We start from the raw sequence: 72,089 nt of genomic DNA on the forward strand, positions 1-72,089 counted from the left end.
TAGGATACACTGGGGCTGATGTATATACATCGTATAGGATACACTAGGGCTGATGTATATATATCATATAAGAGATACTGGAGCTAATGTACAGTATATACATCGTATAGAATACACTGGGGCTGATGTATATACATCGTATAGGATACACTGGGGCTGATGTATATACATCATATAGGATATACAGGTGCTGATGTACAGTATGTACATCACATAGGATACACTGGGGCTGATGTATACACATCATATACAGTAGGATACACTAGGGCTGATGTACATACATCGGAGAACCCCTGTAATTGCATCTTGTTCCAAGTATTTAATTAATCACTAATGGAAACAAAGAATCTTCTCCTAATTAATATCAGAGAGAACAGATGACTGTCATACACAACACAATCCACTGTACCAACACAAACAGTACCACATACAAGGGAGAAATACTGCCACACCATGACTGGACTACATATTACCACCACATAGTGACCGAATAATACTACATACAAGGGAGAAATACCACCACACCATGACCAGACCACATATTACCACCACATAGTGACCGAATAATACCGCATACAAGGGAGAAATACCACGAAACCATGACCAGACCACATATTACCACCACATAGTGACCGAATAATACTACATACAAGGGAGAAATACCACCATGCCATGACCAGACCAGATATTAACAGCAAATAGCGTCCAAATAATTCCCCATCATTTCTCTCTCCTACCTCCATAATTGCTCTTCCCCATCCCAATCATTGCTCTCCCCCACCTTCTCCAACATTGTCATATCTCCCCCACCTACTCCATCATTGCCATATCTCCCCCCACCACCTCCATCATCATTGCCATATCTCCCCCCACCTGCTCCGTCATCATTGCCATATCTCCCCCACCTGCTCTGTCATCATTGCCATATCTCCCCCAACCTGCTCCGTCATCATTTTCATATCTCCCCCCACCTACTCCATCATCATTGCCATTTCTCCCCCCACCTGCTCCACCATCATTGCCATATCTCCCCCACCTCCTCTATCACTAATGCCATGTCATATCTCCCCCTACCTCCTCCATCACCATGCCATGCATATCTCCCCCCACCTCACCCATTGCCATGCCATATATCCCCCACCATGTCATATCTCGCCGCACCTGCTCAATCACCATTGTTCTCCCTCAAAAAAACCCAAAACTTGTCTCTCAGCGCGCTCCCCCGCAGCACTGTCCTCTGCTTCCTGCCCGGCATCTTTCTCCCTGACAGGCCCATGCTGCATGATGACGTCATCAAGCAGCGCGAGCCTGTGTGAGGGAGGAAACGCCGGGCAGAAAGCAGAGGCGAGGACGGATCCCTGCAGCTACGCTGCCATTTTCCTCCTGTCGGCAGTGGAGCTGGAGGGATCGCTCCTTGCCTGCCACACAGGATGAGGGCAATCTGCCCATGGGACCGAGAAGCAGGCCAGATTGCCTTCATCAGCCGCACTGCAAGGGCCCCCCTGACCCTCCAGGCCCTTGCAGTGCAGAGCACCGGCGGCCATGTTAACCAGGGGCACCCGTGTGTCCTGATCGGGGGCCCGCTGAGGACCCGGGCCCACCGGAGAATTCTCCGGTGTCCCGGTGCCCCAGTCCGACCCTGTATATAGACACACTTACACATTGGTGTGTACATACAGTACATGTGCATGTGTGTGAGTATATACAGTATGTGTATATGTGTATAGTGGCGTTGCTTGAAGTTTATAGACCCTGTAAGGCAGCGCTAGTCATCATGCTGGGGGACACTCGCTGCATCGGGTCAATTAAAGCACACCAGCCACGTTTTCCAGGATTTCACAATCCAGCAGTTTATTACACTTCACTACTGCTTATCACCGAGTCCAACTCAGTGGCTCGCCGACATACACATATAATGTCCAGGAGCCTTTCAAGTGGCAGACAGGCCCACTTGGCTCCAGTTACAGCCATCAGCAAAGTCACTTATATCAACGTCCATATAATGCAGTGCTTTACCTTTGCCGGGTTTTAGCTGCTTCAGTCAGATTTGTTCTGCCACCACTGTGGCTTTAGGGCTTCCCAGATGGGGGTCTCCAGCCCTCGTTCCTTCAAAGGCTACTGGTATGTTTTCTCACCTAACATCCAGCCTCTGCCTTCCAGGACTCTTGCCTTCCAAGCCTCTGGCCCTCCAAGGCTACTGGTATCGCTTACACGTAAGGATCCAGCCTCTGCCTTTCAGGCTTCACTAGGCCTCACTAAGCCTCTCCAGGCTAACGGTGTCCCACACACGGGAACAGGCCTCACGCCTTTCACACCTGTCTCAAATCTACCAGAGTTTATATATCCTCTAGTGCTCACACAGGACCTGTGCTGATGTCACAGTCATGTGATCAGACCTTCTGTATGCACAGGACCTGTGCGATGTCACAGTCATGTGATCAGTCACCTCGGGAGGTACATGGTCGGCCAAAACACACCCTGGACCATTACAGTAATGCCGCAAGCTGCTGCATTACAGCCCCAATGAAAAATTTCCAACATGGCCCCCAACCATTACAGATCTTTAATAGTACTGGTGTTCTCTTATGGGCCAAAAGGATATTTTGGCCCCATAGGCTCCAGGGCTAAGTGCGACTGCAACACATGTACCTACTATAGTTATGTCTCTATGTTTGTATCTGGACAATCAGACAGGCATTTACCATGTAGCCTATAGTTATTCTGTCCTATTCTGTAGTAGATGTGTAGGTACTGTAATAATCTGGCAATTCACCTATATCTCTGCTCTGTACAACAGCTGCATTTGCTCCTTGGTCTGGAATACGTGAGCTGCGGGGACTTTTACAGCTACTTACTGATGAAGGGGCAGCTTGACATCCCCAGTGCAAGGTAAAGTTTTATTTTTATGTAATTATACACGAATAGAAATATACAGTATATATAAACAGCAGTTCCGTCATCAGTATTGATTGCTCTTTGATGGCAATATGGATTAGACTAAAGCAATATATTAGTCATCAGAACCTGGACAGAATCCTGACCGGCCACTTTATTACACGATGGATAGGGCAGGATTTCTTGTATTTCTGTAGACAGTCACTAATTTCTTGTCTCTCTGTCAGATTCTATGCCGCTGAACTCGTCTGTGGAATCCAACATCTCCACTCAAAGGGCGTCATCCACAGAGACCTCAAGCCCGAGAACATCTTGGTGGCTGAAACGGGCCATATTAAGATCACAGATTTCGGTCTCTCAATTGACAACATGCATGGAGACCGAACAGCCACTGGATACGCTGGGACTGCAGGCTACATGGCTCCTGAGGTGAGAAGAACAAGGATTTTCTCTTTTTTTCATACTATAATTGTATGTCTGCCTGGATCACACACATAATCCAACAAATGTCCATTACAGTAAATGGGACATTCTGACATTGACATCTGGCATGCCATACACATTAGATAGGCAGCTTGGCTCAGCTGAGTGTACATGCGTTCTGAATGGGAGGGGGGAGTATGACCATGCCAGACACAAAGGATCGGGCACTGAAATTCAGCATCCAGAGTTTGAGCTGAATTGGGATGTCTCCATACACATTAGATGATCTCTCCGGAATCTGTGAGTCCGGCCACAATACATGATCATGCTATATGATTTGCCAGCATTAGAGACCCAAAGAGTTACAAGTCAGCCCACAAAGGTTCTGGAGCTCAGAAGAGCAGCATGGCTCCTTTCAGTCATTAGTGTAGTAATCATAATATTCAAGTGATGCCACAACCAGAGGAATCATCCACTCTCACTATATTACATAGTCTTACAATTATTATGCTGAGAACTTTGTTACACTGAAGATATGGAACTTTTTGACCAACTCTTTATCTATTTTCTTCTTCTTTATGTAGATTTTGGCTGGGAAGGAGTATAACGCCGGAGTAGACTGGTATTCTTTTGGTGTCATCTTAAAAGAAATGGTTACCGATGAGTGCGCCTACCATCAGACACTCAACGATAAATCCTCCGGCATCAGGAACATCATTAAACAGGTCAGTTGTCTTAACAGTCATTAGTACTATGATGTATACAATGTTATAGTTGTAGAGATGAGCAAACCTTTTGAAATTCAAATTAACCAGCTTGTTCCAATTTTTTCCCAAAAATGTTAAAATCGCAAGTACTCAACATAAATGGGTAAACTTGTGGTAACCGTTCTTTACTGCTGTGCTGTCACATACTATCTGTGCAGTCTTTTACTGTTTTATGTCTTTCTCTCTCAATCTCTACTGCTAAGCTGTGATGTGCTCTCCCTATCCAGATTCACCACAAAATGACTCCTACATTCATTGCTTTGGCTTTCATACAGGCTATGATAGTCCCTCCTGATTGTGCTATAACATGTGATGTGACACCTTAAAGCATTATGGTGAAGCCTGGACGGCTTACATCAGAGGTCCTATAAGTCTTCTCTGGCTGATGTAATTTTTAGTAATACTGTATGAAAATTGGCTGCAATTATTTTAGGTGATTCCTAAGAAGCAAATCACAAATTGTTGAAATTCACCGGGTTCAGCAGATTCACAAAAATTCAACACAAATTCAGTTTGCATCAAGTGGATTTGCTCATCTCTGCATAGTAGTCATCATTTTCTCTCCAGTTTACATTCATGGATTTTGGTTTTATCTTTATTAGCTCCTTCAGAAAGATCCTGCCAGTCGCTTAGGAGCCAACGGTAACATCAGAAAGCACAGGTTTTTTCAGCGTATCGACTGGGTCTCTGTGGAAGCCCTGAAACTGCCTCCACCATACGTCCCTGTAGTAAGTATATGAGCAGATATGGTTTCTTAGTATTAAAATCTTTGTGTCTATTCTTTTACTAGTTTTCAATCAACACAACTTGTTTTTAACGGAGACTCTGATATAAAGTCATAATATTAATGTTATAATTCCTTTTTTCCTTTATAGCCATCTGAGCCTCCCCGTCGTCATAAACCATTCCATCTGGAGAAACTAGAAGCAGCAGAGGCCACAGCACCTATATCAACAAAGGACCAGGCATTGTTTGAGGGATTTTCATTTGTCAACTTGGAAACCCTTGAGCAGACCCCAGCTCTATAGTCATCAGAGCGAGCGGCCCACCTGAGCCTCCGGAAGACTGAAAATCAGAAGACTGGACATCACTGGAACAAACGCTGCAAGAATGAAGGTGACCATGGAGACGTCGAGGGACCCCGAATGAAGACACAGAGAATGACGGAGCCAGCAGATCCACCTATGGGCTGGCGGTAAGAATAAGCGCCATAATATCTGCGCTTTATTCCAATCATAGGCATGTGCCAAACATTTTTCACTGACCGGTAATAGGATTTCCTCCTGCTCATTTTAGCTCCAATTTTTGGTGCTGTCTTGGGCAGCGATGAAATACTGAGGTGCGTGATGGCCGGCTATTAAGGGGTGGCAGGAGGCCGGATTTTTTTTTTTTAACAACATCTTGCACTTGCCTATGATAAATCTACCATTACCGGCAGTTGGATTTCCTCATACTTATGACAGTGTTGTCATAGGAGTGGGGAAAAAGGTGAGAGATGGCCGGCTATTAAGGTGTGGCAGGAGGCCGGATTTTTTTTTTTTTTTTTAAATAGGGAAAATTTGGCCTATGGAGAACACAAGAGCTTACAGCTAGTGGACTTGCACATCCTCCAGATGTAAGTGTAAAATGAGAGCCGCAGTCCTAAAAAGTATATTTTGTTAAGACCCTGAGGATGGCAGAGCCGGCAGATCCACCTATGAGCTGGATGTAAGTATAGGCGCCATAATATGTAAACCCAGATCGCCAAATGGAGGACTATTTCATCAAAGTCCTGTGAAGACACCCATGCCAATGTCATTCCAGTCCATACCAGGGGTACCCATTCCAGAAGCCATTGAGCCTTCTCATGGAACATCTATATAGTTAAACAAAACAAAAAAACCTGCAAAGCTTTTTAATGCAACTAAAACCTCTTACATGTTTCTTATATCTGTAAATAATGAATAAAGTGGGTTAAAAGTTGATTTTGAATATTCCCATTTTTAAGGCACCTAAACAGGAAAGGGTTCTTTACAGTCAGAGCAGTCAGACTGTGGAATTCCCTACCACAAGAGGTAGTGATGGCAGACACTATAACAGCTTTCAAAAAAGGGCTGGACGATTTCCTCGATACACATAACATTGAGGGTTACCGTTAAATTTGACAAAATGTTACAACTATAGTAGTACATGTAGTACGGTAATAGTATTATTATTATTTATTATTATCGCGCCATTTATTCCATGGCACTTTACATGTCAAGAAGGGGTATACATACAAGAACTATTACAATAATCTTGAACACAATGTGACGGCGACTGGTACAGGAGGAGCGAGGACCCTGCCCATGAGGGCTCACAGTCTACAAGGGATGGGTGAGGATACAGTAGGTGAGGGTAGAGCTGGTTGTGCAGCGGTATGGTGGAGCGATGGTTACTGCAGGTTGTAGGCTTGTCGGAAGAGGTGGGTCTTCAGGCTCTTTTTGAAGGTTTCCACGGTCGACGAGAGTCTGATGTGTTGGGGTAGAGAGTTCCAGAGTAGGGGGAAAGCACGGGAGAAATCTTGTATGCGATTGTGGGAGGAGGAGATTAGAGGGGAGTAGAGAAGGAGATCTTGTGAGGATCGGAGGTTGCGTGCGGGTATGTAGCGGGAGACTAGGTCAGAGATATATGGAGGAGACAGGTTGTGAATGGCTTTGTATGTCATGGTTAGGATTTTGAACTGGAGTCTCTGGGCAATGGGGAGGCAGTGAAGAGATTGACAGAGAGGAGAGGCCGGGGAATAGTGGGGGGACAGGTGGATTAGTCGGGCAGCAGAGTTTAGGATGGATTGGAGGGGTGCGAGAGTGTTGGAAGGGAGGCCACAGAGCAGGAGGTTGCAGTAGTCAAGGCGGGAGATGATGAGGGCGTGCACTAGTGTTTTTGCAGATTCATGGTTGAGGAATGTGCGGATCCGGGAGATATTTTTGAGTTGGAGTCGGCAGGAAGTGGAAAGGGCTTGGATATGTGGTTTGAAGAAAAGTTCAGAGTCCAGGGTTACCCCAAGGCAGCAAGCCTGAGGGACTGGGGAGAGTGGGCAGCCATTGACTATGATGGATAGGTCAGTTGGGGGGGTTGAATGAATTGGCGGAAAGATGATGAATTCTGTTTTGTCCATGTTAAGTTTTAGAAATATAGCAGAGAAGAAGGATGAAATAGCAGACAGACATTGTGGGATTTTGTTTAGTAAGGAGGTGATATCGGGTCCAGAGAGGTAGATCTGTGTGTCATCAGCATAGAGGTGATAATGAAAGCTATGAGACTCTATGAGCTGTCCCAGGCTTAAGGTGTAGATGGAGAAGAGCAGGGGTCCTAGAACTGAACCTTGGGGGACACCGACAGATAGGGGGCGAGATGAGGAGGTGGTCTGTGAGTGAGAGATACTGAATGTCCTGTCTGTTAGGTATGAGGAGATCCAGGATAGGGCCAAGTCTGTGATGCCGAGAGATGGGAGAGTTTGTAGTAAGAGGGAATGGTCCACTGTGTCGAAGGCAGATGACAGGTCTAGGAGGAGGAGGACAGAGCAGTGTCGCATAGATTTGGCGGTTAGTAGGTCATTGGTGACTTTAGTCAGTGCAGTTTCAGTAGAATGGTGCGGTCGGAAACCAGATTGTAGGCTGTCGAAGAGGGAGCAGGAGGAGAGGTGGGAGGACAGCTCAGAATTGATGTGTTGTTCCAGTAGTTTTGAGGCATAGGGGAGAAGTGATATAGGGCGATAGCTAGACAGAGAGGATGGGTCAAGGGAGGGCTTTTTGAGGATTGGTGTGATTGAGGCATGTTTGAAGCATGAGGGGAAGACACCAGTTTTTAGTGACAGGTTGAAGAGGTGGGCTAGGGGTGGGATGAAGATAGTGGTAAGGTTTGGAATGAGGTGGGACGGGATTGGGTCAAGTTTACAGGCGGTCAGGTGTGATTTTGAGAATAAAGAGAAAAGTTGATCTTCTGTAATGGTGGAGAATGTGGTTTTGGAGGAGGAGGGTTGAGTAGGTGTGGGGAGGGGCTGTGGGGGCTTTAGGCAAAAGCTTTGTCTGATGGTGTCAATCTTCTGCTTGAAGAATGAGGCAAAGTCTTCGGCTGAAATAAGAGTAGAGGGAGGAGGCACTGGGGGACGGAGGAGAGAATTGAAGGTGTTGAATAGTTGTTTGGGGTTGTGAGACAGGGAGGATATGAGAGATGAGAAGTATGTTTGTTTTGCTGCAGTGAGTGTGGACTTGAAGGTAGTGAGGAACTGTTTAAATGCGATGAAGTGCTCATTGAAGTGGGACCTTTTCCATCTACGCTCAGCAACCCTGGAGGGCAATCGCAGTTCTTTAGTTAGGCTGGTGTGCCAGGGTTGTCTATTGGTTGTGCGAGCTTTGGTATGTGTGAGGGGGGCGACTGAATCGAGAGCTGCAGCTGTTGTGGTGTTGTATAAAGTGGCAGCAACATCTGCATCATGTAAGGAACTAATGTCTGTAAGAGGGAGAAGGGATTCAGAGAGTGACTGTAGGTCAAGGTGTTTGAGATTTCTGCGAGGGTATGCAAGTTTGTGGAGTGGGGATTGTTGCCCTGGAGAGGACAGGGTAGAGAATGTAAGTAGGTTGTGGTCAGAGAGAGGGAGAGGTGAGTTACAGAGGTTAGATAGGGAACAGAGGCGGGTGATGATGAGGTCCAGCGTGTGGCCGTCTTTGTGGGTGGGTGTGGAAGACCACTGGGAAAGACCGAAGGAGGAAGTGAGGGATAGGAGCTTAGAGACAGCTGAGAGGGAAGTGTCAATGGGGATGTTGAAGTCGCCAATGAGGATAGTGGGGATGTCAACAGAGAGGAAATGAAGTAGCCAAGTGGTGAAGTGGTCAAAGAAAGTGGTGGCTGATCCTGGGGGGTGGTAGATGACAGCCAGTTGGAGGTTGGAGGGGGAGTAGATGCGCACGCAGTGCACTTCAAAGAGGGGACAGTAATTGAGGGCAGCAGAGGGATATGGGTGAAGGAGCAGTTATCTGAGAGGAGGAAACCTATTCCTCCACCGTGCTTGCCGGTGGGGTGGGGGGCATGGGAAAGGTGGAATCCGCCGTACGAAAGTGCAGCAGGAGAGGCCGTGTTGGAGGGGGTGAGCCAGGTTTCAGTGATACCGAGGAAGGAAAGCTTGTTAGTGATGAAGAGATCGTGAATGTAGGAAAGTTTGTTGCAGAGAGAGCAAGCGTTCCATAGAGCTCCTGTTAGGGGGACTGGGGAAGCGGGGGCTGGGCGGATGGGTATAAGGTTAGAAGGGTTACGAGAGTTTGGGATAGATCGTGGGTAGGAGGTGGAAGTGACTGTGGGGATGTGGTGAGGAGGGCGGTACTGTGGTGAGGAGTACGGTAATTACATAACTAGTATGATAATTAGGTTTGATGCAGGGTTCCAGGACTGATCGCCTTTTCTCGGGTTAAGAAGGAATTTTTCCCTTGTGACACAAATTGGCTGAAGGTCTCCTGGGGTTTTTGCCTTCTTCTGGATCAACAATGTAGGCATAGGGTAGTATTAGTAGTGATAGGAAAGTTAGAATAATACTGTAATAAGATAGCAGGATGTTAATAATAGTAACGATATCAAATAGTCACATTTATAAAAATAAAAACAAATTAATTAATAACTGCAGTAGTACAATAAGTAGTGTAATATTAAATATATAACTAGTGATAACATAATTAGGTTTGATCCAGGGTTCTAGGACTGATCGCCTTTTCTCGGGGTCAAGAAGGAATTTTTCCCTGTGATGCAAATTGGCTGAATGTGTCCTGGGGGTTTTTGCCTTCTTCAGGATCAACAGATTTAGGCATAGGGATTCTAGTAATACCATTATTAGAATCACAAGAGTAATACAAAATATAAAATTAATTTAAAAAATTTAATTATAAATGGGTACATTCTTAATTGTTATAGTGCAGCAATAATAAAAATGGTAGTAATAATAATAATAATAATAATAATAATAATACATTTGTGAGGCCTAGTGCCAGTTAGTTAGTAAGTTAGTGTAGTGTTAGTGTACGGAGTACAATTGGGGGAGGAAAGTTGAACTTGATGGACCGAGGTCTTTCTTCAACCTACGTTACAATGTTACTAATATCTGCTCTTTATTCCAATCATAGGCATGTGCCAAATATTTTTCACTGACCGGTAATAGGATTTCCTCCTGCTCATTTTAGCTGCATTTTTTGGTGCTGTCTTGGGCAATGATGAAATACTGAGGTGCGTGATGGCCGGCTATGAAGGGGTGGAGGTGGTTGGATTTTTTTTTTTAACAACATCTTGCACTTGCCTATGATAAATTTACCATTACCGGCAGTTGGGTTTCCTCATACTTATGACAGTGTTGTCATAGGAGTGGGGAAAAAGGTGAGAGATGGCCGGCTATTAAGGGGTGGCAGGAGGCCGGATTTTTTTTTTTTTTTTTTAAATAGGGAAAATTTGTCCTATGGAGAACACAAGAGCTTACAGCTAGTGGACTTGCACATCCTCCAGATGTAAGTGTAAAATGAGAGCCGCAGTCCTAAAAAGTACATTTCATTAAGACCCTGAGGATGGCAGAGCCGGCAGATCCACCTATGAGCTGGATGTAAGTATAGGCGCCATAATATCTGCCCTTATGTTACAGGGTGGTGTTCCGTATATTAATTATTAATGTCAGGCTTGACTATTAATAATCGGTATCCGGCTAATACCTCACCTGTTACTACTCTGATTCCTTTGCTATATGCGATACTAACGGCGACTAACTGAGACGAAACCGTGTATCAATAAAATACATTTATTACACACAAGTCTACAGTTAATATACTACCAATTTCCACAGTACACAATAATATTAACAATAGCACACAATGCGGATATACAATTAACCCCACCAATAACCTAATTATACTTCCCACCCACTTGCCTAAAAGCATACAAACATTAATTACAAACCACCCGCCTATCACCCACTATCCCTACAGCAATCAAGGGGTTTATGAGGCTATGTGCCCACGATGCAGAAATGCTGCAGATTTTTTACGCTTCTCCCTGCAGGAAAAACGCATGCGGTTTTTTCATGTGTTTTTCCAGCCAGGTAGAAGCGTTTGTCGAGTGTTTTTTGCAGCATTTCTGCATGCGGGTTATCAAGCGCTTTTCCAAGCGATTTTAGCATCACTTGGAAAAGTGCCTGACAACTTGGTCACACTATATAAATCCTTGCAACCGGCATGGATTTTATATAGTGTGACCAAGTTAGTTAAAAAAAAAGAATAAGAATGCAAAAAAAAAAAAGGAGAAGAGGTAGGAATTTGAGGGGCTGAGGAGGACAGCTGTGGTGAGCAGGGGTGTTGGCAAGGAGAAGAGGTAGGTAGCTGAGGGGCTGAGGAGGACAGCTGCGGTGAGCAGGGGTGTTGGCAAGGCGAAGAGGTAGGAAGCTGAGGGGCTGAGGAGGACAGCTGCGGTGAGCAGGGCTGTGGGCAAGGAGAAGAGGTAGGAAGCTGAGGAGGACAGCTGCGGTGAGCAGGTCTGTGGGCAAGGGGAAGGAATAGGAAGCTGAGGGGCTGAGGAGGACAGCTGCGGTGAGCAGGGCTGTGGGCAAGGAGAAGAGGTAGGAAGCTGAGGGGCTGAGGAAGACAGCTGCGGTGAGCAGGGGTGTGGGCAAGGAGAAGAGATTGGAAGCTGAGGAGGACAGTTGCGGTGAGCAGGGGTGTGGGCAAGGAGAAGAGGTAGGAAGCTGAGGGGCTGAGGAGGACAGCTGCGGTGAGCAGGGCTGTGGGCAAGGAGAAGAGGTAGGAAGCTGAGGAGGACAGCTGCGGTGAGCAGGTCTGTGGGCAAGGGGAAGGTATAGGAAGCTGAGGGGCTGAGGAGGACAGATGAGGTGAGCAGGGCTGTGGGCAAGGAGAAGAGGTAGGAAGCTGAGGGGCTGAGGAGGACAGATGCGGTGAGCAGGGCTGTGGGCAAGGAGAAGAGGTAGGAAGCTGAGGTGCTGAGGAGGACAGCTGCGGTGAGCTGGGGTGTGGGCAAGGAGAAGAGGTAGGAAGCTGAGGGGCTGAGGAGGACATCTGCAGTGAGCAGGGCTGTGGGCAGTGGACTTAGTCTAAGGCATGATTAAAGTAGTTTTTAGAAAAAAAAATTTTTTGCTAAAATATGAAAACAGTAAGCTCCTTTTCAGCTCCTGTTTAAAAATGCCAGAGCATATCTCAAAAGTATTAATTAGATACCATAGTACATGAGCTCTTGACTGGCAGTGAAACTGTGAATTCAACATTTTATTATATGGAGGTAACCAATTCTGGTTTTCCAAAGTTAGAAAAAGTTGTTACAGGGGACGGTTCATGGAGTTTTTGCAACTTTTAAAAGGGCTCTCACAAACACTCTTGGCGCTAGCCTCTTAGCTTAGCTTTGATGAACCGGGTCCACAGACTCTTCAGCTGGACATCACCACCAGCCCCAGCCTCACTAATATGCTTGGATGCATGCACTACACTTGCGTCAACAGTGCCATCCACAGTGTAAGAGTGGTGACGCCTGATGAAAGAGGTTGCAGTTGGGGCAGTTTCAGACCAGAATGTAACATTTTTATATCAGTGACCTTTGCAGCATTTTGGTTCTCCACTAGTGGAATTACCGGTGCCATACAAATGGCACCTTTAAAAACACAATCCAGGGCAATATACAGAACGGACTGACCCAGGCGTTTTGGTATGAAATGGTTACTGCTGTTCTCCTTCATCAGATTCAAGAGGCAGCAGACCTAGGTGATCACAATTATTTGACATGTTGAAAGTGTAAACTGTTATGAACACCTTCTAAATAAGAACACCATCCCAGCTGTAAAACATCAGGGTGGCAGCATCATGTTGTAGGGTTGTTTTGCTGCAGGAGGGACTGGTGCACTTCACAAAATAAATGGCATCATGAGAAAAGAAGACACATACGTGTCTCTGATTAACTCAGATGTTGCCAAAAAAATCAGAATCTTCCAAACACATGACATCACCATATGGGCAATCCAGAATTGTTTAAAGGCATTGTAATCTTAGTGTATGTAAACTTTTGACTTTGTAGTAAGTAATAAAAATGCCTTAAAACATTCTTTCTCTCTCATTATTCTGACATTTGGCAAATATTAAAACTTTTGGTAATCCTAATTGATCTAAAACGGGAAACGTTTATTCTGATTTCATGTCAGATATTGAGAAAAACCTGCATATGTGTCTTTTTATATAGTGTACTGTATGTAAACTTCTGGTTTCAACTGTATCTGCAAAGCCAAGTTGTCAATTTATTAGGTCTCTAAGAGACACCCATACCTAGGGACAGTCTCCTACTAAGAAAACACTGATTTGGGTGGTCATATCATTCCACATTGATCATTAGCCAGAGGCATCACAGTCGCCACAGTCTTGGTTAAGCAATCTCATCCATTCATAGAAATCACTGATGCGAATGACAAATATATTCTAATTTGCCTGATCTGACATCAGTTTTTTTTATAGGGGTTTACATCCCAAACCATACTCCTCCACTGCAATTAATGATATAATAAATGTGTTGATGTGTTGCCAATTACCAACTAGTTCCTTTCTACCGACTAGTATCATCTAATGATTATCATCTTTTTAAATGAGATGAACACAACCTGTGACCTGGAGAACCAAATGCACCCCACAATGCTATTCTGTGTGTCACCCAAAACATCTGGTCACCGATATACAGTGCCTTGAAAAAGTATTCATACCCAGTGAACCTGTGACGCCCAGCTGCGCTTGGTATCACAGATCCTAGAAGAGTGCATTGATGGATTCCTCCACAAGAGGCCCCCATAAACATTCACACATCTCCACCTTCCACCTCAGACCAGCAGGGGGAGCCCGTTAGGGATATAAATAGGGAAGGTGGAGCCAGGCAGTTCAGTTCCTCTGGAGAGTTCAGCTAGTACACATCTGAATACAGAGTCGAGCTCAGTCAGTCTGTTGAGAGAGTTCCTGCAGTAAGAGAATCCTGAGAGAGGTCAGTCTGCAGTGGAGCAGAGTCCTGAGTACTCAGTTGCAGCTCAGAATAGTGAGCTTTAGGTGTGCCGGCACCATAAGATCGGTGAAGCGCGGCAAGCTGCCGTTAGTGTGAATAGCCTAGTGAGGGCCCGAGTAGGCCGAAGGCGAGTGGAGAGTTAGCACATAGGGGGCAGAGGAGCTTACCTAGCTCACCCCGAATAATTTACCGGACACCAGGTCCGAAGCTTGCCGGGATCTCTACGACCCAGTAAGGTATAACTGGAATCCCTGGAGAACTACAAGTCCCAGGATCGCTAAAGTGCTGATACGTAACAGAGCCAGGAGACACATAGGCCCCGCAAGCTGAGGAGCATGTACTCCGAGAAAAGGCTCTACCACAAGGTCAGCCAGCGCAGGACAGAGACAAAGTTAAGCCTAGCTCCAGGCAGGTCAAAAACTTACTACGCAGAGGCAAGAAACAGGAGGCCCTACACCTGCTCATTGGGGAGGATCCTGATATGCACCCTTCACCCTACAGTGCTCCGGGATGTGCCTGATTTTCCATCAGTAAAAGGTACTGAAGTGACTCATGTCCGTCCCCGTTCTTGCTCTGACCCGGCGGGGTCTCGCCTGTCCTGCATCCCCCTCTCCGTACGCTGCCCTGAGGCCAAGCTCCACCTGTGGGGAGCTATACCATCGAGCTGCCTTATCACCGGCCTCCGTGGGCTGCCGCAGTGCTGGTGATTCTCACCAGAAACCACAGGTGGCGTCACAAACTTTTATAAAATAAACAAATATCCACCCTTTTAAAGAGTGACCCCAGGGTACGGGCCCAGGAGCCGACCACCGCGACATCCCCAAGGCCAGGCAAAGGCAGGGGTACCGAGTCATCCCCATCCCCTGGGCTAGTCAAACCTTTCCACATTTTTTCATATTTCAACCACAAACTTAAATGTATTTGATTGGGATTATATGTGATATACCAACATAAAATAGCACGTATTTATGAAGTGTAAAGGAAATGACACATGGTTTTCTAATTATTTTAAAAATATAAATCTGAAAATTGTGATGAACATTTGTGACGTGCCCAAGGGATGGGGACTCGGCGCCCGGGCCTTGCTGTTAGTTTGGCGGGATACCGCGGTGGACGGCTCCCGGGGCAGTACCCTGGGGTCACTCTTAAAAAAAAGCAAGGAATTGGGGGAAAGGTGTATGGGAAAAGGGGAAAGTTCATGACTCCACCTGTGGTGTCTGGTGAGACTCACCAGCGCTGCTACAGTCCTCTGAGGCCGGTGGTCCGACAGCTTAGTTGGTTCTGCTCCCCACAGGTGGAGCGGGGCCTCAGGGCAGTGTAGGAGAAGGGATGCAGGACAGAAGGGACCCAGCCGGGTCAAAGGAAGAATAGGCACACACACACGACAGTTCACTTCAGTACCTTTACTTGTGGTGTTTTCAGGCACGATTCGGGGTACTGTAGGGTGAATGGTGCATTTCAGGACTCTCCCCAGTGAGCGGGTGTGGGGCCTCCTGTTTCTTGCCTTTTCCTAGTAAGTTTATGACTTGCCTTAAGCTAGGCCTAACTTGGTCTCTGTCTTGCACCTGCTGACCTGGTGGTAGGGCCTTCTGTTGGAGTTCACACTCCCTGGTTTCTTGGGCCTCAGTGACTCCTGACCCTGGTATTACGGTCAGCTTTTGGTATTCCTGGGACATGTAGTTCGCCAGGGATCCCAGTTGTTTCTGCTGGTCCTAGAGATCCTTGCAGACACAGACCCGGTGTCCGCTAAATGCTTGTGGGGTGAGCTGGTTAAGCTCCTCTGCCCCCTATGTAGCTCGCTTACTCCACTTGCCTTCGGCCTGCTCCGGGCCCTCACTAGGCTTCACACTGGCAGTAGGCCTCGCTACTCTTCACCACTCTTATGGCGTCGGCACGCCTTGGGCTCACTACCTGAGCTCAATGAGTCTGGACTGTGCTCCACTGCAGGATGTCTACTGCAGGAGCTCCTCTCAACAGGCTTCCTTCTACAGACTGGATCCTCACAGACTGGAACTAGCTCTGTCCCAGAGGAAACTGTAATAATTATAATGGATACCACAGGAGTCTTTTTGCGTGGAACAAAGATACAACAGAACAACTTATAGGTGTCAAAGTGTATATTATAAACACACGGTGTTTCAAACAAGTGCAGACGAAAACACAAGTCCAAAAACACTCAGGGGAAAATGCAATTAGCAGAGCAGTTTGTAAAGCACTGTTCACACTAGAGGATGCTAGAAAACAAGGAAGTCTTTATCAAGTCCAAACAATATATATTATATAATCCAGGGAGGCCTGGGTAGGAAGTCCCAGATAATGCAGCACAGTCCCGTGCTCTAAATGTAATCAGCAAAGCAATCTGTAAAGCACAATTCACACTAGAGGATGCTAGAAAACAAGGAAGTCCTTATCAAGTCCATGCAAGGAAGTCCATACAATATTTAGATAATCCAGGGAGGCCTGGGTAGGAAGTCCCTGATAGTGCAGCACAGTCCCGTGCTCTGCAGCTATCTAAAGCAGGTGAGTCAGAGCAGAAACCAGCTTACTTGTTAGCAGAATGCAGGTGAAGACTGAGGCTCAGAGGTAGCAGCAGGAGCAGCCAGGAGAAGGAGGAATACTGGTAACAACTGAATGCAGCAGAGTCTCTGAGAGCAAGTAACAGAAGATCCAAACAAGTCTGCAGGGCAGAGCAGGAAACTAGGGAACCACAAGGAGCAGATCACAGGCAGAATACTCTAGCACTGATTAGAGGCTGGGGTGGAGTTATAAAGCAGGAAGACAAGGGGCACATAAGACAAAAGACACCATCTTGAAAGAGGGCAAAAAGGGCCAAGATGTAATTAAAAATATTTGCAGTCCTGACATTACTCCCTCCTTAGAAGCGGCCTCAGGACGATCCTGGACCCGGTTTCTCAGGAAATCTCTGATGGAAATGAGAAATCTTCTGTTGAGCATTGATGTTTTCCACAGGTTCCCAAGAGTCTTCTTCAGGGGGATACCCTTGCCATCTTATCAGATATTGGAGCCGATTCCTGCGAAACCTAGAATCAATAATCTCTTCCACCACAAATTGTTCCTGCCCATCAATCACCACAGGCTGGAGAGGTGGCACAACACGTCCCTGGAAGGTATTAGGAGATACAGACTTTAGTAAAGAAACATGGAAAACTGGGTGTACCTTCATAGTCCTAGGCAACTTCAGACGGCAGGCCACAGAGCTCACAATACCGTTGATCTTGAAAGGGCCGATGAATTTCTGTCCAAGTTTCTGTGAAGGAACGTTCAACTTCAGATTTTTAGTGGATAACCACACGGAATCTCCTGCCTTGAACATGGGTGCGGGTTTACGAAATCTATCAGCCGATTTCTTGTAACGTTCCTGAGCTGAGGTCAAAGATTCCTTCAGAACCTCCAGATCTTGCCTCATCGCAGTCAGCCTCTCCTCTACAGCTGGAACCGGAGCATTAATCGGAGACCTAGGTAAGATACTCGGATGGTAACCCAGATTGGCAAAGAAAGGTGTGAACTTAGTGGAGGCACTCTGAGAATTGTTATATGAGAATTTAGCTAATGGAAGTAACTTCAACCAATCATCCTGAAGATGGCTGACATAGCATCGTAGATATTGTTCCAAGGTCTGGTTGGTACGCTCTGTTTGACCGTTCGTCTGGGGGTGATAAGCGGAAGAAAGACAGACATTAATATTGAGTGCAGAGCAAAACTCCTTCCAGAATCTTGAGGTAAACTGCACTCCATGGTCAGAGATGATTTCATCCGGGACCCCATGCAGCCAAAAAACATTCTGTATAACCAAGTTCACTGTATTCTTAGCTGAGGGAAGACCGGGGCAAGGAACAAAATGAGCAGCTTTATTCAGGCGATCCACTACCACCAGGATCGTATTCATGCCACCTGATGTAGGCAGCTCCACAATGAAGTCCATTGAGATAGACCCCCATGGGCGGGACGGAACAGGTAATGGTTGAAGAAGACCCGTAGGTGACATACGAGGAGTCTTATAACGAGCACATACCTCGCAAGAGAGAACATAGTCCTTAGTATCCTTCAGGCAAGTCGGCCACCAGAAAAATCGGCTTAGGAACTCTTGTGTCTTCTGTACCCCCCTGTGACCAGCCACCTTGGAGTCATGGACCAACTTGAGGATCTGCAGACGACCGGCCTCAGGGACGTAGATACGTCGATCCCTGAACCACATGCCACCCTTAAGGACAAGATTAATATCATTAGGTGGATTGGCCAGAAATACATCACCATCATAGGCCTCCTTGAACTCCGTCCACAAGTCCTGATCGTGGATAACTCCGATGAAGTTGGCATCGGATAGAATGGTCTTGGACGGGCTCCAGGTACGGAATCCGCAGCATGGATTCGGGATAAAGCATCAGCCTTCCCATTATGAGAACCTGCACGGTACGAAATAACAAAATTAAATTGATTTAAAAATAGGTTGCAACGAGCCTGATGAGGAGAAAGACATCTAGCGGATCTGAGAAACTCCAAATTGCGATGGTCAGTCAGCACTACGATCTGTTGTGTGGCTCCTTGCAGATGATGCCTCCATTCTTTGAAAGCTACAATAATAGCTAGCAGTTCCTTTTCTCCCACATCGTAGTTTTTCTCAGCTGAAGTAAGTCTACGGGAAAAGAAAGCACAAGGGTGTAGCAGACTCTTCTCTCAGGGCTTTGGGAGAGAATGGCCCCTAAAGCATTATCAGAAGCGTCCACCTCCACAAAGAAAGGAAGTGCTGGGTCTCGGTGGATCAACAGCAGTCCTGAGGTGAAACAAACCTTAAATCGATCAAAAGCCTCTTGAGCCTGTGATGACCACTTAAAGGGCTTTTCCTTCTTTGTCAAGGAAGTAATGGGACGGACAATGTCAGAAAAATTTCTAATAAAACGTCTATAGAAATTTGCAAAACCAATAAAACGTTGGACCTCTTTAACGTTCCTGGGTACTGGCCAGTCAAGGATTGCCTGAATCTTACCAGATTCCATGTTCAGCCCCTGAGGAGAGATGACATAACCTAAAAACTGTATTTCAGAACGATGGAACTCACACTTCTCCGGCTTAATATACAGATGGTTCTCTTTCAGACGTTTCAAAACAGTTTTGACATGTTCTTCATGTTCTTGTAGAGAGTCAGAAAAAATTTAAATATCGTCCAAATAAATCACCACAAACTGATCCAATAAATCTCTAAAAATGTCATTAGCCAGATGTTGAAATGTCGCAGCGGCGTTACAAAGCCCGAAGGGCATCACCATATATTCAAAGTGTCCATACCGGCATCTGAATGCTGTCTTCCATTCATCACCGGAACGAATACGCACCAAATTATAAGCCCCATGAAGATCTAATTTAGAGAACACCTTGGCATGGCAGACTCTTTCCAATAATTCTGGAATCAAAGGCAAAGGATAACGATTCCGTATGGTTACCTTATTGAGTTCCCGATAGTCAATACAGGGTCTTAGGGTTCCATCCTTCTTTTCTACAAAAAATATAGGCACCCCTGCTGGTGAGGAAGAAGGACGTATAAAGCCTTTGGCCAGATTTTCATCAATACACTCCTTCAAGGCTTGAAGTTCAGGTGCTGCTAAAGGATATACGTTGCTAAAAGGAATAGCTGCCGCAGGAAGCAGCTCAATGGGACAGTCATAATGCCTATGTGGAGGAAGCTGATCTGCTTTCTTCTTGTCACAGATGTCAGAGAATGCTTTATACGCTGAAGGTAAAGTGAATACCTGTACAGTAGCTTTTGTATCAGTGGACTCAGGGACAGCTTCAGTTATCGCTGGGTTGCTCCTAGTCGGAAAAATAATCTCCTTGGTCTCCCAGTTGATAGTCGGGTTCTGAGAACGCAACCAAGGGATGCCTAAAATCACAGGGAAATGAGGAGAAGAAATTAACAAGAAAGAAAGTTGCTCCTGATGATTAGGCTCCAACAAAATCTTAAGAGGTACAGTCTCCTGATCCACAGGCCCGGAGATTAAAGGTGACCCATCCACTGTTTCCATGGTAATTGGAGAGGCTCTTCGCTGTATCTCAATACCATGTTTTTGGGCAAATGTAATGTCCATAAAGTTGCCCCCTGCACCAGTCAATCATAGCTGCACTGGAAATCCACTGCCCTGAACACAGGATCTTAATAGGGAGTGAACAGTGAGAGTTCTTTTCCTTCAACTCCTTGTGAGGTGTAGTCATAGAGAGAGAATGGAATACAGCATTTAATGGCAGGCTACATTCAGAGATGTCAGATTCATCATCAGTGTTATCATACTCTCCTACCGCTCCTAACACTTTGTTAGGCATCTTTGGACAGTTGATTAGAAAGTGGTCAGATTGGCCGCAGTAGAAACATAGCCTCTCTCGCAGGCGGTGCTCCCGGCGCTCATTATTCTCACGCCTCTGCACAGAATCAATTTGCATGGGCGCTTCTTCTACCTCCCGAGATGTTTTACCTGCAGGCTCTTTGGGAGGAAGGAAAAAGTTATACATACGATTAAATACAGCCAATTTCTCCTGCCTACGTTCAGTAAGGCGTATGTCTATGCGTACACAATGCTGTATAAACATTTCTAACTCTTGTGGTGACTCAGAGCGGGCCAATTCATCTTTTACAATACTAGACAGACCTCTCTTAAAAATAGGTAATTGTGCATAACTGTCCCAATTGGTATCTACCGCTAATCTCCTAAATTCAGTAACATATTCAATAACAGAACGTTTAGCCTGGCGTAAAGATAGTAAAGCAGACTCAGCGGTTGCACGGCGGTTAGGGTCATCAAACATTAATGCCATAGCGGCTAAGAAATCATCCAAATTATTTAACCATGGATCACGAGACTCGATCATCGGATTCGCCCAGGCGAGTGCTCGTGAGGTCAGCAACATAATTACACACAATACCTTAGATCTATCAGTAAGGAAGCGGTCAAAAATATAGCATACACTAATTCACAGAGCCACGAAATTTGTCACGTTCACGTTCACATCTCCCAGCCATGGTTCGGTCCATTCCTATTGGCCAAATTCTGCATCTATGTAGAATCTGTTCAGACAAGGCAGACTTAGAACGTTATGTATTGGAGCTTAAATCTAGATTCCTAAATAGAGGATACAGCCGTTGTTTCATCAAAAAAGCTTTTAATAGAGCAAGACATGAAGCACTGTATTCCACCAGACCAAATATAACTATCAAACAATTGTATTAGATTTATCACACAGTACCATGGACAAACAAACTTGTTGTGTCAATGTCTGGAGAAATCCTGGCCTATATTGCTTGCTGATCCCATCCTTTCTAAATAAATAAAGGACTTTACTCTGTGTGTGTTTTTTAACTTAAACTTACAGGTCTAGTTATGGCGGCGTCTGATAGACGCCTCTCCATTAATAACCATTTGGCTTGATGTCAGCTGACATTACAAAGCTGACATCAACCCCAATAATATTACCCCAATTGCTACCGCCTATGGCAAGTGGGAAGAGCCGGGCAAAACTTCAGAATTGGCGCATCTAATGGGGCAGCTGCAGGCTGCTATTTTTAGGCTGGGGAGGGCTAATATCCATGGCTGCTTCCCAGTCTGAGAATATCAGCCCACAGCTGTCTGGTTTAGCTTGGCTGGTTGTCAAAAAGTGGGACCCCACACAGTTTATTAAATTTATTTATTTAAATAATTTTAAAAAATGGTGTGGAAGCACTCTATTTTTCTATTGTTCTAGCCCGCAGCTGTCAGCTTTACCTGCGCTAGTTATCAAGAATAGAAGAGACCACGCCATTTTTTTCTTTTATTTATTTACACGACGATCCCCGACTGCTACATCCAGATGACATTAGTAATGTGACCGCTCAGCACGACAGCCAGAACACACTGCCAGTAGCATGAGAACGCAGCTGTAGTGACGAGCGATGACGTAATTAAGATTACAGCATGATCCGTCTGTTGGCACTTCTTTTAACTGCTTCTGGCTTTAAAAGCTGTGAAGTCGCTAAAAGAAGTGATTGGTCTTTTCTTCTAGCAGCTTCCGCTTGGAAGCCACCACTATTTTGTATATATTTTTTTATACAGTAGTGTTCAAAATAATAGCAGTTCGTTCAAAAACATGAGTTAAGTACAAAATCTTTATAGTAATTTTTATTTCCATGCATTGGGAACATTGCACACTGTTTCCTAATTCGAAACATGTAGAGAAATGTATAACATTTTAACTACCGTATTTTTCAGACTATAAGATGCACTTTTTTTCCTCCAAAATTTTGGAGGAAAGTGTGGGGGGGTGCATCTTATAGTCCGACCATATATACATATGTACTGGTGTGCCCACTGCTAAAGAAAATGAACATTCCCTGCTCCCCACGCCCATGGGCGTGGAAAGTAATGAATATTCATTTTCCTTAATAGCGCGCACACTGTAGCCGCAGCGCGGCTCCTGCTGCGGCCAGCGGTCTGTTTGCCCGCTATAAAAGTCCATGAATATTGGCTACAACCCACTCCCATGGGTTGTAGTGAATATTCATGGTCTTTAGTAGCGCTGTGGCTACAGTGTGCACGCTATTGAAGAGAGTGAATGGTCACTGCTCCCCACGCACACACAGTCCCGGTGTGGGGAGCAGTGACTATTCCGGCACAGCACCTCACTGTGTGAGGGCGCATGGTAGGGACGCCATGCGCAGCTCACACAGTGAGAGTGTCGGCAGCAGAGTGGGGCGCAGCGCTGGAGGAGAGAGGAGTTGAGTATGATTGTTTATTTTTTTTGTGGGCAGCGTGATAGGTATCAGGGGGTGCTAAGCATACCAGAATCAAGGGGTTCCATGCATACCAGTGTTGCACAGGTTCTGGATCCCCACCGTTGTGGTAGAAACTTCACAGAGCAGATTACATGGGATAACAAGCTTTTACTTCTCAGAACATGAGGTAAAGGAAATAACGCACAGTCACTCAATACTACATCAGGAAGTAAGTGCAAAACAGAAAATACAAAAGAGACTTTTTTCTTTTTTACAATACAGTAAACAAGGAAACTGTACACAACATTGCCATCTACTGTCAGATCAGCATAAAGTCCTCCTTCACACAAAGAAGTCCACAACTGTTGCATATACCAACACCCTTTCTCAACAGTAGTGTTGAGCCACCCCCGTAGTGTTCGAGTTCGGTTCGTCGAACACCCGTGTGGTTGACTCGCCCCCTGGGCCGTGGGGCACTCGGAACCGGGCAATAAGGAGACGATGGGGGTAGTAGTGGTGACCCGGTCCCGTGGCTCAGGGTGGTCAGACCAGTGGCAGTCTTTTAGATGTTTTAGGTGATGTCCGACTACGCCACCCGTGGATTGCGGTTATTAGGAACCGCCGCTGCAGGGCAGACCGCTGGGGCTGATGATGTATGCAGCTGGGATGATGTGACTCCCCACGGGAAGAGTGCGGCCCCAGGGCAGTGTAGTGGATGGTGGGAGTGATGGTGGTGAGAGTCCCAGTACTGGTAGTGCCGGAGGAGCGAAAAAGCACACAGACAACATACTGCAGTCCAGGGTCTTTACTCACGGTTAATATCCAAGTCACTTCTGCAGGGAATGACTGCCCGAGCCGTGCTGCGTCCACCAGGTGAGGGGCTCGGTCAACTCCCAGGCAGCTCAGGAGTATGGCTCAGGACTCCCTTCAATCCTTCCTCTGGCCTGCCTCACCAGTGACCCACTTTTGTCCAGCTGCCGCGGACTTGTGCGGTTAAACGTGGGCCCCGTCCTCCACTGTCCTATATGGTGCCTTCCTAGCAGGTTTGATGAGGTGTCGCACCAATAAATGATCACGACGTCCGGTCATTGGCTGAGGGTAGTTTCTCCTCCACCAACTTGGGATCCGGCACCCTTAATCTGCCTGACCCTTCACCCTGTATTCTCGTGGGTTCTTAGGGTCCCTTCCACCTTCTTGTTCCTGAGCCCTTCTGTTTCTCAGTCTCTTCTTCTCCTTTTCTGTTCCTTCCTGTTCCTTTCTGTTCCTTTCTCTTGGAGAGAGCTCCCTTTCACCTCCTCCTCGGCCTCTCACTAGGCCCTCCTGGAGTAGAGCTCCTACAGAGCCTCTACTCCCTGTCTTCTCCTCTCTGGACAGAACCTAGATCTAAGATGGTGCCCACCTTTTATACCTCCCTCTGACCATGAGCCCAGGTGACCAGCAACCAATGGGCTCCTACCTACGCTCAGGAACCAACCCCTATCAGCCCCTACAGCACTGGGTGTTCCACCCCCCTCCCCACTCCAGACAGGGACATAGTCGGTCGTGCCTGCACTTCTGTCTAGTGGGAGCACCGTTGAGCTGTCCCTCGGAAATGGGGTGTGTGTGCTGTATGCAGCTAACTGAGCCCTGGTCCATACTCCATCCTTACCTGGGAGTGGGATATCACACCTCTGGCAGAGGTGCAATACCCCTGTAGAAGCCGAACCCTCGGGGCGCTACATGTTCGCCGAACTGTTCGTCGAACACCTTCGAACACCGTTAAAACCAATGGCAGGCAAACAAAAACACATAGAAACACATAGAAAACACCTTCAAAGGTGTCCAAAAGCTGACAAACTGCTCAGAAGACATAACTAACACATGGAAAAGTGACAAGTACATATAGTCATGCGAAAAGAAAAGAGGTGGAGGAGTAAAAGGAGGGGGAGACACAGATATAGGCATGTCATGCCCTTCTAAAATCCAAAAAGTGAGAAGCCGACACGGCCAGTCCGTTCCTGCCAGTGCCACCTCCGTGTCGCCGGGTTTGTGCCAGAGCCGCGGTGGACCCTGACGGCCAGCCCCCCTCTCCCAATACTGGTGCCTGTCCGCTGGTGGGTCGAGCGACCCCCCCCTGTGGTGGAGGCAGCTCTAAGCTTTTTAATTTAAATTGTCTCTCTAATTTGAATGAATACACTTTAAATCCATTTACAAGGATCTATTGGAGGGCAAGTCTCATGCCAGCAGCCGCATAATTCCAGCTTCAGTAGCGTCCACTAAAGCTGCTGCAGTTAAAAAGCTTTTATAAGGATCGAGCTCGGCTGTCCACCGCAAGGCATCCTACCGCCAGTCCCAGCCCCCATGCCTTGGGGTGCCTCCTGATGCTCTTCACTGAGTATCCCGTGGTCCCGAAGCATTTCCTTTGAAAAAATTAAGTGTCCAAACTACAGGTTGTGTAGCTTGCTTAACAGCCGGGATAATCCGCTGACTAGCAGACACTGCTACTAGGCACAAAGTATTTCCTGGGCTAGATGCAGTTAAAAATTTGTAATTAGATACTCTCGTTGGATGCTGAGAAAGCATTCCATAGAGTCTCCTGGCACGCCATATATTATTCTCTTAAAAAGCTTGGGGTAGGGGTCTAGGGGACCCTTTTATAGCCAAAATCACGGCCCTGTATCGCAATACGTCACCTAGGCTGAAGATAAATGGAACTGTAGCACCCTGAGGGCTCGGTTGCTACAGAGGTATTGCACCTCACCCAGAGGTGTGATATCTCACTCTCAGGTAAGGATGGAGTGTGGATCAGGACCCGACACCTGCATGCATTACACCACATTGCCGTGGGGCAGGGCGACCAATATGCCCCTGAGATGGACACGACAGTCCCTGTCCCTGCCTGGAGTGGGGGGAGGGAACACTGAGGAAGGGGAACCCTGTAGTGCAGGAGCAGGGAGGAAGCAGTTCCTGGGTGCATTGAGAAGAAAGTATAAAAGGTGGGCACCATCTTAGTTCAGTGCAGAGAAGTCTGAGCAGAAGTGACAGGGAGCAGGGGCTCTGCATGAGCTCTGCTCCGGAGGCAGGCCTAGTAACAGAGGCCCAGGCCTGGAAGAGGGAGAAGGAAGGAAAAGGAGCGGAGAAGGCTCCAGGAATGAGGAACGAAGAGATCCCAGGGGTGCGGACGGGCGAGTCACCACCGCACGCCCGAATCCACTTGCGTGGAGGGGTCAGGCCAAAGGGGGAGACCGGTCCCCGAAACTAGTGGAGGCGGGAAACGACCCTCAGCTGGAAACCGGAGGCTGTGACATTTTATGTGGCGCAGCCCCTCGCTACACCTGCTAGGAAGGCACCACATAGGGTCAGGGAAACTGGCGCCAAGTTTACCAAGAGGATCCCCGAGGCAGCCGGACAGAAGGGTTGGTAAGGAAGGCCAGACAAAGGACACACAAAGGGGGTCCTGTGAAGCGCTCCAAAGTTATCTGGGAGTTGTCTGAGCCCCTCACCTGGTGAGCACAGTACGACGTGGGCAGCTGTTACCTGCAGAAGTGGTCTGGATAATAAGAACTGTGAGAAAAGGCCCTGGACTGCATCACTGTCTCCGTGTCGTTACTGCTGCTGCCCTGCACCATCACCCCCATCCTCCGCATACACTGCCCTGAGGCTATACTTCTACCGTGGGGAGTTATGCTACGCTCTGCTGCACCCACAACACCAGCCTCAGCGGTCTGCCCTGCAGCGGCGGTTCACTCTGACCGCAATCCACGGGTGGCGTAGTCGGACGTTTAAACATCAAAACCACATAAATAGTTCCGCCACTGGTTTGACCGCCCTGAGCCACGGAACCGTGTCGCCGCCACGGAGACTACAACCATCAGCATCCACCAAAAAGGGTCCGGCTCCGGGTGTCCCAAGGCCCAGGGGGCGCGTCAGAACATTTTCATCACCTTTCATAATCACCAATGGGACAAGGCAGGGATGTCCTCTGTCCCCTCTCTTATACATCCTAATGACGGAGAACCTGCTCTCATCAATTCGCCATAACCCCAATATTAGGTGGATTGAGGTGGGAGGCACCGAGTACAAGTGCTCTCTATTTGCTGATGATGTCCTAGTATATATCACTCAATCTCATATATCCATCCCTGCTGTTATGGCTGAAATAGATCACTTTGTTACCTGGTCAAATTTTAAAATCAATGCAGCGAAGTCTGAGGCCCTCGATGTCTCCCTCCCCAAATCCATACAGGATTCCATCCAGTCCAACTTTCCCTTTGCCTGGCCCTCACAGGGTATCAAATACTTAGGAATTCCTATTCATAGAGACCTCTCCCGTCTATGTTATCTTAATTTTGGGCCCTTTATTGAACAACTCCATACAGACCACGGTTGGCAAGTTAGAACTGTAAGATTCACTACGTGAACCACTGGTGTTTTGTGGAAAAGCACATGTACACTGTGTTCCAAATTATTATGCAAAAAGTGTTTAGGAGTGATAAGGGAAGAATTTGTTTGTTTGTCAGTTAAACTCATTGATGGTGATGTGTGTCAGGGCTCTTTATATCACTGTAAGCAATTGCAGACACCTGTGCTAATTAGTTTGGCAGGTGTGTCCAATGAAAGGCAAGACTACTTAAGAAGGCTGTCCCACATTATTAAGCAGCCTAGATTTTCTGCCAAAATGGGAAAGAAAAAGGATGTGTCGGCTGCTGAGAAGCAACAAATTGTGGAGTGTTTAGGTCAAGGCATGACTACAATCAACATTGTGCGATGATCAGGATGAAGTGTCTTGGCAATCAAGAAGTATGTAGCTGATTCACAGTACACACGTGTGTGTGATGATAAGGGCAAATTGAGGACTCTTTCCTACAGGCAATTACGTCAGGTTAAAAGAGCAGCGGCAAAAAAGCCTTGTCATAGCAGCAGACAAGTTTTTGAAGCTGCTGGTGCCTCCAACGTCCCCCGAACAACAAGATGCAGGGTCCTTCAGAGGTTTGCAGCTGTGCGTACGCCATCCTGTCGACCTCCTCTATCCACTGCACACAAGCAGAAACGGCTCCAGTGGGCCAAACAATACATGAAGACTGATTTCAAAACTGTTTTGTTCACGGATGAGTGCCGTGCAATGCTCGATGGTCCAGATGGATGGAGTGGACGATGGCTGGTTGATGGACACCCCACGCAAACACGGCTACAGCACCAACAAGGAGGAGGTGGAGTAATGTTTTGGTCTGGAATCATGGGGAGAGAGATTGTTGGCCCCTTTAGGATCCCTGAAGGGGTAAAGATGAACTCCATAATGTATGTGGAGTTTCTCAAACAGCACTTCCTGCCATGGTTCAAGAAGAAGAACCGTGTATTCCACAGCAAGATCATTTTCATGCATGATAATGCACCGTCTCATGCTGCACATAACACATCTGCATCTCTGGCTGATATGGGCATAAAAGGGGACAAACTTATGGTGTGACCCCCATGCTCCCCTGACCTCTACCCCATTCAGAACCTCTGGAGCATCATCAAAAGGAGTGCCTATGATGGCGGGAGGCAGTTCACATCTAAGCAACAGCTCTGGGAGGGTATTCTGTCCTCATGCAAAACAATTGAAGCAGAAACCATCCAAAACCTGACAAATTCAATGGACGAGAGAGTTCAGAAGCTCCTTTCGAACAAGGGGTCCTATGTGCAAATGTAATATCACCTAGAATAAAGTTTTGAGTTGAAAACTGTTTGATTTCAGTTTCTAATAGCCTGCTAATTCTTATAATTTCAAAAATGACCATTTTTTTGGTCTTTATTAAAATGAAAAGGTTGATCGAAGAGTGTGGGGGATCTAACAGTGTGGCAACCCAGTAGTCAGGATTATTTCTAATTCTCATAATTCGAGGGTCTTGTTGCAGGTAGTGCAGCAAGAAGGCACTCATGTGTCTTGCGCATCAAGGAGCACCAAGTCCCTGTTGTGTTGGTGGCGAGGTAACAATCATGCTTCCTTCCTCTGTCCTCTCCCCCCAACCTCGCACAACAGAAATGTGATCAAGGTCTCCCTCATCTGATGAGTCTTCCATCAGTTCGTCCTCCACTTCTTCCTGGGCTCCTGCACCTTCCTCACTAGTTTGGCTGCTACCATGCGCCCTGGTAAAACCATCTCCCCCACCCTCACATGCCTGCCGCCTTGGTGCTGCCAACCGTTTGGACCTTGCAGATGTTAGCCTTTCCGCATACAACTCCTCCTCCTCTACTTCCTCCACCTCCTCTTGTGCCACCACCTGACTCCGAATTCTGTTTAACATGTGCTCCAGCATGTAAATCACCGGAATAGTCATGCTGATAATGGCATCGTCAGCACTAAACATCTTCGTCGCCATTTCAAAACTGTGCAGAAGGGTGCATAGGTCCCTGATCTGAGACCACTCCTCCAGCATGATTTGCCCCACCTCTGGATCTCGTTGGCCCAGGCTATACGTCAGAACGTATTGCATCAGGGCTTGTCGGTGCTGCCACAGTCGCTGCAACATGTGCAGAGTTGAATTCCACTGGGTAGGCACATCGCATTTTAGCCGGTGAAGTGGCAGGCCAAACGACTTCTGTAGAGATGTAAGTCGCTGAGCTGCGGGATGCGAACGGCAGAAGTGAGCACACAGCGACCGTGCCCTCTGCAGAAGGCCATCTAGTCCGGGATAGTGGGCTAAAAATTGCTGGACAACCAAATTCAACATGTGAGCCATACAAGGCACGTGTGTGACATTTCCCCAGCGAAGGGCCGCACCCAGGTTTGCAGCATTGTCGCACATGACCTTCCCTGGTTTCAGGTCCAGTGGAGACAACCATTCATGAAATTGGTTCTCCAGAGCTGACCACAACTCCTCAGCTGTGTGACTCACATTTCCCAGACATTTCAAAGTAAAAACCGCCTGATGACGTTGAGCCCTACTGCCAGCATAGTAAGGAGGTGTGCAGTGTCCCTTCTGCGCAGTTAGAAAGCTTGTGGCATGACCAGACAGGCTTTGGGTGCAGGTGGAGGACCGAGAGGAGGTTGAGGAGGCAGAAGCAGTGGAGGAACTTTGATATAAAGAGGATTAACGCACAACTCTTGGGGACGGCAAGACTTGGACAGCAGCCCCTTGTCCTGCTGTCACCATAGTTACCCAGTGCCCAGTCAGCGACATGTAACGCCCCTGTCCATGCCTAATCGTCCAAGTGTCTGTGGTGAAATGCACCCTGTCACACACAGAGTTTCTCAAAGAAGCGGTGATGTTGTGTGCGACATGCTGGTGGAGCGCAGGCACACCTTTCTTTGAGAAGTAGTGCCGACTGGGCATCTGGTACTGGGGTACTGCGACGGACAAAGGTCTCGAAAATCCTCTGTGTCCACCAGGCGGAAAGGCAGCATTTCTGTAGCCAAGAGCTTGCAGATGGTGAAATTCAACCTCTTAGCTTTCTCATGGCTAGGAGTAAATGGTCTTTTACTTGTCCACATCTGAGGGACCGAGGGCTGGCTGTTGTGCTTAGACGGCGTTGATAAGGGTGTCCCCGGCAAACTGCCGGTCTGTGAGGAAGATGCAGGTGGATAAGTTAGGTTGCCTTGATCCAAAGGTGGTGCTATCGATGTCGGACAGTGCTCAACACCAGCTGGTGTTACCACCTCCAAAGAAAATGATGACCTGCCAATCACGCTGGCTGTTGCGGGTAAAGAGGTGGCAGGTCTGCGTCCCAAAACAGGTGTGACTGCTGTCCCCCCAGTCACAGAGGATGAAGAGGCCACGGATGCACAAGATGTGGCAGACAGTGGTTGGCCCGGCCGGCTAGGCCGCATTGTAGCACAGTGAGCTTCCCACTGCAACTTATGCTTCATGTCCATTTGCCGGTTCATGCATGAAGTACTCAAACTATGTATTTTTTGGCCTCTACTTAGCTTTTGCTGACAAATGTTACAGATAACACGAGTTGGGTCATCTTTATCGATCTGAAAAAATGCCCAGGCTATGCAAGGCTTAGCACCCATGCGACCTGAAGAGCCACCACGACTTGTGGTGAGAGGCAGAGTTGTGTTTGAGGATGCAGTTGTTGACGTGCTTCCAGTACTACGTCTCTGTCCAGGAAGGCACAACCATACCTCGTCGTCACTAGCATTCTCCTCCACCTCCTCTGCTGACCTCATCTCTTGGCTGACTGTGGGTTGACAGTAAGTGGGATCTCCAACCTCATCATCATCACCCTGTGCGTTATCACATCCGTCGTCCTCAGAGCCAACCTGTTCCTGCCCTGACAAAAAACTAAAGTTGTCGCTCCAATCAGGTATTTGAGTCTCATCATCGTCTTCCTCATTGTCTCCACCAACAGGAGTTACAGTTTGGGAATGAGGGTCTACATTATGGTCAGAACCTTCAGCGTCTGGTCCTGGATCCGACTCATAAAGATTCTGGGTATCAGTGCAGATCATTTCCTCGTCTGGATTCACAGAAGCGCTGGAGTCGACCTCTGATTCCCAGGCTATAGTATGAGTAAACAGCTCTGCAGACTCAACCATCTGTTCTACCTCATACTCAGTCGGGCAGCTGGAGATTTGGGAGCTGTGAGGAAGCAAGTGCGATTGGGGTGACACCTCTGAGGACTGGAGTATTTGTGATGTTGAAGTTGATGTGGAGGAGAGCCCACTTAAAGGAGCACTTGATATCCGTTGAAGCACCCGCTGTTTTTGTGCCTCATCTGGAATTTGTAGCGATTGGCGTGGCCGTAAGAAAGGGATCTTATCACATTGTCCGCTAAAAGAAGTAGACATTTTAGTTTGGCTGGAAGATGGTCTTTCTTCTGCAGATGTTACTGTTGCTTTAACATCTACCCCACGGACACAACCTTTTTTCACCTTCCCAACACGCCTATTCCCCTTTCCACCAGCAGCAGGCCTTTTTCCACTCATTTTGGTGGTTAACTAATTCACAACTCTGGAGTTGTTTGCACAAAAAAACAATGGATGGGTACCAAGCAGAGCTGAGTGGCCAAACTGTGGTATTAGGCCAAAACTACTGGCTGGGTTAGATGCAGAAAAAAATTATATTCAATTTGCAACCTGATGGAGGTCAGTATAGATGGACTAATAGACCAAGTCCCACACACTGCTAGAAGCCCAAATATTTTTTCAGAGCTAGATGCAGATAAAAAATATTTTTAATTTGCAACCTGATGGAGGTCAGTATAGATGGACTAATAGACCAAGTCCCACACACAGCTAGAAGGCCAAATATTTTTTCAGAGGTAGATGCAGAAAAAAAATATATTCAATTTGCAACCTGATGGAGGTCAGTATAGATGGACTAATAGACCAAGTCCCACACACTGCTAGAAGCCCAAATATTTTTTCAGCGCTAGATGCAGAAAAAAATTATATTCAATTTGCAACCTGATGGAGGTCAGTATAGATGGACTAATAGACCAAGTCCCACACACTGCTAGAAGCCCAAATATTTTTTCAGCGCTAGATGCAGAAAAAAATTATATTCAATTTGCAACCTGATGGAGGTCAGTATAGATGGACTAATAGACCAAGTCCCACACACTGCTAGAAGCCCAAATATTTTTTCAGAGCTAGATGCAGAAAAAAATTATATTGAATTTGCAACCTGATGGAGGTCAGTATAGATGGACTAATAGACCAAGTCCCACACACTGCTAGAAGCCCAAATATTTTTTCAGCGCTAGATGCAGAAAAAAATTATATTCAATTTGCAACCTGATGGAGGTCAGTATAGATGGACTAATAGACCAAGTCCCACACACTGCTAGAAGCCCAAATATTTTTTCAGCGCTAGATGCAGAAAAAAATTATATTCAATTTGCAACCTGATGGAGGTCAGTATAGATGGACTAATAGACCAAGTCCCACACTGCTAGAAGCCCAAATATTTTTTCAGAGCTAGATGCAGAAAAAAATTATATTGAATTTGCAACCTGATGGAGGTCAGTATAGATGGACTAATAGAACAAGTCCCACACACTGCTAGAAGCCCAAATATTTTTTCAGAGCTAGATGCAGAAAAAAATTATATTCAATTTGCAACCTTATGGAGGTCAGTATAGATGGACTAATAGAATGATGCTATGCCCAAAAGGTTTTACTTCACTAGGTGCAGTAAAAAAATTGGTATTTTATACACAGGTGGTGTAGCTTGCAACACAGATAGGCTACTCCACTGACTAACACACTCTGCAATAGGCCAAAGTCGAACACCGCTCATCTCTACTCAACAGTAAGGACTTATTCAGTCAAACCCAATTTCTTCATTAGTCTCTGATGTTTTTCAGCATTCAATGCCTTTGTGAAAATGTCTGCTGTCATATCTTCAGTTGGACAATATTCTAATTTCAGGATTCCTTGTTCCTGATGGTCCCTCAAGAAATGATACTTCACATCAATGTGCTTGGTTTTTGGGTTAACTCTATCCATCTGAGCAAGAACAAGACATCCCTGATTGTCCTCATTTATTTTTGTTGGTTCCAACTGTGCTTGTCCTATGTCTGTTATCAATTGTCTTAACCATAGAACTTCTTGACTCGCATGTTCAGCTGCAACATATTCTGCTTCTGTTGTTGACAGCGTTACTATTGATTGTTTTTTACTAGTCCAACTAATTGGTCCACCTGAGAGAAAGAAAAGATAGCCACTGGTACATTTTCTGTCAGTTGGATCTGCAGCCCAATCTGCATCAACGTATCCAGTTAAAATGCATTTATCACTTGTAGGCAGTTTCAGTTTAACGTTGCTGGTTCCTTTCAAATAACGTATTACTCTCTTTACAGCATTCCAATACGCTTTATTTGGCTTGGACACTTTTCTACTCAGAATTCCTACTGCTGCTGCAATGTCTGGTTTGTAACAGTCGCTAGATACAGTAATTTTCCTATCGCCATTCTGTACTCTTCATTATTTGGTAACACATTTTTCTCACTACTCATCTCTTTAAGATAATTAGTTTCCATTGGAAACTTTTCTGTTTTCGCATCCTTCAATCCAAATGTTTCGGTTATGTCTTGAATCATGTGATTGTGATTAAGTAGGAAACTTCCATCTTCTTCTCTTTCTATCTGTATTCCTAAGTACTGTTTCACATTTCCCAAGTCTTTGATCTCGAAATGTTGATTCAGGATTTTTAGTATGTCCTCTTTATCCCTTTATTTTTCAAAACAAACTAAAATGTCATCAACATATATGAGTACATAGATCCATCTCTCCATTAGTCTTTTTGTGTACAGGCAAGGATCAGCTTTGCTTCTTTTAAATTTTTCATTTGTGAGCTCCTCCATGATTTTATCATTCCACGCCTCAGCAGCTTGTTTTAAACCGTATACACTTTTCTGTGATTTGCAATCCATGTTTGGGTTACTTTCATCTTTCAATCCTGGAGGTTGTTTCATGTAAATATCTTCTGTTAAACTTCCATTCAAAAATGCTGTCTTTACATCCAGATGTTTCAGTTCCACTTGTTTCATTCCTGCAACTGCAAACAAAGTTCTTATTGTAGTATGTTTGACAACTGGAGCAAATGTTCCATCATAGTCTTCTCAATATTTTTGAGAATAACCTTTAGCTACGAGTCTTGCTCGATATCGTTCAGCTGTGCCATCTGTTTGGTACTTTACTTTAAAAACCCATTTACATCCTATAGCTTTTCTTCCTTCTGGTAATTCTGTTAGTGTCCATGTTTTTGAGTCATGCATGGATTTTATTTCTATTTCTGTTACCTCTATCCATTTATTGGCTTCTTCTTCAGGAAGTCGAGATATGTCTTCCCAAGGGGTAGGCTCATAAATTTTACTTGTACTTGCCTTATATAAAAGGCGTAATGGTGGTTTTCCTTTGTTTTCTCTTATTGAACATCTCTGTTCTGTGTCTGTTTGTAGTTGTTTCTCTTCACTTTCAGTATTCTGTTTTTTATTAATTTCAGCTTCTTTTTCATCAGATATTCCTTCAGCTATATCAATGCTGTTTTTCTCATTTTTTGTTTCCAGTGAAATCATAGTGTCTTCATTTAAATCCTCAATGAATGTCACACTGTTACTCACCATAACTCTGTCTGTTTTGGGATCTAGGATTCTATAGCCTTTGCAATTTTCACTATATCTAACAAATATTCCTTCCATGGACCTATTTTGAAGTTTGGAACGTTTTTCTGTTGGAATGAATACAAAAACTTTACAACCAAAAACTCTTAAATGATTTACTCTTGGCTTCATACCTTGCCACAGTTCATATGGTTTTTTTTCAGTTTTCTAGAAAAGTTGGTTCTGTAGAAATGTAGCTGTCATTGCTGCTTCACCACAATATTTCTCTGATAATTTGGAATCTGTCAGCATACACCTTATCATTTCAGTCAGAGTTCTGTTTTTCCTTTCTGCTACTCCATTTTTTCTTAAGTAGTTTTCTATTTGGTGTCCTGTGAATTCACCTCCATTATCACTTCTAATGACAACTGGCTTCCTCTGAAATTCGTTATTCGACTTTGTCACGTAGTCTACTAGTTTATTGAAAACTTCGCTTTTGTTCTTGCTCAAGTATGTGACTGTGTATCTTGAGTAGTCATCTATAAAAGTCACCATATATCTATTGCCTCCTGATGTAGTCACTTTCATGGGTCCACATATGTTAGTATGCACCAAATCAAGTGGTCTTGTACTTTTCGTTTCACTTTCTTTAGAAATAGATATCCTTGTGGCTTTTGATTTTATATAACATTCACATCTTACGGTAATTGAGCAGTCAGATATCAATAAATCCTTTGTCAATTCTTTCCTTTGTAGCTCCATTATACTTTCAGGATATCTGTGCCCTAGACGTCTATGCCACATGTGAATACAATTCTTGTGGTCATGTGTACACAACTGCATCTATTCCTTTAACCCTCCGTCACATACAATAGGCCTGACAGGCACATCTCTTTTACTTTCATTTCTCCTTCCTCACCAGATTGTGAGGAAATTCCCTCCCTCCAGGTAGTCTCCTGTCTCTAGCAGCTCTGTGAAACCTCATACCACAGTTGGATTGCAGAGCTTCAGGAGGACAGATATAACTGCGCTAATCTCTCAGGCTCATTGTATGTGAACACGTCACACTCAATAAGGTTGGTATTTTATGTTTTTATTCATCACAATTGTTTATTTAGTTTGTTTCATGAATGTATAGCACAAAGTGTGAGGATATTTCATAGAAATAAGGCAGATTAAAAAAGAAAGTGTGCTGCTCAGGCATATATAGCAGTTCCCTAACACATATTCCTTCTCTTGCTTCAGATTATCTGCTGAAATGGAGAGGAAAATGTACAATTTATCAAAAAACCTTGATGTTGAGGAAGTAACAAACATGCTGTTAGATGATGCAGACCCCACACTGAATGAGGATTTAGGAGAGGAAAGTGAGATTGATTCTCATGATGAGGTGGAAGCATGTGAAGTGGATTCTGAAACAGAGCAAGATGGTGACAGTGATGAGGATGAAGATGTAGAATCTTATTATATGGGAAAAGATAAAAAAAACAATGGAACAAGAAGCCACTCCAGAAAAAACGTAGGGAACCTCAAAACATTATTACTCACCTTCCTGCAGTTATAGGAACTGCAAGTAATGCAAAAACTGCAGTTGAATGCTGGAATAGTTTATTCACAGATGACATTCTGGACTCTATTGTCACATATACCAACCAATATATAGACATTATAAAGGACAAGTTCATCTGCAACAGAACCATCAAGGCCACAGATGAAATAGAACTGCGTGCTTTTTTTGGATTATTATACCTTGCAGGAGCTTATAGGGCAAATAGACAATGTTTGGAGGAACTTTGGAGTAAAGATGGGGATGGAGTTGAAAAATTTGGCCTTGTTATGTCCATAAACAGATTCAAGCTTCTAATTCGTTGCCTTCGGTTTGACGACAGAACTACCCGAACCGAACGTAAAACACATGACCGACTTGCTCCAATTCGTGATATATTCCAAAAATTTGTTGAAAATTGTAAAAAAAGCAATTGCCCTGGGGAGAATCTCACTAGTGACGAAATGCTCCCTGGTTTTCGTGGTAAATGTGCCTTTCGTCAATATATTCCATCAAAGCCTAACAAATATGGAATAAAAATGTATGCCCTTGTTGATGCCAGTAAGACCTACACTTACAACCTGGAAGTTTATGCAGGAAAACAACCAGAAGGTCCTTACTGTGTCAGCAACAAACCCAGTGATGTTGTAAAAAGACTGGCTGAGCCCTTATTTGGATCGGGTCGCAATATAACAGCTGACAATTGGTTTTCAAATTGTGATCTGATTGATTATCTGAAAATGCAGAAGCTTTCATATGTCGGAACTGTAAGAAAAAATAAAAAAGAATTGCCTACACAGTTTGTAAGTGTGAAAGGGAGACAACAGTAGAGCAGTATGTTTGCATTCCATAATGGAAAGGTTTTGGTTTCCTATGTACCACAAGCAAAAAAAATTGTACTTCTTCTATCAACACTTCATGATGATGATGCCATCGATCCTGGGACTGAGCCACAAAAAAACCCGGAGATAATTACATTTTATAATGCAACCAAAGGGGGTGTTGATACAGCTGATCAGATGTGCTCAACTTTCAACATCAGCAGAAACACCAAACGCTGGCCAATGGTCATATTTTTTGCTATGTTGAATTTGGGTGGTATAAATTCACAAGTCATTTACCTTGAAAACAAGCTTGAACCACTCCGTAGACGATTCTATCTGAAAAAATTGGCCCATGAACTAGTGCTTGGAGAGCTACGCAGGAGAAGTATGAAAACAATCGGTATCCCCTCTCGCCTTCAAGTTCAGCTCAAAAGATTCCGCCCAGAAGATGATAGTGAAAATTCACCACCTGCACCACCTCCCAAAAGAAGGAGATGCACCACCTGCACCACGGAAAGCGGAATCAGAAGGCTTTCTAATTATGAATGTCACAAATGTCATAATGCAATCTGCCTGACACATGCAAAAATGATGTGTAATTCTTGCTCTTTGCTCTGCAAGTGTAATTTTTCTGGGGAAACTTCAGGAATAGGAGGGATCCAATGGCTGGATGTCCTTAAGGACAAAAATGTCCAGGAAGGATGGGAAATTTTTAAAAATGAGATTCTCAAAGCACAATCGTTAACAATCCCGAAAAGTAGGAAGAATGGGAAGCATTTAAGGAAACCAGGATGGATGAACACAGAACTTAAACACATGCTAAAAAGAAAGAAAGAAATGTTTATTAAATGGAAAGATGGAGGCATATCTAAAGAAGATTATAATGCAGTCTGCAGATCCTGTAGGGCACGTATCAGGTTAGCTAAAGCTGACAATGAATTAAGGCTTGCAAGAGATGTCAAAAGCAATAAAAAAAGGATTTTGGGGGTATGTCAAAAGTAAAAGAAAAGTCAAAGATGCTATAGGATTTTTACAGGATGAAAATGGAGAAATGGTAAGAGAGGATGTTGAGAAGGCCGAACTTTTTAATTCCTATTTTGCATCTGTTTCCTCTCAGAAAGAAAATGTAACATCAACTGATCTTTACTGTCCTTTTAAAGGAATAGAGGAATCCAAGTTATCAGTAAACAGAAAGATTGTGAGGGAATATTTAGCTAACATAAATGAGTTCAAGTCTCCAGGTCCAGATGAATTACACCCCAGAGTACTGAAGGAGATTGTAGAAGAAATTTTAGAACCACTCTCCATAATCTTTGAAAATTCTTGGAGAACAGGAGAAGTCCCAGAAGACTGGAGAAGAGCAAATGTTGTTCCTATCTTCAAAAAGGGGAAGAAGGTGGACCCAGGGAACTATAGGCCGGTGAGTCTGACTTCTATACCAGGAAAGATCTTTGAACAAATTATTAAACAACATGTATGTAAGTACATGGATAAGAATGAAGTGATTAACCAGAGTCAGCATGGGTTTGTAACTAACAAGTCATGTCAGACTAACTTAATTTCCTTCTATGACAGAATCACTGACTGGGTGGATCAGGGAAATGCTGTAGATATAGTATATCTTGACTTCAGCAAAGCATTTGACAAAGTATCTCACATCATCCTTATTGAAAAAATGACCAAGTATGCAATGGACCAGGCAACTGTTAGGTGGATTCATAACTGGCTTAGTGATCGGACTCAAAGGGTGGTTGTAAATGGCTTCACATCCAGCTGGATGAATGTCTCAAGTGGGGTACCACAGGGCTCCGTCCTGGGACCTGTATTGTTCAACATCTTTATCAATGATTTAGATGAAGGAATTGAGGGTAAACTGATTAAATTTGCTGATGACACAAAGCTAGGAGGGATAGCTAATACTAGAGAAGAGAGAGAGAGGATTCAAAAAGACCTAAATAAACTGGAGCAGTGGGCAGCAACCAACAGAATGGTTTTTAACAGGGAAAAATGCAAAGTACTACATCTGGGCAATAAAAATGAAAAAAGCATATACAGAATGGGAGGAATAGAGCTAAGCAACAGTACATGTGAAAAAGACTTAGGTATACTAATGGATCATAGACTGAACATGAGTCAACAGTGTGATGCAGCAGCAAAAAAGGCAAATACAATTCTGGGATGTATTAACAGAAGCATACAGTCTAGATCACGTGAAGTCATTATCGGTCTTTACTCCTCTTTGGTCAGACCTCATCTGGAATACTGTGTACAGTTTTGGGCACCACATTTTAAAAAAGACATAGACAAACTGGAGCAAGTTCAGAGAAGAGCGACCAGAATGGTGACTGGTCTGCAAACCATGTCCTATGAGGAACGGTTGCAGGATTTGGGAATGTTTAGCTTGCAAAAAAGAAGACTGAGAGGAGACTTAATAGCTGTCTACAAATATGTCAAGGGCTGTCACATTGTAGAAGGATCATCTTTATTCTCATTTGCACAAGGAAAGACTAGAAGCAATGGGATGAAACTAAATGGGAGGAGACACAGATTAGATATTAGAAAAAACTTTTTGACAGTTAGGGTGATTAATGAGTGGAACAGGCTGCCACGAGAGGTGGTGAGTTCCCCTTCAATGGACGTCTTCAAACAGAGGCTGGACAGACATCTGTCTGAGATGATCTAGTGAATCCTGCTTTGAGCAGGGGGTTGGACCAGATGACCCAGGAGGTCCCTTCCAACTCTACCATTCTATGATTCTATGATTCTATGATCTAATTCTGATTGAATATGTGTTTAATAGTACTTAATGTACCTTAAAATTAAGTTTGTTTCCATAAATTTTCTTTGTAGAGTTTTTTGACAGAGTCGAACTGGGGACTATTTGGCGGGAGTTTTGAAATGTTTGTATTTCGGTGTTATTAGTTTTATGTTAAGTAAATGGTTTTTTTTTGTACCTGATTATGTGTAGTCTCTTTTATTACATCCCTATGAAGGTCACTGATCACTTTTAGAGCACTGAAATTGCAAACATTAGATATTATAGGTATTTTTCTAGCCTGCGCCTGACAGTCACATTGTATGTGAACTCGTTAGAACCGATATTGTATGTGACGGAGGGTTAATGTGTCTAGATGATATAATTGTTCATCTGCCTACACATTGGTTATTACCTTGTTTCATGCTAGGATTGTACACTCATCATCTTTGAATTTTACAGTAAGTCCTTTAGCTGTTAAACGTTTTACAGATAACAATCCTCCTTCTTATCCTGGAACATGTAACACATCCTGTACAAGTATTTTTGAATCATGCCCAAACTTGTTAGAACAGTTTAGCATTCCTTGTTCAACACCTTCTGCAGTTATTTTGCTTCCATCTGCAAGATAAATGGCTTCCTTCTTATTTAAATTAAGTTTAGTAAAGAATTTTTTATTACTTGTCATGTGACTTGTTGCTCCTGAGTCAATAAACCAACCCAACGATGATTTTTTATCAGTCACTTTAAATATGCCATTCCAATTATTTTCACATGAATCAGAAATTGTGTTTTTCACCTTATGTGTATTCTCTTTATGGTGTAATTTCTGTTGTTCTGCTTTCCATATAGTACAGTCTTTCTTTAAATGTCCTTTTTTCTTACATCTGAAACATTCTCTTGTCTCTTTATTATAGGGTATTTTAGATTCTGTAGCTTTAAGAGCATTTCCATTATCTTTTTCAGTAGAAGAATCATTTGTTTGTTCTTTCCTTCTTTGATATGCATCTATGAGTCTGGTCTTCACAAACTCTAATGTAATGTCTGTTTCAGGTCTTGTCTCTAGTGCATTTATCAAAGCAGTATATGAATCCAGTAAACTGCACAATAATATTGCTGCTACATGGCTTTCCTTAATATCTTCACCAATTGATCTCAGCTGTGATATCACTTCCATAATAGAGAATATATGCTTCTGCATGTCATTGTCTGCACTTAGTCTCATACTGTAAAGCTTTCTTAGCAGAAATAACTTGTGATTTAAGCTGGGTCTTTCATGTAGCTTTCTTAGTGCTTCCCACATTCCCTTTGCTGTATCTTCATCCCTTATGTGGATTAATTGAGCATCATCCACTAACAGGCTGATGGTAGCTCTTGCTTGTCTATTTTTCTTATCCCATGTCTGATTATCCTCATCAGGTCTATCTGTAGTGATTCCTTCCCATAAATCATCTTTAGACAATAACATTTCTACTTTGAACTTCCATAACTGATAATTCTCATTATTCAGCTTAGCTACTGTGAGTTTTAGCTCTGTGCTACTTGTCATCTTTAACTTGTCTTACTTGTTTGAAGAGAATTGTACTGAAGAATTCTTCTGCATTCACCAGGGTCTTGCTGAGAGTTACGGTGTCCTGGGTGTCTGGGGTCCTCGGTACCTGAGCCCATAACCTGTTGCATAGCTTCTGGATCCCCACAGTTGCGGTAGAAACTTCACAGAGCAGATTACGTGGGATAACAAGCTTTTACTTCTCAGAACATGAGGTAAAGGAAAAAACGCACAGTCACTCAATACTGCATCAGGAAGTAATTGCAAAACAGAAAATACAAGAGAGACATTTTTCTTTTTTACAATGCAGTAAACAAGGAAACAACATCGCCATCTACTGTCAAATCAGCATAAAGTCCTCCTCAACACAAACAAAGAAGTCCACAACTGTTGCATATACCAACAACCAGGAATAGGGGTGCCATGCATATCAGGATCAAGGGGTGCCATGTATACCTTGATGGGGGATAAATGGGTACCATGCATACCAGGATCAAGGGGTGCCATGCATACCAGGATCAAGGGATGCCAAGTATACCAGGATCAAGGGGTGCCATGCATACCAGGATCAAGGGGTGCCACGCATACCAGGAGCAAGGGGTACCATGCATACCAGGATGGGGGATCAAGGGGTGCCATGCATGCCAGGATGGGAGATCAAGTGGTGCCATTCATACCAGGGTGGGGGATCAAGAGGTGCCATGCATACCAGGATGGGGGATTAGGGAATGCCATGAATGCCAGGATGGGGGATCAACGGGTGTCATGCATGCCAGGATGGGGGATCAAGGGGTGCCATGCATACCAGGATGCGGGCTTGGGGTGCCAGGCATACCAGGATGGGGATGAGGGCCACGCATACCAGGATGGGGATGAGGGCCATGTATACCAGGATGGGGATGAGGGCCAAGTATACCAGGAAGGAGGGGTCATACCATGATCGAGGATATTAACAGAACTGGGGGACATTAACCCAGTACCAGTATCAGCAGCAGACCCCCTCCCACATAACAGTGCATCATGACCACATTTTTTGCTTACATTTTTTTTCTATTTTCCTCCTCTAAAACCTAGGTGCATCTTATGGTCCAGTGCGTCTTATAGTCCAAAAAATACAGTACTTTACTCATTTACAGTACTTTTTAATAACAAAAAATGAACATTGGGCTGTTCTAAAAATAGCAGTGTCTACATTTGTCTTTACAAACGCACAATACGTACAATATGTACTCTTTTTTTTTGAGGATTTAACATTCCTGTGAATCACTAACCTAATATTTAGTTGTATACCCACAGTTTTTTAGAACTGCTTCACATCTATGTTACTTAGAATCAACCAACTTCCGGCACCTGTCAACTGTTATAGCAGCCCAGGATACTTTGACTACATCCCACAATTTTTCGGCATTTGTTGGCTTTGCCTCAGAAACTGCATTTTTGATGTCTCCCCACAAGTGTTCTATCAGATTAAGATCCGGGGATTGGGCTGGCCACTCCATAACCTCAATTTTGTTGGACTGGAACCAAGATTTTGCTCGTTTACTGGTGTGTTTAGGGTCGTTGTCTTGTTGAAACATCCATTTCGAGACCATATCCTCTTCAGCGTAAGGCAACATGATCTCTTCAAACATTTTAATTAGTGATGGGCGAGCACTAAAATTCTCGGGTGCTCATTGCTCGGATCGAGCAAATTGGAATGCTCGTGTGCTCGACCCGAGCAACGAGCCCAATGTAAGTCTATGGGAAACTCGAGCATTTTTCCAGCGGCCCCCCCGGCGGTCTGCAGAGGGACTAGAAATTGTAGAAATCGATGGGAACAGTGCTCAAATGACATGGGAACAGCATGGAGAAGACCCCTGGAAGCATTTCTGACTCCCAGGTCACTGCTGTGAACAATGTTGTCAGAGTATTACGCCACTTTTATGGACTCACAATAAAACATACAAAAACAAAACCAAAATTGATTTTACTGGGAAAAATGTTAAAGAACATCCTTTGCAGGGTAAAGACTTGTATATAAGGCAAAATAAATAACCAAAAACAAAAATGCTCCTCCACACCTTGGGCTATGTTCACACATAGCGTTTTTGATGCGTTTTTGCACTTTTGCTTTCAACCAAGACAAATGCATTCACTGGGAAATGTCATTTTAACATTTTCCAACCTTAACTGGCCATGTGGTATGTGACACATCATCAGACACATCCTGTTTCATTTATGATGGAGGGACTCTGAAAGTCACAAAGCCTATTTTTATAGGGGCAACAGGCGGTCCTTACTATTCTTAAAGGGCCAGCAGTCGGTCCTCGCTTTTGTTAGAGAGCCATCAGCCGGCTATGCTTTGTTTTTCCCATTATTAACGAGTGGGTCTCTTATACTATTATTGCATATGCAGTGACCGCAAGGGCTGACAAACATTTGGACGCACGTAACCCAATACCCCTTTGAAGAGACATAGAGGAGGGTCTCAGTAAAAAAAATGTTCCCATTATAAAGGAGCGTGTCTCCTATAGTGGTAATGCCGATGCTGTGACTGGAAGGCCTGACAAAACTTAGGAAAATCCCCACTACCAATTTAAAGACACATAGAGCAGGGCCACAGTAAGGACATGTTCCCATTACAAAGGAGCGGTTGTGCTATACAGTTATAGGGTATGCAGTAAGGACAACGGCTGCCAAAAATTTGGAGGCACTCCAATGCCCCTTGGAAGAGACGTAGAGGGCCTCATGAAAAAATGTTCCCATTATTAGGAAGTGGCTCTTCCATAGTGTTTGCCTATGCAGTGAATGCAAAAGCTGCCAAAAATTTGGAGGAACTCCAATGCCCTTTGCAAGACATGTAGAGGAGGTAATATGGTAGATATGGTGGTGAATGATATGGTGATGGAGGATGAGGAGAAGGAGAGCAAATAGACAAAATCAGTAAGCGTATACCCATGTGTGGGTGTGAAGAGGTGCATGGGAATAGACCTTCCAAAAAAAACCACTGGATTTGAGTTTATGTTATGCTGCTATCATTCGGTGGTGTTGAGAAGTCTGGCCCAATCCAGCCCTTGTTCATTTTTATAAGAGTCAGCCTGTCAGCATTTTCAGTTGACAGGCGGATGCGCTTATCAGTTATAATTCCACTAGCGGCACTAAAAGCCCGCTCTGACAAAACGCTAGCAGCAGGGCAGGCCAGGACCTCCAAGGCGTAGACAGCCCGTTCATGTCACGCGTCCAGCTTGGATACCCAATAATTATAAGGCACAGAGGAATCATAGAGGACGTTGGTACGGTCGGCAAGGTACTCCCTCAGCATCTTCCCAAACTTTGCGCTCCTTGTGAGAGTAACCCGCGCCTCAGGGCCTGTAAGATGGGAGGGTCTGAGAAAACTCTCCCAGAACTTTGACAATGTTCCCCTGCCTCTGCTGGATTGGAGTTATGTCTCTCTCACCTGTACTCCTTGGTTGTCCAATGAACTGTGACCTCTGCCACCAGCGTTTTTAGATGGAAATTTTTTTAATAATTCCTCAACAAGGGCCTTCTGGTACTGCCCCGTTTTAGTAGACCTGTTTGCTTCGGGAATAAGAGATAGAAAGTTCTCCTTGTAGCGTGGGTCTAGAAGTGTCACCAACCAGTAATGACTATCGCCCAAAATTTTGCATAAAATGATCTCGATGGTCCAGATGGATGGAGTGGAGGATGGCTGGTTGATGGACACCCCATGCAAACACGGCTACGGCGCTAACAAGGAGGAGGTGGAGTAATGTTTTGGGCTGGAATCATGGGGAGAGAGATTGTCGGCCCTTTTAGGATCCCTGAAGGGGTAAAGATGAGCTCCATAATGTATGTTGAGTTTCTCAAACAGCACTTCCTTCCATGGTTCAAGAAGAAGAACCGTGCATTCTGCAGCAAGATCATTTTCATGCATGATAATGCCCCGTCTCATGCTGCACATAACACATCTGCATCTCTGGCTGCTATGGGCATAAAAGGGGACAAACTTATGGTGTGGCACCCATGCTCCCCTGACCTCAACCCCATTGAGGACCTCTGGAGCATCATCAAAAGGAGTGTCTATGATGGCGGGAGGCAGTTCACATCTAAGCAACAGCTCTGGGAGGGTATTCTGTCCTCATGCAAAACAATTGAAGCAGAAACCATCCAAAACCTGACAAATTCAATGGACGAGAGAGTTCAGAAGCTCCTTTCGAACAAGGGGTCCTATGTGCAAATGTAACATCACCTAGAATAAAGTTTTGAGTTGAAAACTGTTTGATTTCAGTTTGTAATAACCTGCTAATGTTTATAATTTCAAAAATGACCATTTTTTTGTTCTTTATTAAAATGAAAAGGTTGAAAACTCTGCTGTGCATAATAATTTGGAACATGCATTTTGAGTGCAGTTTGAGTTTTTTTATTTTTTTTTAAATATACTGTTATCATAGGCAGTTTGTACAAAAACCTTTCAATTGTACTCTAATAGTTATTTGACTGGAAAATTAGAATGACTGCAATTCATATAGGTAATTTGGGAAAATCTGAGGAAATATTATTTGCATAATAATTTGGAACACAGTGTAGTACCGTCTATAGCGCATGACACTAGCTCCTGTTCTTCCTCCTCCTCTTCCTCATTGTCACCCAATCCACGTTGGGATGAGATGAGGCTGAGCTGTGTGTAATCACCCTGTATGGTTCCTTGCTCCATCTCATCATGCTCCGCCTGCAATGCATCCTCTTTGATTGTGAGCAGAGCGTTTCAGAAGACAGAGAAGCGGGATGATGATGCTAATTATGGCGTCATCGTCGCTCACCATCTTGGTGGAGTCCTCAAAGTTTTGGAGGATGGTACACATGTCTGACATCCATGTCCACTCCTGAGGTCTTATGTGTGGAGTCTGAACTGAATACCGATGGCTTTGTTTATGCTGGTAGTCAACAACTTTCCTCGTCTGCTCACAGATCCTTCCCAACATCTGCAATGTAGAGTTCCAATGCGTTGGGACATCACACACCATTCGGTGAGCCGGAAGCTGCAAACTCTGCTGAAACACAGCAAGGGCGGAGGAAGCTGTAGGTGACTTTCTAACATGGGTACACAGGCGGCGTACTTTGACAAGCAGATCCGGCAGCTCCGAGTAGGTTTTGAGAAACAGCTGAACCACGAGGTTAAGGACATGGGCCAGGCATAGTACATTTGTGAGCTCGCCTCACCTCAGAGCCGCCACCAGGTTCCAGCCATTGTCACACATGACCATGCATGGCTGTAGGTTCAGCGGTGTCAGCCACAGATCTGCTTGCTATTTCAGAGCTGTCCATAACTCTTCAGCATTGTGCGGTTTGTCACCTAAGGATATTAGCTTCAGCACAGCCTGTTGCCGCTTGGCTGAGGCAGTGCTGCAGTGCTCCCAGCTTGTGACTGATGTGGTCATTTCGGAGATGGAGGCTGAAGAGGAGGAGGATGAGGTGCAGGAACGGTAGACTGTGGGGGCAACCCTCATTGACCTAGGGCTCACAATCCTTGGTGAAAGGAGGATGTGTTCCGTTCCAAAGTCCGACTGGTTCCCGGCTTCCACTATGTTAACCCAGGTGTGTCGTCAGCGAGATGTACCATCCCTGTCCACAAGCACTTGTTCACGTGTCCGTGTTTAGGTGGACTTTCCCAGTAACTGCATTGTTGAGGCCACGGCTAATGTTGTGGGACACGTGCTAGTGTAATGCGGTGACTGCACACCGGGAGAAATAGTGGCGGCTGGGGACCGAGTACCGAGGGACGGCCGCCGCCATCAGGTTGCGTAATGTTTCCGTCTCCACGAGCCAAAAAGGCAACATTTCGAGCGCAAGCAGTCGCGAAATGTGAGAATTTAGTAGTTTGGCCTGTGTGGCAATGACTGTGTCTTTGTATTTGCGCTTGCGTTCCAAGGACTGGGTTAGGGATAACTGAACACTGCGCTGGGACAAGGACGTGGACATGCTTGCTGATGGTGCTAGTTGAGAGTGCAACGACAGGTGCAGGGCAGGAGGCATCTTCACATGCGCATTGGACAGGGGATTGGCTTGCATGCACAACAGTGGAAGAAGCAGTGGTGCCACCCACAGACACAGTTCCTGGACCCTGGGGCTCAGCCCACAAAGTCGGGTGCTTTGCTGCAGTTTGCCTGATCATGATGGTGGTGGTCAGGCTGGTAGTTTTGCTCCCCCTGTTGATGCTGGCCTGGCAGGTGGTGCAAATGGCCTTTTTGGGGTTATCGGCAGAGTCTTTAAAAAACAACCAGACTCGGGAAGACCTAACAGTTGTACTGGCAACTTCTGTCGTGTTGGTGTTACGGAGAATGGTTGCCCCCCTTCTGTCTGCGGCCACCACACTGCTTCTTCCTGCCTGTTGTGCCTCCCTCCCCCTGTGTGCTCCCTTCCCCTGCTGTGTGCCTCCCTCCCCCTGTTGTGCCTCCCTCCCCCTGTGTGCTGCTGTCCTCACTCTGTATGTCCCCCGGCCACGTTGGGTCAGTTACTATATCATCCACCAACTCGTCTTCCACTTCCGCACCCTGGTCCTCCTCTTTCTTCCCACCCCCGCTTTCGTGTGACCTTGGCTGCTCAAATATTTGGGCATCGCTACATGCGATCTCCTTTTGCCCCACTTCAAGTGGACCAGGCGAGAGGCCCAAATCTATAAATGGAAAAGTGAACAGCTGTTTGGAGTGTCCAAGTGTGGGATCAGTTGTCTCCAGGCATTCGGCATGGTGGGAGGAAGAGGATCAGGGTAAGGAATATGCAGTCCAGACTCACGGCTACTGAGACTTGACCGTGTGGAAGACAGGGTGATGGTGGTGGCTAAGTGACTGGAAGCATTATCTGCTATCCAATCAATAACCTTTTCACACTGCTCTGTGTTCAATAGTGGTGTTCTGCGGTCCCCTATTAATTGGGACAGGAATGTCGAGCGAGAAGATGTGGGTGTTTGTTGTGGCACAATTTCAGCTAGCTCACGGCCTCGTCCTCTGCATGCACCATCATCATCATCACGTCCACTTCCCCGTCCCTTGCCATGCGCCTTGCCCATTTTAAATGGAGGACAATATTTTCCACGTTCACTACAAATGGCTGGAATTGAACCGCAGTGATATGTGATACGTGTGACGGAAAACCATAGTTTTAAATAGCTGGCCTGTAGGTAACTATTTTTAACAGCGAACTGGTGTCAATAACTTCACTAACACACTGCAACAAAATTTAAATGGAGGCCAGAAATGGCAGAATTTTGAGCGCACTTATATATGATCCATGTGACGGACAAACCACAGTTTTAAATAGATGGATTTTTAGCTCTGTAATTTGGAAAGGATCTGGCTGTATTCTGCAGTGCCAACAGGCAAATGGAGCAGAAAAACGGTGTTCTCTGGATTGCTTTTTAAACAAATAATGAGGATTAAGATAAAAAAAAAAAAATATTCCTGGCCCCTGATACCTGGGACTTTTTCTAGAAATATCTGTAAAAGCACCAGCAGCAGACAGAACTGGAATGGACTCTCTTGCTATATGCACTGCAGTCTGCCACATACACTGCCTGCCTGCCTAGCACTGATATCTATGCAGCTGGATTAGTCCTCAGAAGGACTGTTAGTTGAGATGGATATGTGTATAATATATGGTAGTATACCTACACTAACTAAGAAACAAGCAAATCTCTCCCTAGCTCAGCAGCACCTTTCCCTACACTGCCTGATTCCGGAGTAGACTGTGACGAGCAGGTCTGATATAGACTTGATGACGCTGTGCGGCCAGCCAATCACTGTAATGCCACAACCAACAGGACCAGCATTACAGTGTGTGGCAGACAATCCCTGCATGTTCATTGGCTCTCTAAAGAGCGCCAAACATGCAGGGAGGGGACCCGAGCTCCTGCCGTGCAATCCCGGAAATACTGGGCGAGCTCCGACATCTCGAGCAGTGAGATGCTCGGGTGAGTACCGAGCAGTAGCGAGCATGCTCGCTCATCAATAATTTTAATATATGCCAACTGGTCCATGATCCCTGTTATGCGGTAAAACAGGAGTGCCCTGTCAGGTTTAATAAGTGGGATTTCTTGCCTTGTAAATGGGGTTGGGACCATCAGTTGTGTTGTGCAGAAGTCTGGTGGATGCACAGCTGATAGTCCTACTGAATAGACTGTTAGAATTTGTATTATGGCAAGAAAAAAGCAGCTAAGTAAAGAAAAACGAGTGGCCATCATTACTTTAAGAAATGAAGGTCAGTCAGTCCAAAAAATTGGGCAAACTTTGAAAGTGTCCCCAAGTGCAGTTGCAAAAACCATCAAGCGCTACAAAGAAACTGGCTCACATGAGGACCGCCCCAGGAAAGGAAGACCAAGAGTCACCTCTGCTTCTGAGGATAAGTTTATCCGAGTCACCAGCCTCAGAAATCGCAGGTTAACAGCAGCTCAGATTAGAGACCAGGTCAATGCCACACAGAGTTCTAGCAGCAGACACATCTCTTCAACAACTGTTAAGAGGAGAATTTGTGCAGCAGGCCTTTATGGTAAAATAGCTGCTAGGAAACCACTGCTAAGGACAGGCAACAAGCAGAAGAGATTTGTTTGGGCTAAAGAACACAAGGAATAGACATTAGACCAGTGGAAATCTGTGCTTTGGTCTGATGAGTCCAAATTTGAGATCTTTGGTTCCAACCACCGTGTCTTTGTGCGACGCAGAAAAGGTGAACGGATGAACTCTACATGCCTGGTTCCCACGGTGAAACATGGAGGAGGAGGTGTGATGGTGTGGGGGTGCTTTTCTGGTAACACTGTTGGGGATTTATTCAAAATTGAAGGCATACTGAACTAGCATGGCTACCACAGCATCTTGCAGCGACATGCTACGGTTTGCGTGTAGTTGGAAAATCATTTATTTTTCAACAGGAAAATGACCCCAAACACACCTCCAGGCTGTGTAAGGGCTATTTGACCAAGAAGGAGAGTGATGGGGTGCTACGCCAGATGACCTGACCTCCACAGTCACCAGACCTGAACCCAATTGTAGCGTCGGCGTCCCTGCCTCCTGCTAGGCAGGGACGCCGTTCCCCTCACCTCTCCGCTCCGTGCCCGGCGGCTTCCTCCCGCTCTGCTGGCAGCGCGCGCTGCTTCCCGTCCTCTGTGCTTAGGGCGCGCACGCGCGCGCTCCCCCTCTCTTAAAGGGACCGCGCGCGCCGTCCTAAGGAATCCCCGGCCAATGGCCGGAGGACCTCACCATATGTAAGGCACCTCCTCCAAAATGGAGGTGCCCGAGCAATATTGTTGCAAAGCCTTTCAACTCTGCTTCAGCCCTCAGGTCCCGTTACCAGTTACCTGCCAGTTACCTGCCAGTCACCTGCCAGTCACCTGCCAGATTCCTGCCTGTTACTTATCTATCTGCGGTCCGACAGTCTGCCTACCAGCCCTGCCAGTCTGTCTATGGATCAGTCTGCCCGCTCACCTGGGAGCGCTCACCTACTACCTGTCTGCTAGCCTACCTGGAGGCTCCGCTGTCACGTGCTGTGACCACCTGCCTATCCAGAGACTCTTGCCCGCTCACCTGGGAGCGCTCACCTGCTACCTGCCTGTTAGCCTACCTGGAGGCTCCGCCGTCACGTGCTGTGACCACCTGCCTGTCCAGAGACTCTTGCCCGCTCACCTGGGAGCGCTCACCTGCTACCTGCCTGCTAGCCTACCTGGAGGCTCTGCCGTCACGGAGCCGTGACCACCTGCCTGTCCAGAGACTCTTGCCCGCTCACCTGGGAGCGTCCATCTGCTACCTGCCTGCTAGCCTACCTGGAGGCTCTGCCGTCACTTGCCGTGACCACCCGCCTGTCAAGAGACTGTTCCCATCACTTGCCGTGACCTCCTGCCCTTCTACCCAGAGACTGTCCCCGTCACTTGCCGTGACCTCCTGCCCCTCTACCCAGAGACTGTCCCCGTCACTAGCCATGACTACCTGCCCGCCTTCCCTGGGAGCCACCCGCTTCCTTACAAGGACTGCCCCCTTGTATAGTTGCTCAGAGGTTCCACCTCCCAGACCCGTTACACCAATCGAGATGGTTTGGGGTGAGCTGGACCGCAGAGTGAAGGCAAAAGGGCCAACAAGTGCTAAGAATCTCTGGGAACTTCTTCAAGATTGTTGCAAGACCATTTCCGGTGACTACCTCTTGAAGCTCATCAAGAGAATGCCAAGAGTGTGCAAAGCAGTCATCAAAGCAAAAAGTGGCTACCTTGAAGAACCTATAATATAAGTCATATTATCAGTTGTTTCATACTTTTTTGTAAAGTATATAATTCCACATGTGTTAATTCATAGTTTTGATGCCTTCAGTGTGAATGTACAATTTTCATAGTTATGAAAATGCAGAAAAATATTTAAATGATAAGGTGCATCCAAACTTTTGGTCTGTACTGTAGGTCTGACACCATAGAAAGAGAAACGTGCCCATATCATGATGCTTGCACCACCATGTTTCAATGTCTTCAGAGTGTACTGTGGCTTGAATGCCGAGTTTGGGGGTCGTCTAACGAACTGTCTGCGGCCCTTGGACCCCAAAAGAACAATTTTACATTCAGCAGTCCACAAAGTGTTTCTCTTTAGGCCAGTTGATGTGTTCTTTGGCAAATTGTACCCGCTTTTTAACAGTGGGACTTTGCGGGGACTTCTTGCTAAGAGATTAGCTTCACACAGGCATCTTCTAACTGTCACAGTATTCTCAGGTAACTTGAGACTGTTTTTGATCATCCTGGAGCTGATCATTGGCTGAACCTTTGCCATTCTGGCTATTCTTTAATCCATTTGAATAGTAGTCTTCCGTTTTCTTCCACATCTCTCTGGTTTTGTGTTCCATTTTAAAGCATTTTAGCTGAACAGCTGATCATTGTCTGCACTTCTTTATAAGTTTTACCCTTTCCAATCAACTTTTTAATCAAAGCACACTGTTCTTCTGAACAATGTCTCGAACGACCCATATTTCTCAGGCTTTCAAGGAGAAATGCATGTACAACATGTGCTGGCTTCACCCTTAAATAAGGGCCATCTGATTCACACCTGTTTCTTCACAGAATGATTGACTTCACTAATTGAACTCCACACTGCTATTATTTTGAACAAACCCCCCTTTCAATTAATTATTCAAATGCACAGACTCAAAAACATACAGATCATGAATGCGGAGTCTAGTGGTTTTCTTAGAATCTACTGCACCAACTGGTAAATTGTTTGACATGTGGTAATATAATTTATATAAAAAACAGTGATTAATCTGGTTAGTCATATTGGACTGCTATTATTTTGAACACTTCTGTATATGTTTTTAATGTATTTTGTGATGTCACAAAAGACGTTTCAGGGAAAACATCACCAGAGTTTTCCTCAAGTATTTTCCTACAGCTTAAACTATGCAGATACGCCGATGTCTAAAAGTTGCCATGTGCACATACCCTGACAGCGAGTTATTAGTAAGTCCTGGGACTTAGTTGCACTAAGTGGTTTGTGAAGAGATCCCACAATACTCCAATACATCTAGTAGTAAGTCCTCCATAATTCCATACATGGTATATAATAATGCATGAAAGACAATCAAAGAAGAAATGCTTAAAACTAAGTTATCAATAGATATAATTCTCAACAGACAAACACAACTATAGCGACTAGAGATGCGCGAACGTCTCGAGAACTGACCAAGTATTCTCGGCGTGCTCGTCAAATATGTTTGCGTCTCCGCGGCTGCATGTCTCATGGCTGTTAGACAGCCGCAACACATGGTGCTGGTGCTTGAAATCATTGTCTTTTTCTGTAAACCATGGTTACCTCCAAGGAAATAGGTGCAGTCATCATTCCTTTGTATTAGAACGGCTTTACAGGCAAGGACATGCTTATCGTAAAATTATATACTACATACACATTTATATGTACACACTATTGTCTACACTTTATACTACATACACACTTATAAATTCACACTATTGTCTACACTATATACTACATACACACTTATAAATACTCACTGTTACACTTCTCAAAACTGAAAATCAATCACTTATCAAGAACATTCGTCAAAAACTTCAAAGACAGAGGTTCCACAGCTGAGAGAAAGGCTTCACGGCATTGAAAATTTTCCAGCAAGTGCCAGGACTCCTTCCTAAAGAGGATTCAGCTATGAGATTGGTTTAACACTAGTGCAGAGCTTGCTCAGGAAAGGTAGCAGTCAGCTGTCAGTGCTTCTATACGTACAGTGAGGTGAAGCATTTTAGAGGTAGGCCTGGTGTCAATAAGGGCAGAAAAGAATCCACGGTGTAAAAAATAAAGCATCCAGTATGACTGACATTCTGCAGGAAGTACAGGAATTGCACTACATAAGACTGGAGTAAAGTTATTTTCTTTGATGAAGTCCCCTTCAGACTGTTTGGGACATCCAGAAGAATGATTGTTTGGTGAAGAAAAGGGGTTGAATGTTACCATACGTTCTGTGTTATGCCAATTGAAAAACATCCTGAGACCATTCATGTGTGGAATTGCCTTTCACCTAAGGGAGTGGGCTTACTCACAATTTTGCCTGAGAACACTGCTATAAATAAAGAATGGGATCTAAACATCCTCCAAGAGCAATTTCTCCCAATAACCCAAGAGCAATTTGGTGAACAACGATTTTTCCAGCATGATGGAGACCATGTCACAAGGCCAAAGTGATAACTAAGAGGTTTGGTGAACAAAACAGTACAATTTTGGGTCCATGGCTAGGAAACACTCCAGATCTCAATCTCATTGAGAACCTGTGGTGAATACTCAAAAAGCGGGAGGACAAACAAAAACACAGAAAATGTGATAAACTCTGAGCACTGATTAGACAAGAATGGGCCATCAGTCAGGATTTGGCCCACAAGCTTTTATCCAGCTGCCAGGGTGAAGGACAGAAGTTTTGAAAAATAAGGGACAACACTGTAACTATTGAGTTTTCGCATAAACTTGATGTTTTTGTCAATAAAAAATAAAAACTTATGAAATGCTGATAATTGAAACATCTGACTAAAAAATAAAAAAAAAACTCACTGAAACAGCACTTTGTGAAAAGCTAAATTTGTGTCATTCTCAAAACCTTTCGACACGACTGGTTGCTGTATGTTGAGTCAGGAAGGAATTTTCTCCATAATATGGGGCAATTAGCATCTGCCTCTTGGGGTTTTCGTCTTCCGCTGGATCAACGTCTTAGGTTATATTGATCTTGATGGACTTATGTTTACTTTTTATGACTGTACACACTATTATGAACAATATATATTACATGCACACTTATATACACACACTATTGTCTACACAATATACTGCATACACACTTATATTTATACACTATTGTGTACACTATATACCACATACGCACATATATACTCACTATTGTGTACACTATATACTACATACACACTTATATACACCCACTATTGTCTACACTATATACTACATACACACTTATATGTACACACTATTATGAACAATATATATTACATGCACACTTATATACACACACTATTGTCTACACAATATACTGCATACACACTTATATTTACACACTATTGTGTACACTATATACCACATACGCACATATATACTCACTATTGTGTACACTATATACTACATACACACTTATATACACACACTATTGTGTACACTATATACTACATACACACTTATATACACACACTATTGTCTACACTATATACTACATACACACTTATATACACACACTATTGTATACACTATATACTACATACACACTTACATGTACACACTATTGTGTACAATATATACTACATACACACTTATAAATACACACTATTATCTACACTATATACTACATACACACTTATAAATACACACTATTGTCTACACTATATACTACATAAACACTTATATATACACACTATTGTTTACACTATATACTACATACACACTTACAAATACTCACTATTGTCTACACTATATACTACATACACACTTATAAATCCACACTACTGTCTACACTATATTCTACATACACACTTATAAATACACACTATTATCTACACTATATACTACATACACACTTATAAATACACACTATTGTCTACACTATATACTACATACACACTTATAAATACACACTATTGTCTACACTATATTCTACATACACACTTATAAATACACACTACTGTCTACACTATATACTACATACACACTTATAAATACACACTGTTGTCTACACTATATTCTACATACACACTTATAAATACACACTATTGTCTACACTATATACTACATACACACTTATATGTACACACTATATACTACATACACACTTATAAATACACACTATTGTCTACACTATATACTACATACGCACTTATAAATACTCACTGTTGCACTTCTCAAAACTGAAAATGCAACATCAAGAAGGAAAAGTTATGGAATTATGGAAATTGTAGGATCGACTACTGACAGCTCTTATTGCAACTGCTGACAATTATATCCCAGATGTGTTCGAAGGGAAACAAGTCTGGAAATGCTGCAGGCCATTATAGCATGTTGAGGCCAGGCAGGCTGCTTCCAATAGCTTGAGCAATATATGGCCTCGCATTGTTGTGTTGAAAATCGGCCACTTGCACACTTTGGAGAAATGGTCGTATCACTGGTTCCACCACCAAATCGATATAATGATGAAATGTTAGTGCATCTGGAGTGAAGTCTAGAATGGTCCACCTATCATACATTATCCCACCGCACACCATATTCCCAGTAATAGGTGTCACGCTGGGAATGGGGAGAACCCAGCGTATAATGACGGGAAAGGGAAAGAAGCCCTAAATCTAGGGAAGGGGAGAGTGGAGACCCCTAAACAGAACTAATGACAAACCCTAACTGCCCTATCGACCCTAAATAGGTTCGCCGAGCAGGATACCTAGCCCTAGCAGACCCTAAGGCTAGGCCCTAGGAAGGGAGCGGGAGGGATGAGCACTAAGTCGGCCCCACTAAAGACTAAAGAACACACAGGGGATACTAACACGGGAATACACTTAGCTCCAAGATGACACAGGAGAAAGCATGGCAACAATCCATGAAGAAACTCCAAGGTAATTCTAGTCGACCACTAGAATCCAAAGCCTGAATAGGTATAACATGCTATCACCAGCAACACTCTGAGAATCTGAGTGTATTTGAGGAAACAAAAAGGAAATGCTGACTAACAGCAGAAAGGTGAGGATAAAGAAGGGTCCTAAAGGGAAAGGTATAATCCCCAAGCAAGGTGAGGGTCACTGCTGGGTCCTAAAGAGAAAGGTATAGTAAAAAGATCATGGAGACGTTAGTAAAGCCAAACGCAGTAACCTTCTACCGTTGGACACCGCAAGACTGTTAGTCAACCCTGACACACTCGTGACAGTAGGACATCTTCATGCCATCACCCACATGGTTTCCAGACAAATCTACAGCTATCATTGTGTCTACGACAAAAGCGAGACTCATTGTTGAAGAGAATAGGTCTCCATTCCAGCCTCTAGTGCAGTTTTGCTCTGCATCAAGAAGCCTTTAAGAGCGGCGTAGTGAGTTCAATGGACCATCCAAAGCTGGTCGTCTAGCTTGTAGCTTAATGTCGTGCAAACGGGAGGTGATCATTTGATCGCTTCTATAATGCTTCAGAATACTTTACACTGACAGGCAAACTATTAGCCCACACATAGTCATCTACGGGGTTAACTGATCGGAGACCAATTCTATTGGGCTTTATGCCCAGCACTGTTAATAGCAGCTTGTGTGCTATCATTTTGCAGCACATATTTTTCAAATGCGCTACCATAAAGAGGCAACAGTTAAATTATTATACAGCGGTCATTAAGGAGGAATTCTATCTATACTTAAAGCTTAACAATCCCCGATATTACTGACTCCTTCCATGCACCTTAGATAACTGTTGGCTTAACACACTGATCCTGACACCCCCAAAAGCAGGAACATTTGGCTAGGCCGTGAGTTCCTGTGCTCTTCATGACTTGAGTAGAGTAAGTCCCTGCAGAATCATGTGGCAGCGGGTTATCTTCCCACAGAACTAAAGTATTGGGCAATTATATTCCAACCATCTGATCCTTTTATCCCCTGACTTAGCCTGTTACGTTAAAGCCAGGAGTCCCCCAATATAATAGATATAATTTGCGGGTTGAGCCATCTTTTAACTAATGAGTATTGTCCGGTCATACCAAGAAGCAACCCACTTCTCTATTTAACGGGACTCCCTCATAAAATTGTAAAGTACTTATTCAAACATGCAACTTTATTATTGGGATTTTTAATTCTATAGTTTACAGCTCATTGCCCAAAGTACTGGCCACCTAGGCAAGATCTGCTATAGAGCTTGTGAGCGCTGCTCTGAAGCTGGCCATATTACTGGATTACACCAGCTCCAGCCTCCGTGCACTCTTTCGATGCTGCAGAGGAAAAGCTACCTCTACTAGCAGCATCAGAGAAACCAGGTAACCCTCTAGTCACCCCTGGGAACTTTAGGCCAATAGCCTTTCTAAACTGGGATCTGAATATTTTTTTCTAAATTGTTCACTAAATGGTTACATCATGTTCTATCACAGAAAAAGAAACAGCCTTACCAACACCAGGTCAGAATACCAATGCACTAACAGGATGCAGCAGACCCCCATGATAAAGGCAGTATTCCTATCCCTAATGCCGAAAAGGCCTTTGATACGGTTTACTGGGCTACTTAGACAAAGTACTCATCAAATTTGGTTTAACTGGCTTTATCAAATCGTTTATAACGTCCCTATATTCCAACCCCAACGCCATGGTTCTTTCTTCCAGTTCCTTATCATCCAACTTGAAAAGCTCGAATGGAACCAGCCAGGTCAACCCCAATAATTTTTGCGTTAATTATGGAGCACCTGGCAGAGTCCGTTCGTCCCAATTCAGACATTTCTGGTCTTAGCGTTGGTAACTTTAAAACATGTTAGCTGATGACTTAATTACAGTTATATGAAAAAGTTTGGGCACCCCTATTAATCTTAAGCTTAATGTTTTCTTAAAATTGGTGTTTTTGCAACAGCTATTTCAGTTTGATATATGTAATAACTGTTGGACACAGTAATGTTTCTGCCTTGAAATGAGGTTTATTGTACTAACAGAAAATGTGCAATCTGGATTCAAACAAAATTTGACAGGTGCATAAGTATGGGCACCCTTATCATTTTCTTGTTTTAAATACTCCTACCTACTTTTTACTGACTTACTAAAGCACTTTTTTGGGTTTTGTAACCTCATTGAGTTTTGAACTTCATAGCCAGGTGTATGCAATCATGAGAAAAGCTACTTAAAGTGGCCACTTGCAAGTTGTTCTCCTGTTTGAATCTCCTCTGAAGAGTGGCATCATGGGCTCCTCAAAACAACTGTCAAATGATCTGAAAACAAAGATTATTCAACATAGTTGTTCAGGGGAAGGATACAAAAAGCTGTCTCAGAGATTTAACCTGTCAGTTTCCACTGTGAGGAACATAGTAAGGAAATAGAAGAACACAGGGACAGTTCTTGTTAAGGCCAGAAGTGGCAGGCCAAGAAAAGCATCAGAAAGGCAGAGAAGAAGAATGGTGAGATCAGTCAAGGACAATCGTCAGACCACCTCCAGAGAGCTGCAGCATCAACTTGCTGCAGATGGTGTCACTGTGCATCGGTCAACTATACTTTGCACAAGGAGAAGCTGTATGGGAGAGTGATGCGAAAGAAGCCGTTTCTGCAAGCACGCCACAAACAGAGTCGGCTGAGGTATGCAAAAGCACATTTGGAGAAGCCAATTTCTTTTTGGAAGAAGGTCCTGTGGACTGATGAAACCAAGATTGAGTTGTTTGGTCATACAAAAAGGCGTTATGCATGGCGGCAAAAAAACACAGCATTCCAAGAAAAACACTTGCTACCCACAGTAAAATTTGGTGGAGGTTCCATCATGCTTTGGGGCTGTGTGGCCAATGCCGGCACCGGGAATCTTGTTAAAGTTGAGGGACGCATGGATTCCACTCAGTATCAGCAGATTCTTGACAATAATGTTCAAGAATCAGTGATAAAGTTGAAGATACGCAGGGGATGGATCTTTCAGCAAGACAATGATCCAAAACACTGCTCCAAATCTACTCATGCATTCATGCAGAGGAATAATTACAATGTTCTGGAATGGCCATCCCAGTCCCCAGACCTGAATATCATTGAACATCTGTGGGATCATTTGAAGAGGGCTGTCCATGCTCGGCGACCATCAAACTTTACTGAACCTGAATTGTTTTGTAAAGAGGAATGGTCAAAAATATCTTCATCCAGGATCCAGGAACTCATTAAAAGCTACAGGAAGCGACTAGAGGCTGTTATTTTTGCAAAAGGAGGATCTACTAAATATTAATGTCACTTTTCTGGTGAGGAGCCCATACTTATGCACCTGTCAAATTTTGTTTGAATGCAGATTGCACATTTTCTGTTAGTACAATAAACCTCATTTCAAGGCAGAAACATTACTGTGTCCAACAGTTATTACATATATCAAACTGAAATAGCTGTTGCAAAAACACCAATTTTTATAAAACATTAAGCTTAAGATTAATAGGGGTGCCCAAACTTTTTCATATAACTGTATCTACTCCACAGATATAGAAATATCTCTTCATGCCGTCATCGCTTTTCTATAATCTTTTGCTGACATTTCATTTTATAAACTAAATGGCAATAAACCTTAAAAATTATATGGTGACCTTTCCGCTTGTGATCAATACAAGATTGCCAATTTTGCCAATGTACAAATGACAATTTACATTGATTTATTTATTTACATCTTGTCACAACAACCGTGAGTTTATTGGGTCACAGCTGTTTTATTTACCGTATTTTTCGGACTATAAGACGCACCGGGCCATAAGACGCACCCCAAATTTTAGGGTGGAAAATAGGAAAAAAAATTTTTTTTTTATAAGATGGGGGTCCATCTTATAGTCTGAATAGGTATCTTACCTGGGGGGGCGGTGGAGCTGGAGTCACAGAAGGCAGGGTCGTTCAGGAAGCCAGCGGAAGTGGAGGCATGCTGGTACCTGGTGGCTGGGGGCCTGGCGCTGGGGGCTTGGTTCCCTGGTACCTGGGGGCCTGGTGCCCTGGTATCTGGGTTGCTGGGGGCCTGGTGCTGGTGCCTGGTGCTGGGGGCCAGGGTGCTGGTGGCCTGGTACCTGGGGTGCTGGTGGACTGGTGCCTAGTACCTGGAGTGCTGGTGGCCTGGTACCTGGGGTGTGGCCATTTTACTGTAGAGCACAGCTTCAGGAACATGGCCACGGCCACCGGAAGCCGCTCACTCTGCTCTGCAAACTTCGCTCACAGAAATACACCAGCCCCGGTACCCGGCCAGGCCCAGCCCCCAGCCAAATACCGGCCCGCCTCACCTCTTCTACCGCCGCTGCCCTGCGATCCCGCTCCACCACCACCGGTAAGTTGTGTTCGGACCATAAGACGCACCCCCCATTTTCCTCCCAAATTTGGGGGGAAAAAAGTGAGTCTTATGGTCCGAAAAATACGGTATACCATAACATTTATACAGCAGTGATCAAAAATATACCCTTATCTGGGTGTATGATACTTTAATATATAATCATATTTTATACAAAACAATAAAAGTTACATTTTATTCACAAACTTTATTCCCCTCCTCTCCTCTTTTCCTTATTAATGTATAGTCTTATAGGGGTGTACACTAATGTGAATAAATGACCGATGAGATTTGACAATAAACTTATTGCAAATTTGAGACATTGTCACATTGGGCACACTATGGCAACCACACTCCATTTTCCACACCACCTCTACTTTAACAAATCCTACCTCTTGTATATGATCTGACTCCCTCTCATGCACCTATCTCTTCCTTCCCCTCTTTCACCCTTCCACCATTACCTCTTTATTGAGGATACGTCTGAAAAAGTTTTGTAAACCTTCTATAAGATACTGAATTCCCATTTTCACCATGAAAGTGTTCTCACTACCAATATCCATTCAAGAGTCATGGTTCATCAGGACTGGTCCCTGTGGTCCCCTCCCCCCAGTGGTCCCTATTATTATGCTGTAATGTCCTATCCCCATCTTCTCCGCATCTCTACCCCTCCTATTATTTCCACTTTTTCACATGCTGGATGTTTTCATCACTCACTTTTATGGTAACTTTCATCTATAATTTGTCTATACATTTTCTGTTCATTGTTTGAATATTTTTCTTTGTTTATAAAAATCAATAAAAACTTATTGGAGAAAGAAGCGCCCCAAGATAACGTTTCCCTAATCCATCCTAAATATCTATGTGATGGAGGCAGATTAAAATACTCACCAATCACCGTCTTCTCCCTTCCTCTCTTCTCTCCCTCACTGCTCCTATACTCATGTATGCCTGATTCAGCCGAGCATGCATGTGCTTTCCATGGGAGGATAATGGGCCTGTCCCACAAAATTCAGTCAATTCAGATGATTTTCCTTTAATGTGAATGGGCACTAAAGAGCTGGACCACATGACCGCTATGGGGCCCATGAACAGGAGGAGCCTAGTGCCGAATGCTTATACCGTATATGTACATTATAAGTAGAGATGAGCGGTGTTCGACTAGAACTGTTCGCCAATCTCAAATTCGAGCTGTTTTGGGCGGTGTTCGAGTTGTTCGACGAACCCGAACGATTTGCAAAAAATTCGGCTGTTCGAGGTTATGTTCGATAACTGTTCGTGCACCAAAAGCTTGTCCTGCATGTCTGGCGCTATTTAGAGCACCAATCATGCAGGGATTGTCTGCCACTCACTGTAATGCCACAGCCATGGTGGTTGTGGCATTACAGTGATTGCCCAAATCGATGGGAACAGTGCCAACAGTGAAACATGAAAAGCCGGCAATTCATCAGCGGCATACACCGGTACCCGACAATTTAGAACCGAAAGAATAGAGCTTCACACATAGATTAGATAGATAGAAACATGTCAGCCACATATATATGAAGTACAGTGACAGTGTTGCTTACTGTACTTGTCATTTAGTGTAAAGGATTTATCAAAAAAAAATAATAGTGTTTTCATGCACTGTCTCTTTAAAAAAGCCGGCCGGCAATTCAGCATCTGTACCCGACAATTTATAACAGACAGAATAGAGCTTCACACATAGATTAGATAGATAGAAACATGTCAGTCACATATATATGAAGTACAGTGACAGTGTTGATTACTGTACTTGTCATTTAGTGTTAAAATAAAGGATTTATTTAAAAAAAAATTGGCGTGGGGTTCCCCGTAATTTTAGTCTCTAGCGGAGGTTAAGCAGACGGCTGGGGCAGATGTTTGAAGCCTGGGAAGGTGGTAACACCCATGGAGCTTCCCAGGCTACTAATATCAGCCCCCAGCGGAATACCTAGCCTTTACTAGCTATTAAAATGGGGGACCCCCCAAAAAAAATGACGTGGGGTCCCCCCTATTTTAATAGCTAGCAAAGGCTAGGCAGACAGATGGGGGCTGATATTAATAGCCCAGGAAGGGTGCCATGAATATTGGCCCCCTCCCAGGCTAGAAACACCAGCCGTCAGCCGCCCCAGAAATGGCGCATCCATAGGATGCGCCAATTCTGGCACTTAGCCTCGCTCTTCCCACTGCCCTGTAGCGGTGGCAGTGGGGTAATAGGGCTGGGGTTGATGTCAGCTTATAATGCCAGCTGACATCAAGCCCAGGTTAGTAATGGAGAGGCGTCTATAAGACACCCCCATTACTAACCCCATAGTCAAAGTTAAAAGAAAACACAAACACCCAGAATAAAGTCCTTTAATTGAAATAAAGACACAATCCTTTATTGTTCTAAATTAAACCATACTTACCACCACGCCCATTCCAGCTGAAGCCAACGATCTCCTGCAATAAGAGTAAAATAATAAAGCAACCTCATCCTTACCTTTCCATGGTTCCCAGGACAGCTTCAGCTCCGCTACATCGAGATGACAGGCTGGACCGCAGCAGAACGCTGCCATCCAGCCTGTCATCCCGCATACACTGAGAAGCGCAGGCATGCTTGTGCTCCTCAGTGTCTCGCTGTGACGGCATAAAGATGAGCCGACAATGAACTCGGCTCACCTCATGCACGTCACTGACAGTGTGGGAGAATTCTCCTGCACTCAGCGCTTCAGCGTGAGAATTTTCCCACGCTGTCAGTGAAGTGCATGAGGTGAGCCGAGTTCATTGGACATGAATGAGCTCACCTCATGCACGTCACTGACAGCGTGGGAAAATTCTCACGCTGAAGCGCTGAGTGCAGGAGAATTTTCCCACGCTGTCAGTGACGTGCATGAGGTGAGCTCATTCATGTCCATTGAACTCAGCTGACCTCATGTACGTCACTGACAGCGTGGGAGAATTCTCACGCTGAAGCGGTGAGTGCAGGAGAATTCTTCCACGCTGTCAGTGACGTACATGAGGTGAGCTGAGTTCATTGGACATGACCTCGGCTCATCTGGATGCCGTCACAGCGAGACACTGAGGAGCGCAAGCATGCCTGTGCTTCTCAGTGTCTGCGGGATGACAGGCTGGATGGCAGCGTTCTGCTGCGGTCCAGCCTGTCATCTCGATGTAGCAGAGCTGAAGCTGTCTGGGAACCATGGAAAGGTAAGGATGAGGTTGCTTTATTATTTTACTTTTATTGCAGGAGATCGTTGGCTTCAGCTGGAATGGGCGTGACGGTAAGTATGGTTTAATTTAGAACAATAAAGAATTGTGTGTTTATTTCAATTAAAGGACTTTTTTCTGATTGTTGTGTTTTTTTTAAATACTTTACTAGAAATTCATAGTGGTCATGTCTAATATTGGCGTGACCCCATGAATTTCGGGCTTAGGGCCAGCTGATAATGCCAAGCTGGCCCTAACCCCTTTATTACCCAGTGAGCCACCGCACCAGGGCCCTGGATGAGTTGGGTACAGCGCCAGAAGATGGCGCTTCTATGAACGCGCCATTTTCCGTGGTGGCTGCAGACTGCAATTTGCAGCTGGGGGGACCCAGAAAGCTTGGGCCTCCCTGCGCTGCAGATTCCAGCCCCCAGCTGCCTAGTTGTACCTGGCTGGACACAAAAATAGGGCGAAGCCCCATGTATTTTTTTTTTTAATTATTTAAATCAGTGTTTAAATTTGGCGCCAAAATCGCTGACTGGTCGCGGCCAGCAACCGCGACCAATCAGCAAAGCGGTGTTGAAATTTGGCGACTATATCACTGATTGGTCACGGCCGGTGGTCGCGACTAATCAGCAGAGCGGGGTTTAAATTTTGCGCCAATAATGCTGATAGGTTGTGGTCGCGACCAATCAGCAAAGCGGTGTTTAAATTTGGCGCCAATAATGGTGATTGGTCACGACCTCGACCATTCAGCAGAGCGGTGTTTAAATTTGGCGGCAACAATGTTGATTAGTCGCGGCCGGCGGTCGCGACCAATCAGCAGAGCGGGGTTTAAATTTGGCGCCAATAATGCTGATTGGTCGCAATCGCCGGCCGCGACCAATCAGCAGAGCGGTGTTTAAATTTGGCGTCAAAATCGCTGATTGGTCGCGGAAGTCAACTGTGACCAATCAGCAGAGCGGGGTTTAAATTTGGCGCCAATACTGCTGATTGGTCGCGGCCGGCAACTGTGACCAATCAGCCGAGCAGGGTTTAAATTTGGCGCCAATACTACTGATTGGTCGCGGACGGCGACCGCGATCAATCAGCCGAGCAGGGTTTAAATTTGGCGCCAATAATGCTGATTAGTCGCGGATGCCGGCGCCAATCTCGCTGATTGGTCGCGGTTGGAATCCGCGACCAATCAGCAGAGCGTTGTTTAAATTTGGCGCCAATCTCACTGATTGGACGCGTCTGGCATCCGCGACCAATCAGCAGAGCGTTGTTTAAATTTGGCGCCAAGCTCGCTGATTGGTCGCGGCCGCTATTTAAATGTGGCGCCCAAATCGGTGATTGGTCGCGGGCAGCGTCCGCGACCAATCAGCAGAGCGGTTTTTAACTTTAGCGCCAAGATCACTGATTGGTCGCGTGCGGAGAGCGCGACCAATCAGCTAATCGTATTGGTGAGGACCGGGGAGCGCCGCTGCCTGGTCGGATACTTCCGTTGCGAGAAGCCGGGAGATGAGCGACTGCTCGCAGCAGAAGTATCCCGACCCGCAGCGCCGCTCCCCGGTCCTCCCTAGACACCCCAGCCGCTGATGTCCCCACAGTATCCGCATGGTGTTACAAAGATCCGGACATTTGATTTAAAAATCACTGATTGGTCGCTGGCGCTGCCCGCGACCAATTACCGATTTGGGCGCCAAATTTAAATATCGGCCGCAACCAATCACCAATCTTGGCTCCACATTTAAACACCGCTGTGCTGATTGGTCGCCGACGCTGGGCGCGACCAATCACGATTTTGGCGCCACATTTAAATAGCGTCCGCGACCAATCAGTACAGCGGTGTTTAAATGTGGAGCCAAGATGGGTGATTGGTCGCGGAGGATATTTAAATTTGGCGCCCAAATCGGTGATGGGTCGCGGCTGATATTTAAATTTGGCGCCCAAATCGGTGATTGGTCGCGGGCAGCGCCAGCGACCAATCAGCGATTTTTAACACAAATGTCCGGACCTTTGTAACACCATGCGGATACTGTGGGGACATCAGCGGCTAGGGTGTGAAGGGAGGACCGGGGAGCGGCGCTGCGGGTCGGGATACTTCTGCTGCGAGCGCCCGCTCATGTCCCGGGTTTTCGCAGCGGAAGAATCTGCACAGGCAGCGCCGCTGACATCCATGCGGCTAGAGTGTTAAGGGAGGACCGGGGAGCGGCGCTGACATCCAATTGGTCGCGGCCGCTATTTAAATGTGCTGCACAAATCGGTGATTGGTCGCCGTCTTGACCGCGACCAATCACTGATCTTGCCACCAAAGTTAAACACTACTGTGCTGATTGGTCGCGGACGCTGCCCGCGACCAATCACAGATTTGTGCGCCAAATTTAAATATCGGCCGCGACCAATCACCGATCTTGGATCCACATTTAAACAACGCTGTGCTGATTGGTCGCGGCCGATATTTAAATGTGGCGCCCAAATCGGTGATTGGTCGTGGTCTTGGCGCGGAGAATTTTCCCACGCTGTCAGTGACGTGCATGAGGTGAGCTGAGTTCATTGGACATGACCTCGGCTCATCTGGATGCCGTCACAGAGAGACACTGAGGAGCGGAAGCATTCCTGCACTTCTCAGTGTCTGCGGGATGACAGGCTGGATGGCAGCGTTCTGCTGCGCTCCAGCCTGTCATCTCGATGTAGCAGAGCTGAAGCTGTCGTGGGAACCATGGAAAGGTAAGGATGAGGTTGCTTTATTATTTTTCTTTTATTGCAGGAGATCGTTGGCTTCAGCTGGAATGGGCGTGATGGTAAGTAGAGTTTAATTTAGAACAATAAAGAATTGTGTGTTTATTTCAATTAAAGGACTTTATTCTGGGTGTTTGTGTTTTTTTTTTTAACTTTGACTATGGGGTTAGTAATGGAGGTGTCTTATAGACGCCTCTCCATTACTAACCTAGGCTTGATGTCAGCTGGCATTATAAGCTGACATCAACCCCAGCCCTATTACCCCCTGCCACCGCACCAGGGCAGCGTGGAAGAGCGAGGCTAAGTGCCAGAGTTGGCGCATCCTATGGATGCGCCATTTCTGGGGCGGCTGACGGCTGGTGTTTCTAGCCTGGGAGGGGGCCAATATTCATGGCACCCTTCCTGGGCTATTAATATCAGCCCCCAGCTGTCTGCCTAGCCTTTGCTAGCTATTAAAATAGGGGGGACCCCACATAATTTTTTTTGGGGGGGGTCCCCCATTTAAATAGCTAGTAAAGGCTAGGTATTCAGCTGGGGGCTGATATTAGTGGCCTGGGAAGCTCCATGGGTATTACTCCCTTCCCAGGCTTCAAACATCTGCCCCAGCCGTCTGCTTAACCTCCGCTAGAGCCTAAAATTATGGGGACCCCCACGCCAATTTTTTTTTAAATAAATCCTTTATTTTAACACTAAATGACAAGTACAGTAATCAACACTGTCACTGTACTTCTTATATATGTGACTGACATGTTTCTATCTATCTAATCTATGTGTGATGCTCTATCTTTCTGTTCTAAATTGTCGGGTACAGATGCTGAATTGCCGGCCGGCTTTTTTAAAGAGACGGTGCATGAAAACACTATTATTTTTTTAAATAAATCCTTTACACTAAATGACAAGTACAGTAAGCAACACTGTCACTGTACTTCATATATATGTGATTGACATGTTTCTATCTATCTAATCTATGTGTGAGGCTCTATTCCTTCTTGTCTAAATTGTCGGGTACCGGTGTATGCCGCTGCTGAATTGCCGGCCGGCTTTTTTAAAGAGAGCGTCTTCTGAGCAGTTTGTCAGCTTTTGGACACCTTTGAAGGTATTTTCTATGTGTTTCTATGTGTTTTTGTTTGCCTGCCATTGGTTTTAACGGTGTTCGACGAACCGAAGTGAACCCGAACACTACGGGGGTGGCTCAACACTAATTATAAGTTATGATGGCTTATAAGGGGCAAACTCACATGCTCAGCCCACTCCATATCCAGTGGGTGCCGGCTGTTTTACACAGCAGACAGCCACTCGTAATTGCTGCAATTCAAGCTAGCTCTGATTGCAGCTGTTTAACCCCTTAGCTTCCATAGTGACCAGCAATTATAGTAACTAAGCAGCTAGACAGGGGGTCTCTGTGACCACCACTGGGTTGCTTAATGGCCGCCAGGGGCCAATAAGAGGTCCCATTTCGGATCTTTGCTATGGGGTCTGTGGATTTCTATGTACACCCCTCTATGACCTGATAAGAATTATCCTGAGGGTTAAGCAGGTGGACTAACATGTTCTGTGCCCTCCCAGTATTCCTCTCTCTGCATATCATACCATGAGTATCCACCTTAGTACATGCCGTATTTTGAAAAACTTATTTATCTGTTTTCTTTTCTAAAAGTGTTTATTTTACATCAACATGAAACATAAGTATGGAAAATTTCTATTAACTGATTAGCTGCAGTGGTCACACAATGGCCCCTGCGGGAAGGAGAAGCCAAGAGGTCGGCGGGGACACTGACTGCAGCAGTACTGGGGGTCTGAAAGGTAAGTATGAGATTATTATTCCAAGGCATCTGATATTCATAAGATGTATATATATATCTCCTATGCTTTAGACACATATACACACCTTAAGAGTGTTAGATGGTTAATAATAATATAATATAATATTTTTTTCACAATGTCTATTATAATATATAATAATATAACATTTTATAATATGTATATAACAGATTGGACAGTCAGCCATCATGACAGCGCGTTGTTGGTCTCACATGTGATGTCACAGTGACATAGAATGCTGTGAGGTTATACAATCTCTGCACTCGGTGACATCAGCGCCATTTTCAGAGTTGAAGTTTTCGCTGAGACTCTACCTTGGTTTTGGAAGTGCGAGCTAGTTTGTTTCATACATCTAGTGCTTTACTTCTACAGCTTCTTATTGATATTTTGGCACCATAACATCCGTGCCATCAGAGAACTTAGTTCTCATTTTCTATCACTCTACCATCTTAGCCCCGGGAAACTGAACCATGACTTCCAGGGAGCTGCATCAGCTTATTGCTGACAACGAGGCTTGGATGAGCCGACCAGAAAATCAGGGTAAGTGAGAGATTATTCCCACCTTATAGGATCTTTTCTGGGAGGAGATTTCCCTGGGGTAAGCGGTTTCAGTACACTCAGTGCATCCTCCACCTTCCCATTCATAGTCCTTGGGGGCTGTGTTAGTCGCAGTCTGGTTCCACCCCTGCTCTGTGATGTCTGTAGAGAGGGGATCCACTGAGCAGGTTTATTTAGCCCAAACATTAATCAATTTTTTCTCCTCTCCCTAAACCCCAAAGCAACAGCAGGTTATTTCTCTTTGGTTCAAAAGTGTTTTTTATAAACTTTTGCATATTTATAGTACATTTTGCTTCTTTATAGGTCAGGCTATGATTGTCCATCAATTGAGATCTTCTCAAAGGGATCAGAGAAGACCAATTACTACTGGTGGACACAGAACAGACGCCACTGCTGTCACTGCGAGACGCAGAGAAGCCAGAACTCCTCTCCGGCAAAGAGGACAAGAGAGCAGGGAAAGAAGCCGCTCTCTGCTTAGACCAGTCCCTGCAGAGCCCTCCAGAGAAACATCAGAGAGCAGAAGGGATGACAGTGGATCCTCAGACACCGCCACTGAGTTTGAATTCAGACGGCCATTTCCCGTTCTGCCCAGCCGCAGACTCAGGGAGTCTCCAGCTGCAAGTGGATCTCCTGTACAATTACTGCAGGCAAACCGTCTGTTCAACATCATCTTTCAGCAGCAGGGAATGGGAGTGATGACGCCTCCGCCACAGATGCGGCCACCATCACCACCTGCACAATATAATCTGCAGGAAAGGCAGCAGACTTGGCGAGCTCAGCAAATTAGGAACCTCCCAACAAGAGCTGTAACATCTCAGGAGGAGTCGTGTGTCATCTGCATGACGGATTATGAGACCGGAGAGGGAGTCACAGTGCTACCATGCAATCATTGTTTCCATCAGGGTTGCATCTCTACCTGGCTCAACTCCAACCTTCGCTGCCCCCTGTGTCGCAAACACTGCTTCCTTCTAAAATTCAGTGGAACATCTTAAATCTTCATGGAAGAAGTTAAGAGTTTGGCAGTGACACTAGAAGAGTCCATCTTGTACGTCAGCCCAGGTAAGAGAGAACATATAGATTACATCTGCATTCATTACAATTGGTAAAAAAAATAATTCACCTTTACTTCTGTTCTGTCTTTTCTTTAGTTTACCATCAGCTTTGGGAAACATCGTACCAGTACTGAGTTCTCAGATGATGATCCATGAAATAGCGGTCTTCTTTCTGTGATATTATTGAGACGCTGAAGAAGAAACTGCTCCTGCACATGACGATTTTCGGATGAACCCCCTTCTCTCTTTTCTGTGAGGAGATTTTGAAGATGCTCTGGAAAGTAGAGATAGAGAGGAAACCAGGCTCTCCAATATAAGCCGAAAGTTAGAAGTTTATTACAACAATCATCAGCAAACGTCTGTGTGCAATGGGCCAATGTTATATATATATATATATGATTACATTAAAAAATGTTATACCAATTATATTGATTCTGTGTCTTTCACCTTATTTGCATGGTTTGCATACTGGGAACTCCATAACATTGTGCTCAGAGCAGGTGGATTGATGATAAATGTCTATTCTAAAAAAAAAAAAGCTGTACAAACGTCAAAAAGAATGAACATATGTACTGAAATGTCAAAAGGACTTGCTGTGCATATGATCCGTCTGTTGTCACTTCTTTTAACTTCTTCAGGCTTCAAAAGCTGTGAAGCGGCTAAAAGAAGCGATTGGTCTTTTCTTCTAGAAGCTTCTGCTTGGAAGTCGCCACTATTTTATATATAAACTGATTTCGCAGTGAAAGCGCCGCAAAAAAACAAACACAAAGACATCGCAAAAGACACTTCAGGTAAAACTCGATGGACACCATGATGAGGACATCTGGCTGAGGGTCTACTGATCACTGCTTGTAACCCCTTTTTCTCCATAGGGATAGTGTAGTGATAGACGGGTGGGATATAAGTATTAATGTAAGTATGTTTTTAGCTCAAGTGGGTGGGAAGTATAATTAGGTAATTGGGAATTAATCGTATATTAGTACTGTCTGCTATTGTTATTAGTGTGCACTGTGTTAGTGTGGTGATTAGTAGTATATGAACTGTAGACTTGTGTGTAATAAATATCCTTTATTCATACACGGTTTTGTCTCAGTTAGAATATAGCAATTAACACAAGTGTCCCAGGTAAGTCACTGCATACCACTTCAACAATAAATATAATCCCACAGCTGCAATATTAAAATCAAATTATAGACACAGAATAGAAATATGCGCAAAAATAAAACATCAGAAATGTATTTGATAATGCTTTGATTTGAGAGTCTTCAGTGGTTGATTCCTTTTAATGGCTAACTGAAAAGATAGTAACAAATTGCAAGCTTTTGAGACTACTCAGGTCTCTTCATCAGGCTGGTATACCACAAAATCTGAAGAGTCACATATTTATTCACAATAAGACACAGAAATAATGCAATAGATGCGACAGGTGACGGAAAGCAGAGTTATTATGGGAGAGATAAACAGTTCTGGCTATAAATATTTTAGCAGTTAATAGATAAGGAGTGTGAAGGTTTTATTGTCCTGTGACTAGGTCCAGTGTTATGATGGCCTCACAAGTCTGAGGGGCACATTCCTTAGTTGATGTAAAATGACATAAATCCATGCGACACATTCATTCCTGCTCTGAAAGTGTTAAAGGTCACCATTAGCTTATATTCTGAGATTTTTCTTTCTCTTTGAGATTTGAAATGACCTTTTAATACTAGTAATTTCATGTCTTTTATGCTAT

The sequence above is a fragment of the Phyllobates terribilis genome, unplaced genomic scaffold (genome assembly GCF_046119375.1).
Source record: "Phyllobates terribilis strain yellow unplaced genomic scaffold, ASM4611937v1 Scaffold_63__1_contigs__length_7903474, whole genome shotgun sequence".
Lineage (NCBI taxonomy): Eukaryota > Metazoa > Chordata > Amphibia > Anura > Dendrobatidae > Phyllobates > Phyllobates terribilis.